Raw genomic sequence first — 72,089 nt, forward strand, 5'->3', positions numbered from 1 at the left:
GGTCATTTTGCCCAGCTTTATCTTTAAAAGATAAAAAGAGAAATAACTGATTACAGTGTTATTTTTATAGCTCCCTTCTATTAAAAATTATAAAATAACATTCTATTAAAATGATGAAGAAAACTATACCAAATAAATATGATTGTTATGTGAACACAAACTGGTAGGCAATCAACATGAGATGGGAATTATTAAGTCAATTAAAATATTTAATCTAAGTTGCATAAGTCAGTGGTTGTATGTTTAAAATGGAGTTGTCAGAAATAACTCTATTATTTTAATTTTTGATTGATGTATAAGTTGTAACAATCTAATTTTCTAACTTCATATTTCAAATATTAATTGACAATTAAATTGAAGTCAAACCCTCACATGTGGAACTGCTGAGAGTTCAAAAATATCATTTTTTCCACAAAAAGTGTTTCAAAATGTCATATACTCAATTTAAAAAATGTATCTACCATGCTAGTTTATAATATATGAATAAACATAGTAACAAAATGTAGTATATATTTTAATTTTTAATTTAGAAGAAATATTTTCATTATTAAACATAATTTCTGTGTTTTTTATATCTCTTAACCCCCATGTCTTCCCTGACAGCAACCCCCATCACACACAAATATATTGACAATCTTTCCCTCAAACCTCAGTGCATTTGGTACCTTTATAATACTGACTAATATAAAAGGAACAGAATTCCTCAAGTAGTTCATGGTAGAGAAAATATAATTAAAAATGGAAGCACAAAAAATTAAAGTTTCAACAGAAAGAGAATTTTTTTTGCTTCCTAAGGCTCATAAATATCTCTTGTTCATTTTCAGTAATAGTCATCAAATCAAGGGCATTCTCTAAGTGAAGTCACCATAGGAGTTAAAAAAACACACTCCAAGCTTGTGAGGACCTGTCTGAATGATTTTATTAATAAGTAGGATGTGTCACCACCAACGTTGGCTTGATGTGAAATTGAGTTCGAAATGACACATATTTCCCGTGTTCTCCAGTTAACCAGAGATTTCTTTTGGGCTTTCCCTTTTTTTTTCCTGTCATCTGTAGAAGAAAGAATAAAACAAGGGACTCCAGAAGACACCTGAAGAAGCAGAAACAATTGTCTTATCTCATTCAAAATGCATTCTCGCTGCTGTTCCAGCCACATCCAAGAAGGTCTGCTTAGGTCCTCCTAGTAAGAACTGGCTGAGGAACTCTGGAGCCATGAAAGAGCATTGGAGGCCTTTCTGCTTCAGGCAGAGGAGGACTTACAGAGACATAGACTATGATGGTATAGATGGTATAAAATATATAGTAAACCTATAGTATAATAAAATGTTTGACTGCTGGTAGATGAAGACAAAACAAAATATTCTTACCTCTGTATGGCTAATCAAGGAAAAAAGAAAGAACTAAAACGTTAATTACATTTGTTCGGGGGGGGGCAGATATGTATATGTAAATTGTATGTTTGTGTCTATTATTTATTTTTATAATTTTGTGAGTTATGATTATCAAAAAGGGGAGTGGTTTGAAACCAGACTTCTGAATGGTGGATCCATGACCTCCTGCCTTTTGAAGAAAGTCAAAATTGCCACCTTTTTATACCTAGTCACCCTGGCTCATTTGTATGAATAGATCCCCTCAGGATAATTTCTTTCTATAAAAAAATTAATTCTGGCATAATATACAGTCCCATTTTCCTTAGTCCCATCACACACACTCTCATACTCTCACACACACACTCACACACAAGTGATGAGGCTTGAGTGAGGCAATAGGATGTGAAGTTATACATATGCTGAAGCGATGAGGTAAGAGAGAAATTCTTTGTACAGAGAAAACAATAGGCAGAGAGGTCACCAATTTCAGGACCACTATCTGCTGCCATACTCTGCTCAGATAGTTCAAACCAAGGCTGCAACATGAACTCACTATAGCCCCTGGTGACATGGGACATCAAAATAAAATTTGATTACTCCATCAGAAATTGCATTTCTGGAGGATTCTGAAAAAGTGTGCCAGAAAGGAAAAGGGAAAAGTTGTTTATTATGACAATTTTCTTGTATGTCTAATTGATGTACTTGTAAGGATAAGCATCACCTGTGTGTCAAAAAGTGATGGTCCAAAGTTTATATTAAAGACTAGATCATAGCATTATACCTGCAGTTAGTGGAATCATGATAGTATTCATATAATTGAGACAGTCTTCTCTGGGGTTAGATTTTTAACATAAGAAATTAAACATATATTTGTTTATCAAAAACAATTCTGGAGTTTTAGAGTAGCCTGAAGTAAAAGGAAAACATCACCTTCATACTTTTATCTTTGTAGGTGGGACATATGAAATATAAATTATATTGTCCATTTCACATTGTTTCTTTCTTGATAAGAAAATAGTACTGATGAGAAAATTTGTCTTATAATTTTTTTCTGAAGAAAACGTGATTCTCTAGGTGTAGAAACAAATGATTAATTACCACCTACACACTACCACCTAGTTATTTTTATTTTATTTTTTTTAAAGTCCTTGCCCTGGTAGAGCTTACATTCTAAGGGGGGCAGATAAACAAACTTTTTTTTTTTTTTTTTTTTTTTTTTTTTGCGAGGGCTTTCTCTAGTTGTGGCAAGTGGGGGCCACTCTTCATCATGGTGCGCGGGCCTCTCACCATGGCGGCCTCTCTTGTTGCGGAGCACAGGCTCCAGACGCGCAGGCTCAGCACCCAGTTATTTTGAAAATCAAAATGCTCCCTCCCATGGCTCAGATTTTCCACACTGGAAGGAATTCCATCCATTGACTTGAAGAAGAATAATAGTCTAAAGAATTATCAAGAAAGATGCCAATCAATCCATTTGAAAATACTATTTGATTTCTGATTTTGCTTTCCAAGGGAATTTATCTGCCCTTCACCCCTCAAACACACACACCCTATTCTAGAAATCAAGTATATGATCAAACATGTTGAAAAATAAAATAATTTTTCAGGAGTCTATGATCAGATAGTAAAACAAAGCTTTCAAATAAGTCTATCAGGATGAATTTCACTGAGGATTTCCATAATAACCTAAAATAGGAAGTCATGGCATAAAAGTACCCTTTAAAAAAATACTTCCTTCCCCTTTAATTCCATTATTTGTTATATTATTTTTGTGCTGAATTTATCTACTTTCTAATAGATTTGATATGTGCTGTGGTTAGGGTTCTAACTGGGGTTAAGTCCTGAGGCTAGGAAGATGATGAAATTTCAAAGGAGTCGTGATCTTGTAAATCACTATCACAGCATCTTTAGGAGAGGCAGTGTGCTGTTGTGCATTTCATATATCATCCAAGACAGTGTTTGGACTCATTACAGGCTACGTATAAACTGTAGAATATCAATCACTGACTTCTTATTTCTTCTTAAATTAAAAAGAAATGTGTTTTACAAACATTAAGAGGCTAAAGTGAACATTTCCCCCATGTATATATTGCAAAGACAATTTGCTGAAAAGCAGAGTTGGTGTTTAGTAACATTGCTTTAGTGATTAACAGGCATTCATTAAAGGAAATTTTCGTAACTTGATACTTTCATATTTTCTGTAATATTTACTTAATGGACAGGTATATTTACCAAGGGTATCTTAGGGAATGGACGTGGTAGACAAGAGCAAAAAATAATGGGGGACCTTCAAGATGGCAGAGGAGTAAGACATGGAGAACACCTTCCTCGATACAAATACATCAAAAATACATCTACATGTGGAACAACCCCTACAGAACGCCTACTGAACGCTGGCAGAAGACCTCAGACCTCCCAAAAGGCAAGAAACTCCCCACGTACCTGGGTAGGGCAAAAGAAAAAAGAAAAAGCAGAGACAAAAGAATAGGGAAAGGACCTGCACCTTTGGGATGGAGCTGTGAAGGAGGAAAAGTTTCCACACACTAGGAAGCCCCTTCACTCATGGAGACGGGAGGTGGCGGGGGGAAATCTTTGGAGGCACAGAGGAGAGCGCAACAACAGGGGTGCAGAGGGTAAACCGGAGAGATCCCCGCACAGAGGATTGGTGCCAACCAGCACTCACCAGCCTGAGAGGCTTGTCTGTTCACACCCTGGGACCAGTGGGGGCTGGGAGCTCAGGCTTGGGCTTCAGAGGTCAGATCCCAGGGAGAGGACAGGGGTTGGCTGCGTGAAAACAGCCTGAAGGGGGCTAGAGCGCCACAGCTAGCTGGGAGGGAGTCTGGGTAAAAAGTCTGGAAATGCCTAAGAGGCAAGAGACCATTGTTTCAGGGTGTGCGAGGAGAGGGGATTCAGAGCACCACCTAAAAGAGCTCCACAGATAGCCGCGGCTATTAGTGCGGACACCAGAGACTGGCATGAAATGCTAAGGCAGCTGCTGCAGTCACCAAGGAGCCTGTGTGCAGCACAGGCCACTATCCACACCTCCCCTTCCAGGAGACTGTGCAGCCCACCACTGCCAGGGTCCCTTGATCCAGGGACAAGTTCCCAGGGAGAACACATGGCACGCCTAAGGCTGTTGCAACGTCATGCTTACCTCTGCCGTCACAGGCTAGCATCGCATTCTGTACCCCTCCCTCCCCCCAGCCTGAGTGAGCCAGAGTCCCCTAATCAGCCGCTCCTTTAACCCCCTCCTGTCTGGAAGGGGAACAGAAGGCCTCAAGCAACCTACACACAGAGGCAGGGCCAAATCCAAAGCTGAACCTCAGGAGCTGTGGGAACAAAGAAGAGAAAGGGAAATTTCTCCCAGCAGCCTCAGGAGCAGTAGATTAAATCTCCACAGTCAATTTGATGAATACCTTAATAGAAAACGAATCATCCCAAAATTGAGACAGAGGACTTTGGGAGCAACTGTAGACTTGGGAGCAACTGTAGACTTAGGGTTTGCTTTCTGCATCTAATTTGTTGCTGGTTTTATGTTTATCTTAATTTAGTATTTAGAGTTTATTATCATTGGTAGAATTGTTTATTGATTTGGCTGCTCTCTTCCTTTTTTTTAATATATATATTTTTTTCCTTTTTCTCTTTTTGTGTGTATATGCATGCTTCTTTGTGTGATTTTGTCTGCATAGCTTTGCTTTTAACATTTTTCTTAGGGTTCTGTCTGTCCATTTTTACTTGTTTTTTAGTATAGTTTTAGTGCTTCTTATCATTAATGGGTTGTTTTTTTTTTGGTTTGGTTGCTCTCTTCTTTCTTTCTTTCTTTTTTTTTTCTTCCCTTTTCTTCTGAGCTGTGTGGCTGACAGTGTCTTGGTGATTTGGCTGGGTGTCGGGCCTGAGCCTCTTAGGTGGGAGAGCCAAGTTCAGGACATTGGTTCACCAGAGACCTCCCAGCCCCACATAATATCAAATGGTGAAAGGTCTCCCAGAGATCTCCATCTCAATGCTAAGACCCAGCTCCACTCAACAACGAGCAAGATACAGTGCTGGACACCCTATGCCAAACAACTAGCAAGACAGGAACACAACCCCACCCATTAGCAGAGAGGCTGCCAAAAATCACAATGAGGTCACAGACACCCCAAAACACACCACCAGACACGGTGCTGCCCACCAGAAAGACAAGATCCAGCCTCATCCACCAGAACACAGGAACCAGTCCCCTCCACCAGGAAGGTTACAAAACCCACAGAACAAACCTTAGCCACTGGGGGAAGACAACAAAAACAATGGGAACTAGGAACCTGCAGCCTGTGAAAAGGAGACACCAAACACAGTAAGTTAAGCAAAATGAGAAGATGGAAATACACAGCAGATGAAGAAACAATGTAAAAACCCACCAGACAGAAAAAATGAAGAGGAAATAAGCAGTCTACCTGAGAAAGAATTCAGAGTAATGATAGTAAAGATGATCTAAGTCTTGGAAATAGAATGGAAAAATACAAGAAACATTTACAAGGACCTAGAAGAACTAAAGAGTAAACAAACAATGATGAACAACACAATAAATGAAATTAAGAATTCTCTAAAAAGGAAACAACAGCAGAATAACTGAGGCAGAAGAACGGATAAGTGACCTGGCTGATAAAAGAGTGGAAATAACTACTGCAGAGCAGAATAAAGAAAAAAGAATGAAAAGAATTGAGGACAGTCTCAGAGACCTTTGGGACGATATTAAACGCACCAACATTGGAATTATAGGGGTCCCAGAAAAAGAAGACAGAAACAAAGGGACTGAGAAAATATTTGAAGAGATTATAGTGGAAAATATCCCTAATATGGAAAAGGAAATCGTCAATCAAGTCCAGAGAGTCCAGGAAGCACAGAGAGTCACATCCAGGATATATCCAAGGAGAAACACGCCAAGACACATATTAATCAAACTATCAAAAATAAATACAAAGACAAAATATTAAAAGCAGCAAGGGAAAACCAACAAATACATACAACGGAATCCCCATAAGGTTAACAGCTGATCTTCCAGCAGAAACTCTGCAAGCCAGAAGGGAGTAGCAGGACACATTTAAAGTGATGAAAGGGAAAAACCTACAACCAAGATTATGCTACCCAGCAAGTGTCTCATTCAGATCTGACAGAGAAATTAAAACCTTTACAGACAAACAAAAGGTAAGAGAATTCAGCAACACCAAGCTAGCTTTACAACAAATGCTAAAGGAACTTCTCTAGGCAGGAAACACAAGAGAAGGAAAAGACCTACAATAACAATGCCAAAACAATTAAGAAAATAGTAATAGGAACATACATATCAATAACTCCCTTAAAAGTAAATGGATTAAATGCTCCAAACAAAAGACATAGACTGGCTGAATGGATACAAAAACAAGACCCATACATATGCTGTCTACAAGACACCTACTTCAGACTGAGGGCCACATACAGACTGAAAGTGAGGGGATGGAAAAAGATATTCCGTGAAAATGGAAAACAAAAGAAAACTGGAGTAGCAGGTCTCATATCAGACAAAATAGACTTTAAAATAAAGACAAGAGAAAAAGAAGGACACTACATAATGATCAAGGGATCAATCCAAGAAGAAGATATAACAGTTGTAAATATTTATGCACCCAACATAGGAGCACCTCAATACATAAGGCAAATGCTAACAGCCATAAAAGGGGAAATCAACAGTAGCACAATAATAGTAGGGGACTTTAACTCCCCACGTTCACCAATGGACAGATCATCCAAAATGAAAATAAATAAAGAAACACAAGCTTTAAATCACACATTAAACAAGATGGACTTAATTGATACTTATAGGACATTCCATCCAAAAACAACAGTATACACTTTCTTCTCAAGTGCTCATGGAACATTCTCCAGGATAGATCATATCTTGGGTCACAAATCAAGCCTTGGTAAATTTAAGAAAATTGAAATCATATCAAGTATCTTTTCCGACCACAATACTATGAGGATAGATATCAATTAGAGGGAAAAAAAAAACCTGTAAAAACTACAAACACATGGAGGCTAAACAATACACTACTTAATAACCAAGAGATCACTGAAGAAATCAAAGAGGAAATCAAAAAATACCTAGAAACAAATGACAGTGAAAACACGACAACCCAAAACCTACGGGATGCAGCAAAAGCAGTTCTAAAGCAAGCAATGTTACCTCAAGAAACAAGGAAAATCTCAAATAAACAACTTAACCTTACACCTAAAACAATTAGAGAAAGAAGAACAAAAAAACCCCAAAGTTAGCAGAAGGAAAAAAATCATAAAGATCTGATCAGAAATAAATGAAAAAGAAATGAAGGAAACAATACAAAGATCAATAAAAAAAAAAGCTGGTTCTTTGAGAAGATTAAAAAAATTGATAAACCACTAGCCAGACTCATGAAGAACAAAAGGGAGAAGACTCATATCACTAGAATTAGAAATGAAAAAGGAGAAGTAACAACTGACACTCCAGAAATGCAAAGGATCATGAGAGATTGTTACAAGCAACTATTGCCAATAAAATGGACAACCTGGAAGAAATGGACAAATTCTTAGAAAAGCACAACCTTCTGAGACTAAACCAGGAAGAAGTAGAAAATATAAACCGACCAATCACAAGCACTGAAATTGCAATTGTGATTAAAAATCTTCAAACAAACAAAAGCCCAGGACCTGATGGCTTCACAGGCAAATTCTACCAAACATTTAGAGAAGAGCTAACACCTATCCTTCTCAAACCCTTCCAAAACATAGCAGATGGAGGTACCCTCCCAAATTTATTCAACAAGGGCACCATCACCCTGACAACAAAACCAGACAAAGATGTCACAAAAAAAGAAAAGTGCAGGCCAATATCACTGGTGAACATAGATGCAAAAATTCTCAACACAATACTAGCAAACAGAATCCAAAAACAAATTAAAAGGATCATACACCATGATCAAGTAGAGTTTATCCCAGCAATGCAAGGATTCTTCAATATACAAAATCAATCAATGTGATAAACCATAGTAAAATATTGAAGTACAAAAACCATGTGATCATCTCAGTAGATGCAGAAAAGCTTTTGACTAAATTCAACTCCATTTTTGATAAAAACCCTCCAGAAAGTAGGCATAGAGGGAACTTACCTCAACATAATAAAGGCCATATATGACAAACCCACAGCCAACATCATTCTCAATGGTGAAAAACTGAAACCATTTCTATTAAGATCAGGAACAAGACAAGGTTGCCCACTCTCACCACTATTATTCAACATAGTTTTGGAAGTTTTAGCCACAGCAATTAGAGAAGAAAAAGAAATAAAAGGAATCCAAATTGGAAAGAAGTAAAATTGTCACTGTTTGTAGATGACATGATACTATACATAGAGTATCCTGAAGAAGCTACCAGAAAACTACGAGAACTAATCAATGAATTTGGTAAAGTAGCAGGATACAAAATTAACACACAGAAATCTCTTTCATTCCTATACACTAATGATGAGAAATCTCGAAGAGAAATTAAGGAAGCACTCCCATTTACAACTGCAACAAAAAGAATAAAATACCTAGGAATAAACTTACCTAAGGAGACAAAAGACCTGTATGCAGAAAACTATGAGACACTGATGAAAGAAATTAAAGATAATACAAAGAGATGGAGAGATATACCATGTTCTTGGATTGGAAGAATCAACATTGTGAAAATGACTATACTACCCAAAGCAATTACAGATTCAATGCAATCCCTATCAAACTACCACTGGCATTTTTCACAGAAGTAGAACAAAAATACTGTATGCTAACACATATATATGGAATCTAAAAAAAAAAAAAAGATGGTTCTGAAGAACCTAGGGGCAAGACAGGAATAAAGATGCAGACATAGCAAATAGACTTGAGGACATGGGGAGGGGGAAATGTAAGCTGGGATGAAGTGAGACAGTGGCATAGACATATATACAGTACCACATATAAAATAGATAGCTAGTGGGATGCAGCCACAGAGCACAGGGAGATCACCTCGGTGTTTTGTGTCCACCTAGAGGGTTGGGGTAGGGAGGGTGGGAGGGAGATGCCAGAATGAGGCAATATGGGGATATATATATATATATGTATAGGTGATTCACTTTGTTATACAGCAGAAACTAACACACCATTGTAAAGCAATTATACTCCAATAAAAATGTTAAAAAAAAAGCAAAGAAAAAAAAAATAATGAAAAGCTAAAGCAAGACATAGAAGAATAGCAAAATGTTACATTTACTCCTGTGAAAATAATGTTGCCTCCATTCCAAAATTCTTATACAGAATTATGGAAATAACATGATGTTTGATATGAAGTCATTTAAGGAGACAAGACATATATTTTACTCAATTTTAGTATTTCCATTGCCTCATTGCTAGCAACACAAAATGATCAGATAATAACTTTTTTTGCCAAAAGAGAGGATATCTAAAATCTTTGTGCCACATGCATATACCCAAATTCTATACAATTTTGACACATATAACATTGATATTACATTGTGTTTTGCTTATCCTGCTAATTATCGTCACAAACTGAAATTATATAAAGTTATTTTCTGTGGAAATATCTTTTTATGACTTTCTTCATCAAATTTCCAAATGGGGTTTAAACAATATGGAGTGTTTGATTCTCAGATTTTAAAATGTAAAATATCTGTTGGCATGCTTTCTGAAAATGACTGCTTCCTCGTAATTTCTTGGATCTTCTTTTGTGAATGAGGAAAAGTACAAACAGTAAGACATTGATATTACAAAAGAATAAAGTTTTGGTCTTTGAATATTTTACTTAACTAACGGAATTTTGTGAATTACTTAGTGACCATGAGACTCTTGTAGTCTTTTAAATCAGTAGGCAAATGTGTGTGGTGGCATTTTCCTCAAAGTTTCACTTCCTTGGTGTAACGTATGTTCTTTTCACTAAGAAAATACTATAAAATGCTTGGAAATATATTTAATGTCAATATGTAAAAATAGTATATAATCTACTTATTGTTGACTTTCCAAGAGGTGTTTAGTATGTTTGAATTTTATTTGTCATCAATACCTGAACTTTGACAACATCTATTATCTAGTAAGCCATAGAATTCAACTAATTGCATTTAACATTTATGTACTAACCATATTTTTTTAACTTAATATGATAGAGAAGACTGTTAGTGGTTAAAAATTATAATCCCGTCAGTGAAAAGTCATGGATTTCTTGGTCTCCATTATATTATTCCAAGGTAAAAGTTCATTACAATAACAACTGAATCATAATTTTTACAACACAAAGCTCAGAAACAAATTCTTTTTAACATAAAATTCTTCAGCAAAATTATGGTGCAAATACCCATCTTGAAATAATTAACAGAAAGAAAATTAATATGTTTATATACCTTAGAGCATGTGATTTTCATACTAATCTCATGTGATAAATAGGTCATTTTCTTCCCCTTTTAAGACTAATAGAATTGAAATTTTCTACCGAAGGGCACACAATAATTATGTGATGGAGAGAAACCTAGAATTTATGTCTCCTGAATTTACAACCAGGCTTCTTTTTACTACAGCTAACTGCAATTTTCTGGAGACTTACCATCCTTGACACCCAGAGTATGGGGTTACTTTATATGTGAAAACTACAGACTGGGATACTTCATAAATGAAACATACTTTGATTGAAATGTGCAGTGCATTTTCTTCATGCAAATATTCTTATATAAGGAATTATATGAATTGAAGTTCATTTGAAAGAGCACAGTATGGGGTAGAACTTCCAGAATGGTGAAGTAAGGGACTCCAAAAATACACTCCTCCATAAAAACAAGAACATTTGCCAAAATTGCCAAAATCAACTCTTTCAGAACTCTTAACTAAAGGCTTAGAACAGTCCAAGTTTTGTTTATATATTCAAGTAAAATAGTTGAAACTTGCTACTCAGGTCAACTATGTTCTTACCTATTTTTTGCCTGCTTGATCTATCAAGTAGTGATACAGAGGTGTTGAAATCTCCAACCAGAGAATAGTGGATTTGTTTGCTTTACCTTTCATTTCTATCACTTTGTCTCATAAATGTTGATGCTCTTTTTTTAAAAAAAAATATTGGTGTATAGTTGATTTACAGTGCTGTGCTAGTTTCAAGTATACAGCAAAGTGAATCAGTTATACATATACATATATCCACTCTTTCAGATTCTCCTCCCATATAGGCCATTGCAGAGTATTGAGTAGAGTTCCCTGTGCTATACAGTAGGTCCTTATTAGTTACTATTTTATATATATAGTGGTGTGTATATGTCATCCCAATCTCCCAATTTATCACTCTCCTCCATGACCCCCCTTCTGTTTTGTAGATAAGTTCATTTGTGTCCTTCTTTTAGATTCCACATATAAGTGATATTATATGATATTTGTCTTTCTCTGTCTGACTTACTTCACTCAGTAAGACAATCTTTAGGTCCATCCATGTTGTTGCAAATTGAATTATTTCATTCTTTTTAATGAGTGAGTAATGTTCCATTGTATATATGTACCACATCTTCATCCCTCTTTTATTAGGTGTATACATGTTTAGGATTTTATGTCTTTTTGGAGAATTGACCCCTTTCTAATTATGTAACATCCTTTTTATGCTTGATAATCTTCCTGTTCTGAAGTCTGCTATGTCTGACATTAATGTAGCTACTCAGCTTCCTTTCAATTATTGTAAAAAAATTGGAAATCAACCAATGTAATTTACCATATCAACAGGCTAAAGAAGAAAAATTATATGATTATATCAGTTGAGGTAGAAAAATCATCTGACAAAATCCAACACCCATTCACTGAAAGAAAATCTCAGCAAAGTAAAAATAGATGCATAATTGGTCCTCAACTTAATTAAAAAAAATAAATACCTACAAAAGACCAACATTAACATCATCCTTGATAAGATACAGCATTTATTCTACTACTGTCAAGAACACATCAAGGTTGCCCTCTCCCATCACTCCTGTTCAACATCATACTGGAAGTCATAGCTAGTGCAAAAGATAAGTAAAAGATATAACAATATGAGATTAAAAGAGAAGAAATGAAATTGTCTTTATTTGATGATGACATGATTATAGTTAGGACAAAAATAATCTACAAATAAAATGCTGGAAAGAATATAGCAAGTTGAAGGATAAAAGATCAATATAAAAATGTCATTGTTTTCCAATATACCAGCAACAAACAACTGAAATTTGGAATTAAAAATAAAACTACCATTTACATTAGCACGAAAAAATATAATACTTAGATGTAAATCTTACAAAATATGTTCATATTCTTTTGCAGTAAACTACAAAACAATGACAAAAGTAATCAAAGAAGATTTAAATAAATGGAGTGATAGTCTGTATTGTAGTGTTGAAGACTCAACCCATCCAGGGTTTCCTCCTCCCATCCATGGCTTTATTATTTATCTTTGGTGAAGGTCTTAAAAACCAAATCATATCTTCCCAACTTGATCTATACACCAATGGAATTCTAATCAGAATTCAAGCAAAATATCTTGAAGATACCAAAAATTTGATTTTAAAATTTTTATGGAAATGTAAAGGCACTAGAATAACCAACACAGTACTGAAGAAGATCATGAAGTTGAACAATGCAAACTACATGGTTCAAGACATAAAGCTAGAGTAACCATGAAAACATGAAATTGGTAAAAGAATAGACAAATATATTAATGGACCAGAATACAGAGCCAAAAATAAATCCACACAGATATAATCAACTGATTTTTGACAAAGGAACAAAGGCAGTTCAATGTAGAAAGGATAGTTTTTTCAACAAATGGTTCTTGATCAATTGGACATCCTTACATGGAAAAAAAAGAAAGAACCTAAACACAGAACTTACACCTTCAAAAAATTAACTCAAAATGCGTGATGGACCTAACTGTAAAATTTAAAACTATAAAACTCCTAAATAAAGCACAGGAGAAAATATATGTGATTGTGTTTGGTACTTAATTTTAGGTACAAACAAAAGATGAAATCCATCAGAGAAAAATAGATAAGTTGAACTTGATTAAAATTAAAAAGCTTTTGCTCTGAGAAAGACACTCTTAAGAGAATATGGTTTCTAAACCGTAGATTAGAAAAGACATTAAAAAAATATATGTGGTAAAAGACTTTTAACCAAAATATACAATGGACTATTAAAAGTGAACATTAAGAAAATGAACAACCTAATTAAAAAATGGCAAGATATCTGAACAGACACTTCACCAAAAAGATATACAGTTGGCAAATAAATATATACAACAATGTTCAACATAATTTTTCTTAATGTGATACCACTGCACACCTACTGGAATAGCCAATATTCAAAAAACTGACAATACCAATTGCTGGCAAGAATGTGGAGGAACAGAAACTCTTTTTGATGCCAGATGGGAGTGAAAAATGGCACAGCTACTTTGAAAAATAGTTTGACAGTTTCTTACATAGCTAAACATTGTCTACCATACAACCCAGCGTTTGTGCTTTTAGGTTGCTACTCGATTGATTCGAAAATGAATGACATATATGGTTGTTTATATCAGCTTTATTCATCATCACAAAACTGGTAGTGACCAAGATGTAGATTAATGAATAAACATCTGGTGGAAAAACTATACAATGAATTATTATTCAGAAATAAAATGAAGTAAGCCATCAAGCAATTTGGCCTATTAGGATAGGTATGTGACATAGATTAATAGGGTACTTGTATGGCATTAAATTAGCAAATGTTAGATAATTTTTTAAAGTTAATGTCTAATTTTAAGAAATTATTAAATGTCCTTTATAATAGTATCCATTTAAAATTAAGCCTTCTTAATTGAAGAATATTTAATAATGTTAGAAATTCATACTAAATGATCTGTTAAATGAAAAAGTTGAGGGACTTCCCTGGTGGCACAGTAGTTAAGAATCTGCCTGCCAATGCAGGGGACACAGGTTCAATCCGTGGTCTGGGAAGATCCCATGTGCCATAGAACAACTAAGCCCATGCAGGACAACAACTGAGCCTGCACTCTAGGGCCCGCGAGCCACAACTACTGAGCCCGCATGCCACAACTACTGAAGCTCATGTGCCTAAAGCCCGTGCTCTGCAACAAGAGAAGCCACCGCAATGAGAAGCCCACGCACCGCAACGAAGAGTAGCCCCCCACTCACCACAACTAGGGAAAGCCTGCATGCAGCAATGAAGACCCAACACAGCCAAAAATAAATAAATAAATAAATAATAACAATAAAAAAAAGAAAAAGTCAAGGTACAACATTGTAGATATAACATAAAATATATTTTGTAGAAAATATACCAATACATATAAGTGCACAGGAAGAATTCTGGCGGTGTTTTTGGGTTCTTAACTATCTTTAAACTGTGGGATTGCTCTTACATGTATTGTTCTAAGCTAAGAGGTCTTTAGCTTTTATTCTAGTTTCAGAGGGTTCCACAATCCAAAAAATTTAATGATTGCGAAAACTCTCTTCTATCCAGAAATTCTCAAGTCCTAAAGCCAGGTTTCTTGCCTCCATGTCTAGCGTCTTCAGTCAATTCCTGTTGCTGCTCAGCAGTTTAAAAACATGTCAAGTCATTTAAAATAATTTAGATAAAATTATAGAAAATTTATTTTTCTGTTGATTTCTTTCTAAAAATTAAGCCACAAGAATGTTACCCATTCTTACCTGTAGAATCACATTGTTTTATTTCAGTTTTCTCTTTAAATTTTATTTGCAAAATCACATCACAGGTGCTACTTCCTGGAGGCCTTGCACATTTGTTTACAAATACAAATTCTCACTTGATTAAGTGGGCTTTCTATTATATATGGGTAGATAAAGAGATAGAGATGATATAGTTAATATGCAAATAGAATCTCACCTCTGAAATTTTGTTTATTAATTGGTAAATCTTATTTTAATTGATTATACAAACTTTGTTCTACCTTCTAAATGAATTATACTAATTGCAAGTGAGTTACTTCTAAGATAATTTGTATTTCTCATACATCTAAAAGAATAAGCTGATTTCCATTACACACAGGCTCATGTTGAATTAGGAGTTACTGGAATCAGATCATGTGTTGCCAGGCATCGATTTGGTTGTGAGGATAACACTCACATAACCAAATTGCTTCTGCTGCTTTTTTTTTTTTTAATTTGAACAATGGCTACACATTTAAGAGGCTTTTAGATTCATAACTTCTTGCAGAAAGCTTGACTGCACATACAAATCATACTGATGTTTATTAATATTACTCTTCATGTACATACAGTGAAATAAAGCACAGGATTTGAGAGAATATCAACTTTCCATATTCTCTTTCTAAGTATTATGATGTAATGTGAAATTTCCTCGTGAGTGAAATGACAGATGTAGTCATCCCTGACAACTGATTTTCAGTAAAGGTGAGGTTGTTGGTAAAGTGAAAGGGAATTCATAAGCCAATGGTGAAAAGCAACATGTGCTGACTGGCAGCAGCGTGTATTAACTAACTGGAATTGCCCCATGTATTCATTGAGACATTCCCCATATGTGTCATCAAAGAAAGTGCCACAAGCCACAGGAAGAACGGGAAATGACTATGCACCAAATGTAGCATGTCATTAAAAAAATTAAAAAAACTATTCTGAAGTGATCATGCTGAAATTTAATCAACTTTGTAAAAGCAAAATTCTGTATGTTCCCTCGATATTTAGTGTGAACAATATGTCCTAAGATCAATGAACTTACCAAATATTTATTGTTCTTTATTTCTTATTTGGTATGTTTTAGTTTTCATGAGAATTTTAATTCTTAATCTTAGGTAATTGCAAAATAAAGAAAACTTCAATTCCATTACCTTTGGTCATTTCCCACGAAGACATGAAATCATGATATAAGTCCAAACCAAACTATCCCTAACCCTGTTCCTTCTTTCCCCTCTCCTCATCATTCTTCTACCATCTCCACATGCCCTCTGCCATGGAATATCTGGTCAACCTTACATCTCTGAGACATGTAAGAGTGCCTTTAACCAACTCTGACTCCCCGATGCATATCTAGCTCCAATCCCAGAAGTGGTAGACTAACTTCTCCTCTTCAGTGTGGCATAGATATCAGCCAATCAGAACAGAGGTCAGCCAAAATTAACTGTCCCTCAGTGTGTATGCTCTTTTTGGTTATATTCTATTTCATAGAGCATTTGATACAAGTGAGTCCTCCCACCTTCTTGAAATGCCCATTTCCCTTGGTTTCCAGTATATCAACTTCTTTTGATTATATTTCTATCTCATTATGTGCTCCTTTTCAGATTCCTCTTTTCATTCTACCTTTTCTCCTATGCTTCTGGGGTAACTCAAGGCATAATTTTCAGAATTTTTCTTTTCTCTGTTGATACTTCTTAAGAAATTTCATCTAACCTTATGCCTTTAGATACCATCCATACATTGAACACTTCTACAATGCTCACTAATTAAGTTTCTTAGGCTTAATTATGCATTCATACTCAAAACAGTATCATAAAACATATTTGATATCAGTCTGCTCAGAAGGTTATCAAACAGGAACCACAGCATGGCAGCAGCTCAACATCAAACATTCCTTGCAGGAGTAGTTCTTTCAGCAGTCCATGAAACAGACCACAGACTCACCCAGAAGAAGTCAACTCAGATGACAGTTCAGGTTCATGGAGGTGAGACCACTTTGGGTAGCTGGGGAAACTTCTCTGGCTTAGAAACCTCATGTCACACAGGAGTTAATATCCCTATAGGCATAGCTTCCAGGGTCCCTGCAAGAAACATGCCAGTTCCAAGAGTCACTGCCCAATGTATAACCCCAAGGAGTATTCATAGTTCCTTATTCAGATGCAAATTTACAAATCAGGTGTAATTTCTGTTTTAAGTAATGTCGCCTGGAGACAGCATTCAACTCTTATCAGATTACCATGGGAACAAAGCCTGCAAGTTAACGGAAGGTCAAATCCCCATGTAAAACTAGAAACTCTTGGTTTATCTTTGCCTATATCTCTCAAATTTCTGTCTTCTGCCTAGACTTTTTCTCTGAACTTCATACTGATATATCCTACTGCCTACTTGACATTTTCGCTTGAATATTTAACTAATGATGCCTGTTAATAATACGCATATTTGAATTCTTGACTTTCCCCACCAAACACATTCTTCCAGTCTTCCCATTCTCATTAAATGGCAATATCTTTCTAGATGCCAACATCAAAATTTTGGCGTCATTCATAACTTCTCTTTATCTCCTATACCCCACATCCAATCAGCAGATACTGAATATCCAAAATCCAAGCTTTTCTACCAATGTCACTGCTACTTCTCTACCTCACATAGCCACAACTTCTTGCCAGTCATTGCAATAGATAAATTACCCTAAGGTTATTCTGCTTCAGAACCTCCTTCTAAGCTATTCACAATAGGAGTCTGAGTGATCTTTTAAAACTAAAGTAAAGGGCTTCCCTGGTGGCGCAGTGGTTGAGAATCTGCCTGCCAATGCAGGCGACACGGGTTCGAGCACTGGTGGGAAGATCCCACATGTCGCGGAGCAACTAGGCGCGTGAGCCACAACTACTGAGCCTGCGCATCTGGAGCCTGTGCTCCGCAACAAGAGAGGCCGCGATAGTGAGAGGCCCGCGCACCGCGATGAAGAGTGGCCCCCGCTTGCCGCAGCTAGAAAAAGCCCTCGCACAGAAGCAAAGACCCAACACAGCCAAAAATAAATTAATTAATTAATTAAAAAAAAACAAAGACTAAAGTAAAATTTTATCACTCATTTATTTAAAACTGTCCATTGGCTTCCTACCCCCTCAAAATAAAATACTATTACTTTCTTACGCCTATAGATTCTTCATAATCTGTCTCCACCTGCCTCCCTGCCTTTAGCTCATGCTACTCTCAACTTGGTGACCTCCTGGTTGATCACTGAATACACTAAGCATGATTTTACTCAGAACTTTTGCAAAATCTGTTCATTCTGCCTGGAATTTTCTTCTCCAAAATATCCTCATGTTTGGTCCTCACAATTTTAAGTTCTTACTGAAATGTCACTTTATTAGAAGGCATTAGCCTGACATAAAACAGTACCCTGCCCTGAAATCCATATCTCCTTCATAAATTTTATTTATCTTCACAATAGTATTTACCTTCTAATATACCATGCACTTACATTTTTAGTTTGCTTGTAAACGGTATGTATTGATCACTAAAATATGTTCCCTGATGTAAGAAATTGTGTATGTGTGTGTGTGTGTGTGTTTATGGTGTAAATATTATATCTAAATCAGAACCTGGGACAAATAGTTTCTCAATAAATATGTGTTGAATAAATGATTAAGGAAATGAATGAATAAGTGATATGAAATGTTTGTGTGTCTTTATGTGTCTGTGTGTGTATCTGTTTTGAATTCATCACTAAGTATGAAAATATTTGACACAATCCTTTCCCTCAAGGATTATATCTCCATGGGTTGGGACTGCAACCTCTAGATAATAAACACTTAAATCATTTCTTATACATCTATCTCATCTGGCAGCTACTTAATCTGAGCCTTTTAATGCCCAAGTCTCCTTGCATGGTTCTACTGAGGTTAATTCTTAATAACATGGGTTGGTCATCTGTCCAAAGATCTCCTGAATTCTTGAGCCTATAGTTTGTTTCTCCTCCAGGGTCCTATTATCTCATATTTTCTTTGTTAAATCCACATTTCACATTTTTCTTTCAGAATTCCTTCAGAGGAACAACTTATAACACTGTGCCTTCTGAAAGTCTACTGGCAACATGGATATTGTTATAAATGTTCATAAATAATGGGTAACTTGTGATGGCATTTTTGGCTAGAAAAACCACAATTTGGAAGGGTGTACATTGGTTTCTGCCTTGGAATCAACATTTATCTTTGGAGTAGACTTACCTGTATTCTGAGAGAAGAGTTGCTTAATATCATGAACATATAAGGTAAAAACATAATTAGGGAAAGAACCCAAGTAGGTGCTTTATATGGAGATGGTAAATATTCTACTTCATAATAAAAGTTGGGAGTAATAACTTGATCACATGATAGAATTGTTGGAAAAACTCAATTTGAAAAAAAAAGTTACCAAATGCTTATTTAGAGTACACCGAGCACGTAAAAATACATTTTTAGGAGTATTATGTATCTTATTTTCTTGTTTGTTTTGGCCTCAAAGTAATGTGGGAGCTAAAAGCAGACGAAAGTGGGAAGGATTTTGAGGTTTAATCTTACCTTTATTGAATGCTAGAAGAAAAGCCATGCAAAGGAGTTGCCTGAGTCTGGTTAGAAGATAACCTGGGCCAAAGGAGGGTGATATACATACTGTATAATTAAGATGATATTAATAAACTTTGCATAATGTAATATCAACTACTATATTTGTTTTTCTGAACCTTGGATGCAGGCAATTTCCTGTTGGGAGAGTCTCCCAAAGGGAATTGATTTATTATTCTTCATGAATTATGTAACATCTGGGGGCACAAAACGAGGTGGGACTTGAAATTGGAAAGAGAATAATGTTTTTTTGTTGTTGTTGAAGATCAGGAAGTTGAAAGAAAAGATTCCTGTTGGTCAGGCTGAGCTGGGCACTTCTACACACAAACCTTCCAGAAGTCTAGGATTATGGGCTTTCAGTGTGGATAAAAGTAATTATAAACTACTTTTCTTTTTTACTTCCATTCTAAGTTTTATCAAATCTTATTAGAAGGTATAGTATTGTCTCTATTGTATTATGGGGGATTAGGGAAAATAATGATCCCTTCCCTCCATCAGAGGTCACTGAAGGGCATCAGATGGTCACTAATAGCTATAAGTCGCAAATGTGTGGCTATATCAAAAGGTTTGGCAGCATTGAAAAAGTAGCACTATACCATTAAGATAAGAAGACCAGAGGAAAAAAGATTGAGTTCATTACATTTTTTCCAGAAAAAAAGAGGCAGATAGATAGTATGAAATTAACAGCAATAGCTGGGAAGTCAGTTTTTAAAATCAAGGCCAATATGAACTCTGACAAAATAATTTGATATAAAACAGATGCATGAATTAATTCTATAAACATAGGTTAGTGAGGCTCAAGGACAAATAAACACCATTTCTATACAGATTCTATTTAATGACCTTCAGAGTTGTCTTACAGAATTTTTTTTTTTTTTTGCAACGCCACAGCATCAACTCGGCTAGATGTTATTTTACCTTCTTTGGTTCAAGAAATGAACTAGAACCCTTACCTAGGCTTAGGTATATATTCATTTCTATAAGGGCTGTTTCAGAGGGTCTCCTTGCACTACTTTTCTCCTTTAGGGAATTGCATTTTGGAATTTCCATGAGACTTGGCACCTTCTAAATATGCTCCCCTATAGGACCTTCATATTCGCATGCAAGATACCTCTTGAGTACAGTCCTAGAAACCAGACTGCCCAAAGGTAAATAAATCACTCTAAACAAAGACTCCGTTTGATAGTAAAATATGCAGAAATCACCTCTAAACCATTTCAGTGCTATCAGGATATATTTTTTAAAAGGTAATTAAAAAAATTTTAAACCCAGAATCATACCTGAACTATTAATTTATTTAATTGTATTAAATGCATGCAATTTTTATGACATTCTATAAAGAAGTATTCAAGACTGTCATGTCCCAATATTGTATAAATGTGCAAAAATAGGAATTTGCCAAAGTTGTTTTAGAAATCACATATTAAATTAAGAATAAAAATCAGATTAATAAAATTAACATAATTTGCCTTCCTTTCTAGTTTCTCTTTTATTAAAAATATCATGATGGTAGTTATATTAGTCAGATTTGGTTCTGGGAAAAAATACTTCAATGATTAGTGGAAAAAACAATGATCATATATTTGTCCCTGATTCTGTGGTTCAGCTGGGTGGTGTTTCTGGTCTGGGCTCACTAGGCTGATTTTTGCAGTCAATTGGTGGAATAGCTGAGAGATGGAATGGCTGGATAGCTGGATCCTCCCTCCTACTTTTCTCTTATCCTTCAGGATTCTTGCCTGGACTTGTTTGCATGGTGGAAGAAACGTTCTCAACAATGATAGGGTGAGCGCCACGCACAAGCACTTTTCTTTTGTTATTCTCCCATTGTCCAGGGAAGTCACATGGACAAGCAAAATTCAGCATGGGAAGGTATTCTCCAAGAACATGTATTTAGAAACAGAAGTTTTGGCTATCAATTTGCAAACAATCCCTCAGTAGACATGTCTAACATAGGTGAGTTTCTAGTAAATAAAGAGAAACAGAAAAGAGACAGCGAAAGTTTGAACATAAACACACCTTATGGTAGAAGATCTTCAAGCTCTGATGTATATTTCTCTCTTCATATTATTTCTTTCCATATTTACATCTAAGTATTTTTATGTAACAAAATCTATGGGTTCAATTTTGGCTAGCATGCTCATTACCATACCCAGGGAAGAGTAATTCCATAATCAGTGGAAAAAATAATACTGATAATTAATATGTATAATTTTATTTCACTTGCCTTCCCATGAATCCAAAAGTAATTAATATTGATACAAAATAACCATAATTAGTACATATATTTTAGACATCATTTGTATGTTCATTATTCTTTGGCATACTAATAATACCTAACTGGTTATCTCTGAAGCTATCTTAGAAGCCAAATAAATCTGATCAGAAGAAAAGGTGGTACCAAAATCTATAATTTGAATTGGATATAATCACTATCACTGAAAATTTCATTGTTCTAGAGAGAATTCTGGGTTTCTTTTCAGGTGTATTCACAGTTGATGCTGCTGCTAACCTTTGCTTAAGGAGACAGCATTATGAAACAGATAAATAACCATTAATGAAACCACAACTGCCAGAAAAAAATGAGTTAATAAAGGAGAGAAAGTTTGGGGCATGTGGCCGATTTTCACTTGTAACCACCTACATAGCTTGAAGACATAGCTGCCAGACTATGGATAATAAATAACATGGTCTACTTGGAAAAGGATGCCAAATTATACCATACCATAATGGTTGATTGTTGGGATCCAATCAGAGTTTCTTAAGTAACATGAGAAAAGTTTGTGCTGGGGTGTTGTGTACTGCATTGTTTTTCAAGTTGAGTTTAGTTGAGGCATGAGGGCTGGCATATACAGAGAATGTAAAATTCTATTTCAAAGTATTGAATTCTTGCAGGAAAATATTTAAACAATGAATGGGTTATAATCCTGGCTAAAAGTATGCAATATGAAAACAAGATTAAATTGTTAGCTAACTAAGGTTAAATCCATAACCTTGTCTATAACTTCTCTTGGGAAAGTTTACAACTTTTATGGTATGTAGTTTAAAAAAACAGAGAACATTTCATTTCAAGATAGCTGTAACGTAAATTTAATGAACTCACTAGAAGTTTCTTCTGGGATTTCTAAATAACACTAATATTGCTTTGTCTCATTTCCACATCATACATTACAGGAATATAAAAATCTTTCAATTCCAACATGAAATGTAGAGAGATCTAAATTTTATTTGTGGACTACTGAAATGATAGTATTTTGTTATACTTCTGTTTAATAGAAGGCTTTGTATATATGAGGGAAAAGATCCTAAACTGCGTTACTTTAACATTTATTTAGGTAAATATATATGCATATTAGAACATTTATATAAGTTTGAGTCATTAGAAATTTGGAGTCAGATTTTCAATTCTTTGTGATTTAAGATAGTAATAACCAAACATTTTCACAAAAGTGTTTCATGAGTTATAATTCTTAAAGTGAAATATAAATTTACATACCAGTAATTGTACAAAACAATTCAAATATACATCAAATTAAGTACAGTGTACTAGAAACAGTAGACACTTTCTTTTTTTTTTATAAATTTATTTATTTATTTGTTTTTTATTTTTGGCTGTGTTGGGTCTTCGTTGACGTGCGCAGGCTTTCTCTAGTTGCATCGAGCGGGGGCTACTCTTCCTTGCAGTGCACGGGCTTCTCATTTTGGTGGCTTCTGGTTGCAGAGCATGGGCTCTAGGTGCATGGGCTTCAGTAGTTGTGGCATGCAGGCTCAATAGTTGTGGCTCGTTGGCTCTAGATAGCAGGCTCAGTATTTGTGGCACACAGGCTTAGTTGCTCTGCTGCATGTGGGATCTTCTGGGATCAGGGCTCGAACCCGTTTCCCCTGTGTTAGCAGGCGGATTCTTAACCACTGCACCACCAGGGAAGCCCAGTAGATACTTTCTGAATGAATCAATTTAAGACCAAATATTATAATGAAGGGAAAACAAACAGAATAAGTAAACCTAGATTTTTCTGTTACCTTTATATGGATGCTTTAAAACTATTTTCTAATGTATAATTTTATTATATATTATATTATTAAGCTAATATATAATTTAATTTTATGTACATATATATGTTATTATATGATAGATATAAAAATCTGTACCTCTTTACTAGGTTTGATTTACTTTCTTACTACTGCTATAACAAGTAAACTAAGGTTCCAAGAGGGACTAGCTTTCATTATTGCACAACCTAAAGTTTATAATTTTAAATGGGCCTAAGTGACCTGCAAGAATTCTATATTCTAACATAAGTACCATAGAGGATGTTAAGGAAAATGCCTATTGGTAGATTGGTAATACCCTAAAATAAATGGGTCCCAAGTGTCCATTAGATAGGTGTTCCAATAGTTTCTTGCCACCCCTCTATGGTTTATCTTGCTCCATCAACATTTTGATCCACTTTGCAGACCTTCTACCATAAAGGAGTAAAAAGTGGTTCAGTTATTAGTCATAATAAAAGAGAAGAAATGTTTAATTTCTATGTCTTTCTCTCTTCCCAGACGTTATCATTTCAGATTCAGTCAGGAAAGCAGCAGTCACTCTACATATTTTGAGTCAGAAGAGATACAATACAGGAGAGTAGTGGGACAAGTGATTGTTAAAAGAGCTAGGGAGCTATTACCAAGAATCTCCTATATGTTCATCTTTTCAGGAAGATGCTCAGAAAGTACTGACAAAATCTACAGAGTCAAACATGAAGATTAGGGGGCTAGACTACCAGAGACTGTGGTCATTCTATATGAATCTTTAGTTTCCCACGTGATTCTGAAATAAACTATCTAAAGATAAATCTTTGAGAAACTCGGCTATAGATGATTATTATTTTACTACCTTCTGGATCCTTTCTAAGATACTGTAAAACAATGATAATATGAATACTAATACATAGCCTTCAACAGTGGCACTAATTAGGAGAGTTCTACTGAAAATGAGTGTTCTGGGCTAGCTGACAACCACTCAGTCTTACTTGGCTCCCTTTATGTAAGGCCTTCCCTTCCTCTTACCTTCTTCCTGTGCTTGAGAATCAGAGATTAGGCTAAATTATTTTGGTTACCTTGACCTAACAGATTTTCCACAGAACTTTCCTAGATTATATCACCCTAAGGGCCATATTCAACTCAGATTGGAATTTACAATTTTTCCAACACATGTCTCTAAATAAGCTACTGAGAATATCATATTTACATCGAGATGTGGCTCTGAAGTTCCACTATCCATTACCAGGTATCAACTGCACTAGCCACTCTGAGGTGATCACTTACCTTTCTGGAAAAAAAGAAAGATGCTAAATTGCAATTTTGGTGAAGTTCTATAAAAATTCAATCTGATGGCACACTGACCAATGTGTCCATGAATTAATAGAATATTCATGTTAAAAAGAAAGTGATTCTCAGGCTAACAATATCTTTCTTAAAGTCAGTGTAGTTTTAGCCAGTGTACACTTCTACTCATTAAATAGATTTAACTCAGCTACTTGATAAATTAACTTATTCTATTTATTAAGAAGTAACCTCTAAAGATTGCTCAGAACAGAGAGGGGGAGAGGATTCAGTAGAAAACTGACAATTTTTCTCAAAAACTATCAACATACTTAAATTTTTTAGTCTTTCTAAACTTTTTTTAATTTATTTTTTTATTGAAGTATAGATGATTTACAATGTTGTGTTAATTTCTGCTGTACAGCAAAGTGACTCAGTTATACACATATAGACATTTTTTTAATATTCTTTTCCATTATGGTTTATTTCACAATATTGAATATAGTTCCCTGTGCTATACAGCAGGACCTTGCTGTTTATCCATTCTATATGTAATAATTTGCATCTACTAACCCTAAACTCTCAGTCCATCCCTTCCCACCCCATCTCCTCCTTGGCAACCACAAGTCTGTTCTCTATGTCTGTGAGTCTGCTTCTGTTTTGTAGATAGGTTCATTTGTGCCATATTTTTAGATTCCACATATATTATATGTATTTGTCTTTCTCCTTCTGACTTATTTCACTTGGTATGATAATCTCTAGTGCATCGTAAATTTTTCTACCTTGAATTCTTATAAAAGGATGAGGAGAGGAATATGAATATTTAGCTAAACTTTTGCAAATCAAAACAATAACTATAATGACCTGGAAAAGCTCAGTGTTCTACTTATATTTCAAAAGATTTTTATGACTTTACCAACAGTGTTAGACAGGACCTTTTATTATCTCCATTTAATAAATGATAATTAGCTTGCTTAAGGTCTTATAGCTTTTCACAAGCAGAGCTTTAATTCGAATTATGTCCATCTAGATTCACAATAGGATATTTAGGATGCTATGTGAGAGATGAATCCTCTACTGTCTGCAGCATATTTATCCCTGCCTCGTCTGGGGAGTTGCACTTTGGGGCAGTTTCCCCATGTCCAGAAAAATTTCTCAAACCAAGATAGCCTTTGTTTAGAAATCATCTAGTGATACCCTGATAATGCAGCCTTGTAAACCCATAAACTTTTTCCAGACCCAGAAACCTCTGTTTTCCATAGTCCTGTCTAAACCCATGCCTACCTTCTTATTTTGGCAGCTTAAAAGTGGAATGGTGCATTTCATGATTCTTCACTTGGCTGGAATTCTTTCCCTTGCTCCTTGCCCTATTCTGCCTTCTGTGATCCATTTCCCAACCTGTAAGCCTTGACCATACTTCACCCCTACTCCCTTTGGCCCACTTAACAAACCCCAACCCCCCCTACACTCCTCCCCTCAACATTCCTTTGTCCATTTCTTGGCTACCCACCAGCCTGGCCTGACTTCCAGGGCTGAGTTTCTTGGCTTCGCTCCTCTGGTGGTTGTATTAAATTTGTTACTGATATTGAAAGGATTAGTATTCTGGGAAATTCTATTTGCTATTTGAATTTCAAACACCTAATACATGGCTATCCTTTTTTCAAGTATAGTATACATTTTGTTCTTTTCTAAAGAGGGAATTTGGCTAAAAGATTAAACATTGAGAAAGAAACTAGAGTCAAACTGTCAAGGTTCAAACTCCAGGTCTTTGGCTTTCTGGCTGTGTAACCTTAGGCAAACTTCTTTGTTTCTCTATATAGCTCAATTTCTTCCTTTATAAAATAAAATACTAGCCATCATGTCATTGTTGAGAAGATTAGATGGAGTTGATATACGGAAACCGTTTAGAAGTTCTTGGCACTGGAAAAGTGTTATATATATATTTTAATATTGTTTGGAGCACCAGGATGTTACAGTGATTTCATCACACATTTTTCATTTATAATTACATTTTCAAATTATATCAAGTTAGATTCTTCGTAGCTAAATTCATTTGTCTGTGGTGGGCACCCATATACCATCTCTGGCAAGTGTACATATGCAGTGACTTAGTGGGATTTTTAACATGCGCATGTCTTTAATGAGAAGACTTTAACGTGACCACTTTGGTTAATGAGGAAAAAAAAACTGCACAATTGCAAAAACTGAAATCTGTGTTTTTAACAAACAAACAATGAATAGTACAGCACTTTGCCTTTGGCAGCAGTGAGAAAATCAGGCTGCCTGCAATGAAGTGTCCACTATGAGAAATGGCTGGAGGTGAGAGAGGCTTCCTTGATAATCCAATTTTGACATTTATGTAAGGGAAATGGTGAATGGAGATGAGCAATGCATGATCATGTGCAGTCCAGTAATAGGGCCTCATTTGCATTTTAGGAATATTTCTCAGACAGTAGTGTGAGAATAGCCAGAGTCTTTTTGATCAGGTGGAAGTCAATTTCTGTAATATAGATGTGAAACAATGATGGCCAGGAATAAGGTAGGGGAGAAATTATTAAGAAATGGAATCTGTAGACCTAGTGACTGATCCAATGGAGAAAAGTGGATGATTTCTCAGAAGGACTACTAAATGATTAACAGTTTCTTTTATTAAGTGGGAACTATAGGAGAGGAAACCATTTTTAATGTAAAGTAGTTGATTATGGACTTAGACATGTTGAGAAGGAGGTGACATATTCCCTGTTGTAGACATTCAGTACATTGTTACAGAAACCATTCTTGTACCTGGATGACAATAATTAGACAAGGGCATAGTAGAGAGAGCAGAATGTACTTGCAGAAGCATTTCTCTGCAGTACTGAGATGAGAGTTCAAGGCTAAAGACCATGAATTGAGTGTTGTCAACCCCCACCATTTTGTGATATTCTAAACCAGCCCTAAGTAGCTGAGATGTTGAAACAAAGAGGAAGCATAGCTGGCTTTATCCAGCCATAAGATATTTAAAGAACAGGTTAGATACTGCTGGAGGAAGTCATCAGGAGGACATGACTACTGGTTGACCTGTGAGCTAGACCCTGGCAACTGGAGGCATCTCACCCCCTCCCCTGCCCTTGGAACGAATAGTGTGCCCACTGTTTTCACAGTAGAAGCCATTTTCAAGGACATAGACTTGAGAGAGCAAGGTGTTTTTTGAGACAATCTATCTGGACTGAATACATGACTGAACCTAGTTGAGACATCTACATAAACTTTTAAGATTCTGGTAGGCGAGTGCAAAAATCTACTTGCCTTGCAGTTGGCCAAAACAAGTATCCTATGTAAGCTTCCATATTTATTAAACCTGTCACCTACCAATCCAAAGTGGTCCGCCTCTTTCTTTGGTGTTGCCCTTCATGTACGAGGGCCAGTTTTTGAACCAATAGATACACAGAGGCAAGTGAGCCAGGGTTACAGTGAGAGAGTCATTGTAGTGAAAAGACACAAGGTGTGGCCAAGAAGCCACATGGTGCAAAGCAAAGCAGAAAAAGAACTGGCGATTTAGTGTGCGAATGTGGGGAACAGAGACAAGACGTTTAAGTAAGCAAGGAGGAGGTCAATGGAGGTAAGAATGAGCCCTGAAGGACAGGAAGATTGATTCCAATACCAGCATAACAGAGGATTAAGATTTTAGATGTGGAAGCAGTTTGAGATTTTATGATATGGAAAGGACATGAAGCTGTATTGCTGAAATGAACAGGAGGATAAGGTCCCTGTCACTAAAGAGTGAATAGTACTGCAAGGCCACTGCTCTGAGCTGTGCTCTAGGAGATTTGCTGGGAGTATAACACTAAACTACTGAAGGTGAAGACACACTGTAGTTGTTTGAAGGTCTAGGGGGACACTGGGGCCACAGAAGATAAGGAGACTTTCTGTACAAGCCTCAAGGACAGTAGATGATAAGTGAGCAAGGTCTGGGCTTAACAGGCACGTTTCAGTATACAATCTATAGCCATCAGCTATGCTGAGACACCAAACAGGCACCAAAGAGGGCTAAGCCAACCATTGACATGGTCTTTTAACTCAGATCAAAACTGAAATGAAAGGAGACAGGTCAGGCCACATCTGATCTGGTAAAAGGCAACACCTTCAACTATTATTCCTAGAGACCTCAGTGACATCAGATGGGTTTTTCGGCAGTTGTTCACCTTTGGTGGTATTGCATAGGTTTTCTACAGCAGTTCTCTTCTTTGAGGCTTTCACTGTAACAGGACCACATGAATTCAAGAGAGAAATTCCATTGTGCCTGAGGCCAGTGAACATACTCTTTCAGTTTAAAAGTTTTCTGGGATTGGAACCAGAACCCAGATGTAGAATTGATGGTCCAACTCTGATTAATTCTGCCTTCAGACTGGTTATGTAATCCCAGCAATGTGGCTACTGATCACTGGAATGTCTTGGAGCCACCACCAGTATCATCAGTAGACATCAAAGATGTAGGACAACTCTTCCAAGCAAGCTGCTGCCTGGGTCCATGGGGCTGATGAACATTCTAAGAGAAACCATTGCTAGGATCCCTGAAGGATCAAAGGAAATAACAGAGGAGGTGACAGCATATGGGCACCATCATGGTACCTATATCATTGAGCCCACGTGGGGATGACCTCAGTGTATCTGAAAATGATGGTTATTTTCTGAGAACGGACACATCCACATTCTCCACGCTATTTGAAGCCTTCCTGTAGAGGTAAGAGTCCCAGTCCTCATTATCTACTTAATCCACTTAATGTACCAAATGGAGAAGGGAGATTTTGTTATTTGATCATTTATTTTTCAATACAAAATAACAGTATCATCTTTCTTTTTAACTCTTTCTGCTGGGCAAAAACCAAAATAAAATCATACTAATATCTTTCAGTTTTTCTTAGTTGATTTTTTTTCATCAAACAACTCACATACCATACGATCATGTAGAGAGAAGAAATGATAATTTCATATACACAGTTTAGAGTCTTTTGTATCATTTTGAGGCCATGTAATATAATGATTAAAAGCAAGAGCTCTGGTCTCAGATTGTTTAGGGTTAAAAATCTCAGCTCTATCCCTGCTAGTTACATAAAAAGCAACTTACTTTGACTTAATTTGACTTCACTTTCCTCTGAAGTGGAGTTTGCAATAATAGATCTAATTTGTGAGAATATTGTGAAGATTCAATGTAAAACATTAACAATTGCGTCTGAACAATGTAAGTATTCAACAAATGTTAGTCCTTAGGATCAAAATGAATACTTCTATATATTAAGCATATGTGTTTTAGCAAATAAAATTTTCAAGTGGCCACTCACTTTCTATTCATGACTTGTTACTCTTTCAGATGGGATGAATTGGATAGCTAACATTATATCAATAGACTGATTACTATAGAAATTCCTTTAATTTGTGGAGATTATAAAATTTTCATAATTACTGTTTCTCTAAACTCTCCATTTATGTCTGCTGAAAGATTTAGGATTTAAAGCTAAATCCCTTTGAAAGAGAGTTAGGCAGGAAGTTGGGATTAACTCTAAACACAGTGAATAGACTTCTCAATCTCTATAAACCAAGATTTTCTTTGCCCTCTATTATAAACCACAGAAAAACATTTCTCCTGGAGACTTTTAGAGCACTGCATAGTGCTGGACAGCTATGTGCTGAATGACTGGTGTGCAAACAGAAGACATAAGAAAAGCTGCTGGAATTAGTAGCAGAGTTAAAGGTCTTATAATTATACACAACTAAATGCTTCTACTCCTCCATAAATCCTCTCACAGAGATGCCACGATTAGTTTTTCTGGGCTAGGAAGAAATTGGGGTATTTTTTGAAAGATTATAAGGGGACTCCCGGATCCCAATGCAATTTGAGGAGACAGCTATTAAGAGAGGGTCTGGTTGGAAGAATATCAAAGGAATTGAAGTTATGCAAAGTAACATAGGTAATCCCTAAGGGATAGGTTTACAAATTAGAAACTAAAGCAAACAAAATGAGCCCATCAGGCAGAAATATATTCTGAGTTAAACGATCATTAACTATTACATAATTTTCAAGTTGTTTTTATAGAAAGTTTTTCTTATAGATCAAACTCCCATTTACTAATGGGGATTTTTGGTCCATTGCCACTAGATGTAAAATTTTAAATTTTGCTTCTTACTATTGTCTAGGAAAGAAGGATGTAGCCATAGGGCAGGGCAGTGATATTTGTTCATTCATATAACAAATATTTATTGAACATCTGAAACACACCAGGTGCTCTTTTGGGCACTGATACTGGTTTGTATACATTTAGATTATTGATTTCAGCAGACATTTGGGGTTGACAAAAATGATAATATTACTCATACTCTTTCATAGTAAGTGTCTCCTTAAGTAATTTTGACCTGAAAAGTAAATATTAAAACATATTTTAATTAAAAGAAGGGGGAATTGATAAGCATATTGGAGATAAGTTTATACTCTGACAAGGGGCTTTGAGTATGGGTGAATTTATTGACCTTCATTTTTTATTTATATAAACTATTCTGACCAAAGAAAAGATCTAAAGATAATACAACATCAGCAATAAAAAGTACCCTAGGGCATTATTTCTTCTTTAAACCAACTTGATTGAAGCATTAATAGCAAACAATAAAATGCATAAATTTTAAGTGTGTAGTTTGATGAGATTTGAAAAATGTATATATCTGGGTTACCAGAAATATAATCAAGATGTAGAATATTTCCATCAGTTCCAAAACGTTTACTTGTCCCCATTTCAGTCCCTCTCTTCTTCCTACCTTCTGCTGCAGGCAAACAATCTGCTCTCTGTCCCTACAGATTAGACTTGCCTTTAAAGAATTGGCAATTATTTATTGCATATGTATAAAAATTAGCAAAAGAGAAGACACTCAATTATTAAAGTATGCCATTTTTAAGGTCCGATTAAGAATTCCAAATTTCATACAGAATGAATTCATGGTAACTGCAACATTACAATTACAAAGGGTGGTCAGTGACTTCATTCAAGGGATTAGATCTACTGGAAAGGCTCATGCTATGTTTTTCCCTATGTGATTAGCCATGCGAGACTAGCCATGCAAAATACATAAGTGGGAGAACCATAGAATATTAGAACAGGAGGGCATATAAGACAACAGATTCTAAGTGTAGACAAAGAAGCTAAAATTGAGTCCCTCAAAACCTTACCTAAAGTAACCTAGATAGTAAGAAGAAATAAGTGGAAGAGGAAATTAACTCCAGTAAGAGTCCTCAAACTGCCAATGTGTATTTTGGAGAAGTTAAAGCTAATTTAGTTGGCTCTAGGGCAGTGGATTTATATATATCTAATGCTTTGCATTTTTTTCCTTAATAATCTGCCATTCCTAATTTCCCATTGTAACCATTTGTGTAAACTTGAAATGTTTTACCTTGTTTATGGTTTGACCCTTTAATGTTAGGAATTCACACAGTTTATAAATGACTTACTATTACTAACTCTAGTCTGGATAGTGTTTATTGGTAGGCATACAGCCATTACGATACTATAACCCAATTTTGGTTTAATTCAACAAACATTTGTTAATAACACCAACCCCAAGCTTGCATTTATGGAGGACTTAAAATGTCACAAAGCACATACACATACATTGTCTCAAGATAATGTCTCTTTTTACTGAAATGAAAAAACTGAAGCTGGAGACTGGATGAAGGATTTTCCTGAGACCATGGAGGTGTGAGAGATAGAATGGGGAGGACTAGAATCTCATTCTTCTTACTTCTGGTCTAGGACTTGTCTCAAGGTTCCAGTAGAGATTTCCATCACTGTCAGTCATGCCTAACCCTCCCTGTCTCCCCCAAATTTCCCTCTCTACGCGTTAGCTTTATAGCTTTCTCTTCTCCTCACATTTCTATGCAGTGACAAGTTGACCCTATGTTATTGATAAATACTTTAAATATATTTGAATAAGTCTTCATGGGTATCAGTCTAAACTTCCGACCATGCAAATATTTTTTTCCTTTTCTCTCTGCAACCGACCTTTGAGATTAAGACTGTACTTCTTAGCCAAATATGGCATTTATTTATGTTTTTAAAACCCATAGTGATATTTATGGCTCAGCATGATCCAATTTTGATTTTACGAGTAGGAGAGGCTTGGACTAAGATCAAGGTAAGATTAACCCTGCCTGGCATCTTCATCTCCACTTCTGCAGGGGTTAGGGGCAGGCTTCTGCTCTTATTTTCGTGAGGCTTCTTGAGTTCTAAGCGTATTTCATTTAAGCAACAAAAGAAGTTTCCCTCTGGCCCTGTCCAGAGACTATCAGGAACTTCCAACTTTCTGTTTGACTTTGTATTAACTCCTTAACTCTCTCTCTCTATCTCTCTGTCAAATGGCAATAGACAAACCGCATATTGATATAGAGTTCCTATAATACTGAAACAGCCAAAAAAGACTAAATCAACCCATAGAAAAAAGTTGTTCTGCAGAGTAGCTTAGACAACCAGCAGACTCTATGGGAGCAAAAGGTAAAGATAAATGTTAGAGGTCTAAGACACCGAGATTTGGAAATCATTTTACTGTAGCTTAACCAATTCTGTCCTGATTAATATTCCTACTTTAGTGGACTGTTTTAAAAAATATGTTTTTAATTAAAAAGTGGTATATAAGATTATTTTCTTCTTTCTGATATATTATTTATATTAACATATTTTATAACATTGACTCACTTAGAAAAATTAATAAAGCTTTAAATATTTTGAATTGTCTACTTAAGAAAATATAATTTTGTCTTACCAGTTGAAGGTATTGTCATATTATGAGACCTGATTTTGGAGTAAAAACAAGATTTTTTAAAAAATAGAAGGAATGAAAGAACAAGGATGCTCAAACATTAAAAAAAATATATACTGAAAGACTTTTCATTGACTCTAAGGCATCAATAAATATCATTCAACAACGGACCTTGAATGATGCTGAACCCAAGAATATGGAACATACTTGTTAAAATGTGATTATCCTAGAGTCATATAATATGTAAAGTTGACCCTTGAACAACATGGGTTTGAACTGCTTGGGTCCACTTATGCTGAGTTTTTTTTTTTTCAATAGTAAATACTACATTACTATGTAATTCAAGGTTGGTTGAATCAAGGATGCAGAACTGCGGATATGGAGGAACCACCTAGCAGGAAGGCTAATTATAACATATATGGATTTTCAACTGCACGGAGGGTTGGTGCTCCTAACCCTCAAGTTTTTCAAAGGTCAACTGTATATCAAATCTTTTTATTTTGTTTTAAACAAGATTCATTTCATTAATTTTAGTGTTTAATTGTTTTGGTTGTTTTCAAGAACAAATAATCCTATTGAGATTTTCATAATATATGGTGCAAATCTGTTATTGTAGCCCATACATTCTCCCTCTGTCATTTGGTAGCAGCATACCTCTTTCTTGTGAAAATCATTGGTGGGGCTGACCCTGTCCAATCTTACTTCCTCTGCAAGGTTTTGTGCATGATTCAGGCCTGTGTAGAGTATGACCAGACCATGGCCATAATACATGTTAGAGGGCAAGACGTAACAGAAGCAACTGTAAGTAGAATTCTCCATAAAATTCTCAATTATAGAAAAAAGACTTGCTCTTTCTGCTGTGACTGTTCACTAGCTATTTCTTACATTTGGAAATGGCTTCTGACAACTTGCCTATACTAGAAAAGAACTTGAAGAGAAAAAGAAAGACAGATTTCTGTTGAAACCATTGGAATTTTGATGAGTAAAGAAAACAATGGTGAGAAGGTCAGGGCCTTTCTAACATCAGTTGAATAATTGGAAGGAACCATAACTTAAACATGCTCTGTCTGAACTTCCAAGTTAGTGGAACCAAGCAATTGCTTCTGTCTTCCACCAAATACAAACAAATACTTTTGGCAATGAGGTCCTAATCTAGTGGAGATAAATTTTAACTGTTTGCTATGGAAGATGCCTAATTTATTATTATCATTATTACCATCATGATTATTATATGTTATCTTTATTTTGCACAAATGGGAAAAATGGGGAAACATTCTTTATTAAATCCTAAGCCAGAGATCAAGTAAGGAAAGTAAGGAATCCTTGGAATATGGGTGATATAAAGTAAAAGTAAAACATAATGACCTAAAGGAAAATAAAATTTCAGTAGAAAATAATAGGGAATTAGCTTGGCAAAATATGTTTTCCTGCCTAGAGTGATGTTGTCTTTTTATCTCTACTGCATTCATTTTTATTGTTCAGATATGATTGTGTTGGGGTATATGTGCTTATACTCTGACATTTTGAGCTGTCATTCACATTATAATCCATTCCCTCCAAATACTGCATTTCTAGTTTATTGTGACTATTTCAGAATTATGTGTAATTGGATACTGCATACATGTTTGAGACAGTCTTCTCTGAACAATGGGTAGGAGCATTAGCTCATGAATTTTGAAATATCCCATGAGGCTGGACATATGTATTGTGGTTGAGGAAAGGTGAGATCACCCAAGAGGTAGAATGTTCTTCGTATTCATGGTTTTATATACACACAAGAATGTGTGTACATTTATGTGCATTATTCTAGAACATTATCAACATATCAGAAGACCAAAAGTGTTTTTATACAAAACCAAGTCACAATTTTATTCTTAAGTTATTTCAATAGTTAAAATTCCTCAACTAACAATAAATATATGTCAGCTTAATCTCATTTTGTCACTGTTTTTCAAGGAGCACCTAAAAATATTGCTAAACTTTCTCTTTGGCTTTAAAATACTTTTAATATGTCAGATTTTATTATATTAGTCATTTATATTGTAGGTTTATCATAATCATGCTTCTCTATCTTTTCTTAATGTTATGATAGTGGTAACATTATTTCAGTAGTTCCATGATGGCACTAAATACATCTGTAGAACACTCCCTAAAGTTTGTTTTTAATTAAGATTCTTTAGGAATTAGATAACTGAGCATAAGCTCATAGCCTGGACATCTACCAAGAATTAACAATAGTTACGTTAGTGAACTATGTTACTTAGTAACAAAACCAATAATAGGATTTTCACAACATTTTAATAATACATTCAAATTGTCCCAAAGTTCTCATAACCAAATATATGGCAAAAATACTCACATTTATTATGCAAACACCCTTGTGAAATATGCAGTTTGTCTCTATGTTCCTTTTGTATATTTTGCCAGTTTTTCACTTCATCCTGGAAACTTGTTCTGTGCTACAGTAGGAACCAAATGGAGAAATAGAAACAATAAAAAAAGTAATTCTAGAATTGGTAATTTTAGAACTGAAAAATATATTTTCTGAAATAAAGAGATTTTCAAGGATGGACTTAATAGCTAAATAGACATGACAGAGGAAAGACTAAAGAACTTCATAATAAATCAATGAAAATTATTTAAGGTAAAACATGGTGAGAAAAAATCAATAAACAGGGAATTGTTTGATGATCTCAAAGAGTACAACATATGTAATTGGAATAGTACAAGGAGAGAGAATTGAGGATGAAAATATTTAATAAATAGTGTTTAATATTTCCCAAATTTGATGAAAAACATATAATTGCAAACATAGAATGCTCTATGGATATCAGGTAGAAAAAAGGGAAAAAAGCCCAAAATAGGGTGCATCACGTTCAAATGGTTGAAAGCCAAATATAAAGAGTAGATATTGAAAGTAACAAGAGAGAATGAATGTATTATGCAAAAAGAGACAAAAGTCCAATCAATGGCTGAGTTCTCACCAGAATCCTTGTAGATAAGAAAAGATGGAAACATTTTTAAAGTGCTGGAAGAAAAAAAAAAAAAAATCTAGCAACACAGGATTCTATATCCATCAAAAACATTCTTCAATAACAAAGGTAAAATATAAGAATATTTTCAGGGAAAAGAAAACCAGAGGAATTCATTGCCAACAGATCTGCTCTAAAAGAAATATTAAAGGGAAATTCTTCAGGCTGAAAGAAAATGATGGCAGAGGAAGGACTATGTTCTCAGAAAAGAAGGAAAAATATCTGAAATATCTGGGTAGATAGAAAATAATACTTTTTATTTTTGCCATTTTCTTCTTAATTTTTTGATAAAAATATATATACGTTTATACATCTATATCTATATCTACATCTATATCCATAACTATATCTGTCTATCTATGACTATATCTATATAAAACATAGTTTTGTAAGTTTATAAGTATGTAAATTTAGTGCAACAACTGTCAGAAGATTTTAATGTTTTAGGCAAAGTAGTACATAATATACTATAAAGTATATTACTGTACATAAATAAAGATTTAAGCTTGTAATTTAATCCTTATTCAAGTCATAAAAAATGAAAAAGTTGTAGCTAAAAAGCCAACAGAAAAATATAAATGAAATTCTAAAACATGTTCAAACAATCCAAAAAAATGATGTAAAAGAGAATCAGAAGAATGAAAACAGATAAAAAGAAGAAAACATAAAAATGTTCATCACAAAAACAATTTGTTAATTACATTAGTTGTTAATAGATTAAGCAATCCAAGTAAAAGCAACATTTTCTGGATGGATTAAAACACAAAGCCAACTACAAGCTATCCACAAGGGACATAGGTTTAAAGACAATTTTAATTTGAAAGTAAATGAAGAGAAAAACATATAAAATTCAAGTTTTAAGCATAAGAAGACTGAAATAATTATATTAAATTTAAATAAAAATTTTCAAGACAAAATGTATTACCAGAAAAAAGAGGGAAATTTCATAAATGATAAAAGATAAATTCATCCAAAAGACATAGCAATCATAAATGTCTATGAACTCAGTAACAAAACTTTCAAAGGCATGAAGGAAAAGCAAAGAATTAAAGGGAGAAGTGGGCAGTTTAATAATCATAGCTGGAGATATTAGTTTCCCTTTCTCAACAACTGATAGATTAACTAGAAACAAAATCACCAAATTCATAAAGATCTAAATGATATTTTCAACCCCATCAACCACCTTTACTTAATTGATGTTTAGAGAATAAAGGCAGAATATATATTCTTTTCAAATTCAAATGATACATTTACCAGGATAGACACTATTCTTGGACATGAAACAATTCTCAATACATTTTAAAACATTGAAATCATAGAATATTTTACTGATATCAAAGAGTATTTAACTATGATGGAATTGAATTAGAAAAAAATAAAAATAATAGGAAAACCCCTAATACTTGAAGTTTACTTATAATTAACCCATGGGTCAAAGCAGAAATTGTAAGAAAAATTAGAATATATTTAAAGTTGAATTTTAATGGAAACATCACATATCAAATTTGTAGGATACAGCTAAAGAAATGTTTAAAGGACTCTTTATAGCTCTATAATTCATGTATATTTATGTGGGTCTATATATATGCATATATATAAGTGCTTTTATAATTCTATAAAACTGTTGCTAAAAATCAATGATTGAATCTTTCCCATTAAAAGTTTATAGAACAAGAGCAAATTAAACCTAAAGTAATTAGAAAGAACAATATAAAGATAAAAGACATCAATGACAAAGGAAATAAAAATATGATAAAGAAAATTAAAAACAAAAAGTACATTCTTTGAAAAGATTAATAATATTGATAATCCTTAGCAAGTTTGATCAAGAGGAGGTTATGTAAATAGAGATACTATATGTTTTTTAAAGGATTCTAACAGAATACCATTAACAACTTTGTAATACTAAATATGGCAACTTTGATGAAATAAACAATTCATTCAGCAAACACTGCTGTGAAAGCCAGCTTCGTATAGGTTACTGTGATCAACAGCTTGCCTCAGGTTGCTTTCTGCTCCAAAGCTTTTTGGATGCTTTGGCTCTCCCACACTCCTGCAAACCAGAAAGTGCAAGTGATTCATATCTATAAGACAACCCTTGACCAGTGAGAAATGAAGAACAAGAGCCAATGGGTATATATTCTCCTTTTTAATCTTTCAGGTGACAACTATGGGAGGCATTCTACACAAATTCTCAGATGCCTCAATGGATCTCAGTGGAATTAGGTCTCCATCACTCACAGCTTGATTAGAAATTCTTACATTGGCTTTGTCTTGTTCCCTCTCTTATTCTTCCCAGTTCTCCATTCCAGTTTCCTGGCATTACAAACATAAACAAATTATCCATAAGCAAGTCAAAGTCTCAGATTCAGGTTTGGGGGAAAATATGACATCAGTGGGACCAGAAAATTTAAGAAATATCTTCATAGTAGCAGCTGGGATTGGAAATGACAGGATTAAAAAAAAAAGGAGCAGAACAATCATTTGATGATGATCTCCAAATGAATGCTCACAACAAAAGGATATTTTTCCTTCTCACCTTTACGTACATCAGGACTCAGGCGTAGCTCTGACCCACATTATCTTCATTCAAGAATGTATTTGGAAGGAATATTTTCTCTCTGGAACAATGACAGGGGTCATATCACAGGGATAAGGGAGACATCACTTCCACTCACATTTTATTATACAAAACTTGCCACGTGGTTACACTTGAGTTCAATTGCATAAGATATATAATCCTCCGGCAGAATGGGATTCCAAATGCTTATAAAAATTGATAGACATTCAATTCAGTAAAACTCAGGAAAAAAGCTAATGGTGGAACAATGACAAAAGTTAACCAACTATTTGGTCACAGGATTACTTTTAGATTTAAAAAATTGTAGATGTTGAAAAATCTCTCAATATAGTATGCGAAACTTTAATAAATGTTAAATAAAGTTACCTCAATTTCAAAAGTAAAGCTTTGTTTCCTTTGTGGGGGTTATTTTACTGTAAAAGAACTGATTTACAATGAAATTATTTATACCAAAAAAAAAAAAAAAAGATTTAGCACTGTAAATTTTTCTGATTGTTTTAACAGTCCCAAGTTTTATTACAAGCTTGCTTGTAACATATTTTATTTTCCTAAACTCAAAATCTTCAGTTTGTAATATGTTATTATAAAAGACATATATTTTTGACAGAGATAAATTGGAAATAACTTTTGACAAAATATGTTACAGTATTTGTGGGCTCCATAAATATCAGCTGAATGCTGAAAATACTTGCAATTTTAAATTGTAATTTATTTCATTGATGACAGTGGTTGCCAATAACATCTGCATTAGGATTTATGCATTCTCATAAGTTAACTAGTTTTCTGAGTTAGTCTAAAATGTGCTTATTTTTATAAAAGAACATTCTTGAAATTTTAATGACAGTTTTCACCCTCAAATTTGCAAAATGAATGATTACATCATTTTTAAAAGGAACTATATTGCCTATAATTCAATTGGTAGCTCCACCTCTAATAATGCCAGAAAATCACCAGCGTAGGTTGACCTTAAAATGTCGACATGCCTTCATTGTATGAGATTAATTTTGTGTTATATATCCAGTACTGATTTTAGCCAAACTATTAAGGAATTATAGATGTCATCATACTGTTTGAAGACATGCAGCTTCATGTTCCCAACTAACTCCTCAAAGTAGCAACCATACAGATGTCAAATGGATGCAGCTTCAAGCACTTACCCAAAACAATCCATGGTATTCAATTAGTTGTTTCTCTTAATTTCTAACAACCTTGTACATCTACTGGGAAAAGTGAGTATTTATGTTAAAAAAAAAATAAGTATAAGGTTTGTGACTACCACCAGAGAATGTTGATTGAGGCAAGCGTAATGTTGCATGGGAATACATTTCCATTTAATTGTCTTAGGAGGCTTAAGGAACATGCACATTGAAGCTAGGTAGAGGTGAATACTTGGAGCGGAGACTACGAGCTTCTTTTGAGCCAGAAAAGAAGGATAATACGTGTGACTGCAAACCATTTATTTGAACACTGCACTTAATTATACTCCCCAGGGTAAGAGAAAGCAGCATCCTGTCATAACGCCTGCGATACCACGATCCGCCAAGCATATATTTTTATGTAATGGATTTAAGATGCCTTGCGGATATTGCATAACTACCCTAGTCCTTCTCACCAGGGTGGGCTGGTCTGAATTTGATAACAGCTACTGTTGGGATCGCTAAGCTAATAATTTACGTTTAGCTGGTAGAAACCCGTTCTTTTGTTTTATAACTAAAGTCTGTTTTTCATTTGCATGTGTAAGTTGGCCATCTGCTTTGGTGACAGAGAGGAGGTGCCTCAGAAAAGGTTCTCTGACCAGGCTGCAGTGTTGAAAGTTTTATAAATCGATTGGATTCATATAAACATCCCTAATCCAGATCTGACATTATTGATAATGATTTATTATTATTTTTTTTATTTTCAACGCAAAAGAATGGAGAGGTTTGAAATCGTAATTTATTTTCTTTGCTTGCTGTGCAGTCCCATTCGTCATTGTATTTTTCTAAGTTTCAGGCCTGATTGTTTAGAGTGAGTGTGCCTGGTTAAAATATGTACTTCATTTGAGGATGGTACTTCTAACTCTATCACTATAACTGACCTCTGCAAATATCAGCAGAGGAGACTGTCAGCTGTATATCCCATCATTCTTCTCTCACATTGCCTCTAATTTTTACTTCTTTGAAAATAAGGGATCTAGGGAAGTTTGCCTACAGTTTGGGTGGAATTGTGAAGGATGTTCCTTTCAACTTGGAGTGGGTTCTTTCTTGCTAGCTTCATTTCCACCTGTCTCCTAGAATTGGCTGGATGTAAATGAAAAATAAAATGTGTGATTTCTTGCAAGGCGAAGATGTAATGCTATTTGAAATAATTACAGGTGTTTTCAATGCTCCTCTAAATGGATCTAAATTTAATAAGTTGAGAATCTAAGTCTGGGCTTTGTAAACATAATTGTCTGTCAATGTGTTTATTCCAATACTTTGGTTAGATGAAAAATAGGTTGGCCAAAGTAGTACACTATTTTAAGACATATTCAGTGTTTGATTTCTTACTCATTCTACCAATCAAACTTCAATGAAAAGAAATTGGCAAAAAAAAATTTCAAAGCTTAACTTTTAAAATATATTTTAGTAAAATAGATTTCAATGAAATGACAGAGCTAAATGTCAGGTGAGAAAAAATAATAGCAATTAAATGAAATTTATAATTTATAAATCTATATAGTATATTGAACATTATTTTGTAAAAAAAAAAAAGAAATCATTATGCTTAAGTCAGCTTTAGTAGTGGGGAACAGAAAACATCAACTTATGGTTCACATTAATAGCAGTTTTCTTTTATTCACTTCAAATATATTTATTGTCTTCTGATACTAGTTTGTCAACCACGTTTGAAAACAAAATGGTACATGTTAGAGATGGATTGTCATTTTAAAAAATTTTTGCAAGAAATTACCTTGTCAAATAGAAGCACCTTAATTTTTACTTCAGTTTTGCTTTTAAGGAAGGAAGACACAAATTAAATTTAAATGTGATATTTGTGCAGTTTTCAAAATACTGAGCAGGTAATGATTAAACAACAATATTTCTGAGCTAGTACTACCAGAAGACCAATTCATGGTATGCAAAATGTTGTTCATCAGTGTAATAGAACAATGAGGAAAAAAATTACAGCTTGGGTCACACAAAGAAAGGAACACAATATAAATAAATTAAAATGTGAAAAGAATTTTAAAGTGATAAAATAGTATTTATGTACCTATTCTTTTATCTTTTGAATATTGGACATATTCAGTCTCATTAAGCTTCTAAGTAAATTTGAACTTCACTAACAAAACTGAATCAATTACAATATCCAGATAGGGTGTTTAGGGTATTTAAAAATGTTAATAAGAGCAAGAAAGTGTTAAGGTAAGAAAGAGATACTTGAATAAAGTCGAGTGATGTTCTGGGTTCTGTATGGATATTTGATTAGATACATTTAACGTGAGAGGAAATAGGATTTTTTATGAGAATAAATTTTGGTTTAAAGTAAAAAACAGCCCAATACAAAAAGGCTTAAAGAATAGAGATATTAATTGGCTTTCACAAATAGGAGTCTGGGCATGGCTTAATCCACTGCTCCAGCTCTTCTCTGAAATTCTCTTGCCACTGCCCTTCTGCATATGACAGCCTCTTTCTCATGCTGGTACTAGTTCCAGGCCAATATTTAGGCAACTGTAATGTACAGAAAAGAGAATTACTTGCCAGTGGCTCTCCTGAGAGGGAGGAAAAAAAAAAAACAAAAAACAAAAACAAAAACCTAAAAACAAAAAAAACAGTGAGAACATAAAAATTATATTTCCCCCGAATTCCCAAACACACTTCTCTCACATGCCTTTGGCTAGAAGAGTCACATGCCTTCCTGCCTGATCCAACTCCTGTGACCAGGCTACTGCCATGTGATGACTGGCTTCGGCCTGATTCCAGTGAGAACCAATCACTGGTAAGGACTATAGCATTATTTTAAGATAAATCAAACCATATAAAGAAAGCTGGAACATGCGAGGCTCCCCTAAAGTACATGATATGGTCAGGAGGCGTAATTACAGTTGATTTCTAATCTCTAAGACATTAATATTTAATCAAGTATGCCCTCACTACACATGCTTATTTTTGGGGGGTGGAATAGCTCATCACTATGTTTTGTAACCCTGCTTCTCTGGTAAAGATGAATGTATAATTTTTCCTAAGAAATATAGGGACCCCAAGAAAAGTATAAAAATATGTATGTGTGTGTGTGTGTGTGTGCGTTCATGAGTGCGCGCGTGCATCTATTTACACAGCTAAGAAGCTAATCAACTTTCGTTGTGGTTTTCCATTTATTTCTCACCTAAATCCGTTTGAGGTAGGTATTGTTATTAGCCTAGGTAGATACCAAACTTATATGTAGAGAGACGTGAACATGGACATGGATGTGACCATCTCTAACTATCCAGATTAAGTCTTTTAATCCAGCAAATTCCTTCTCCAAACAAGCTGAGTCATGAAAAGTTATTTGCTTCTAATTTGCTATAATTTTCTTGCTCTGGCAAAGCTTCCTAGATCACACTGATTTACTGCTCAAAGATAAATTGCTCTTTGAATCTGTAAGATATTAGTTTGTGCTGATTTTGTTTGAAGTTGAGTCCATCACTGTCTTAACCTGTGTACTATGAGTTTGGTTACTGTCGTTGCCATGATTCATTCACCCTGTCTAGCTGTTGGCCAAGGCTTTATGGAAACTCCTGAGTCTGTACCTTGTGATGACCCATGTGCTGTTGACCAGGTTTCCTGTGGTCTAGACAGTGGCCTGAGGGAAAGTTAATTTTTATTAATGTCTATTCCCTGAGCCATAGTATGTAAATATTGCTTATTTGGTATTTATTCAAAATTATCTCAAAAACTTCTTTTCAATATGTTTGTGAGTTATCATTTAATAAGTTACAACCCTGGATATTTAGTGTGTGTTTCTTATTTAGTAAAGCATATTTTGGAAAGCATTTAATTAAGTAAAATACTTGTCACTTTTTTATCTTTAGTTTTTATGTAACACAATCGGTCATTTTAGAAGTATAATTATCACTCAGATAATTCTGTTTGAAGCATATATAATACCCAAATATGGACTCTTTTTATAAGATGGTAAAATCTGCTAGTGTTCATTGTGTGGGATTTTTTAATTTGAAATATTGTATTATTTAATGACATCTGTCTATCTGTGCATCTACCTATCTGTCTATCATTCTCTCCCTCTTTGTTTCTCACAGATCATTATAAGAAAACCTAAGATAAAAACTATGTACTGATTTAACAGCCATATTAGAACTGAATCATTCACTTTACAAAATAACTTATTGTAAGTTTCCCTAGTGCCTTGAACAAATAATCAAAGTACTGTAGTTTCACCTAAGTAATTTCTTTCAGGAATATCTTAGTTATGTAAACCTTAGCACATTTAAAGATGCCATTAATATTTCCAAGGGGAAAGCAAAACAAATAAGTGTTTGTTCTCTGGGAGTGTAAGCTAGTTAGATCGATAGATAGTTAATATGCAAGTACATCTGTTCAAGTGAATTTTTTCAAGTAATTAAAAAAAAATTTGTGTTTGTCCTCATTACTGCTAGGTCATATGAAGACATGTCTTTTCTTTTTTTTTTTTTTTTTTTAGTCAAGGGGTTATTGTAGCTTCCTTAATCATAACTACTCTGAAACTCTGAAACTCCTAACAATCATATTAGAGTTGAATCATTCATTTTATAAAATAATTTATCGTTAAGTTTTCCTAGTGCCTTTAACGATAAATTTAGGAGTTAGAAATTTCTTATTCCTGTGTAAATTCCTGTAATACTGTTGGGGAATCCCCTCTACCTCCTCCTTTTGCCAGGGGAATACCAGGAAGAAACTCTACTTAACTGTTAGGCACACAACTTTTTCCCAGGAACTCCTATCCATTCCTTGGAAATTGTTAGAATCAGCATGGGAAAAAGTAGTTTAGCGAACTAAATACCAAGCTAAAACAGTGAGTTAGATTCAAGCCTCAGAGAGGTGTTGCAAGCCTAACACTGGAGTAAGTAAAAAGCTAGCATTGAAGCAGAGACAAAAGTCCTAGTATCATCAAATAGAGTCTTCTAATGACATTGTAGCTTTAACATTTAGAATCAAAATTTATTGACTTCCAGACAGTAGATCAACATAGAGATGAGACTGGTTTCATTCAAACACTTGACTCCAAAGAATAGAGTAGAACATCCCACAGGCTTCAGGGCTTGGAGTTTTATCTTTATTTTATTTCCTGTCTATTCAGAGTACTTACACAATTTGATTAGGAAGAAGATTTGACCTAACTCACATTATCTCACTATTTCTATTCATAGTAATTTTGGGAGATAAGGAACAGTAAAACATATTTCTTTATTTCCTGTTTAGAGTTATAATATTTTGCCTTTGTGTTATCACTTCCCCCAATAGAACATTTTCTGCCAAAAGTGTTACGTTTTCTGGCATATAATTACCAATCTTCTCAGCCTCCCATAATAAAGGCTTAATATTTTCTTTATGTTGGGAGGCTTTGTGACAGTTACAGTATTTAAAATCAGAGGAATTTGCTCTCAATTTTATACAAGAAAGTGTCTGAGATTAGTTTATTTTTTTCCCCTGGTATTTCTTGTGAAGCAAACTGGCACCTACAATTTCCAATATCCAGTGGCAATTAGTCATGACTGTTTTCATTACCTAGAGGGAACAATTCAAGCCCCAGCAAGTTTTGTCTCCCCCACCTCCATTGCAATATAATTTATTCTATTGACAGTGTCTCTAAATATTTGATCATCTAGCTTGTGTGCTTCATCTTCTTGTTTCTGGGAAAATAAATCTTAATTTAGAATTTCTTCCTTCACTAATTTGAAATAATAAAATCTCATTGATTATAAGCTGATGATGTGCAACTATAAATTATAGGTATAAAGCATTTAAAATTACTTTTTAAAATGTGTCACAAAATCTAATTATTAGAATTTGCATACATTGGGAATAACTACATAGCTTCACATTTAACACAATTATCCTGACAAGCCTGAGACTTCTGATTCAATGACAATATTTTTTTTATCTTCTCCCACTATTGTGTGTTAGGTGTGGTAGGGGAAGATATCTTGTTTGTGCATGAAATGCAGTCATCCTGAGAAGACTCATCTGTACCTGGGCTTGAATTAGATTGAGATTATAGACCGTGAGCCTCAGCTTGATGATATATAAGGAGATGAGACTTTTGTAGGATCCTGGGAAGGAGTGAAAGTACTTTGCATGTGGAAGAAATAAATAGAAGTATATAGTTTGTGGACAGACGCCAGACTTTTTGTTCATTAACTTTTTACACCATGAACATAATAAAATGTTCTTTTCTTTATACCCCAAGTTTAGTTTGATTTGTCATGAAATACTTGGTAACTGGAAGACATATTCAGCATAAATCAACAAAATGAAGTTCAGGATCTATTTATATATTTCAGCTTTAAAGTATGATTTGACATTTCAGTTATATCTATCACTTGGAAAATTTAAAAAAAAAAAACTTTTTTCCTTACCTACACTTACAACAATATATATTTCTAAGTAAATAGAGACTTTGAATTTTTATTTAATTGTTAAATAATAGTTGTGTATTTTGTTTTAATAATAAATATTTAATGCTAATCAATCATTTTATTTGAGTTTCTCAGGGTTCACTTACTTTTAACACCCAAAGAATAGAAGTATCTCACAAGGTATTTAATATTCAATTATTTTACAAGAAAAAGAAAGCTGAACTTGAATAAACCTTTTCTCCTCTGTTCTCCCTATTTTTTATCTGACTTCTATTCTAACCCAAATCTCTAACATAAATGACCATAATCTGACATACACAATGTGAAGAATTTTTAAGTATTAAGTCCCAGATTCTAAAGAAAATGAAATATAGTCACACGTATTTATTTACCTCATAAGATTTAAAGAATGCCAATAAGTTCTTTCTAAATCATTAAAGGCAATCTGAAATGAAATTAAATATCAATAAACTTTGAGAGACATTAACTAATTATACAAATGTGACCTTATCTGAATATTTAAATAAACATAATAATCTAAATTTACTAGATTTAGAAACTTTTTATTATTAGTGACATTGATGTTTTCCTTGAGAAAATCTTCTCAAAGCCACACTACCCTTAGGAGGAGGAGAAATAGATTTAATTTTTAGCTCTCTTTTGCTTTTGGTAAACAATCTGAGGCAACCTTTTTAAAATGACCTATAGATTTGACTGATTTTGTTGTCAACATCTATCTTCCAGTATAAGAACTGCAATGGTACTCAGTAAAAACATAGAACTGTCTTCAGTTAGCAGAGTATGAGTATTCAAAGACTGCTTTTGGAAATTACACTCAGATGGAAGAAATGTTATTTAGGCAGAATAGGAAAAAAATGGAATTGCACAATGTTGAATCTTCTTCAGAACCTAAGTATTGGCATAAATAAAAAGTTAAATTCTTTTGGAATAATCAATTGTAATAACTCAGTTGTAATTATTATAGATTGATTTCACTTCACTAAAGCCAAAACTGTCTTCACAAATAACTTTCTAAAACTCACAATTAATAAATCTCATTGCCCATGGTAAATTTCCTATCAGTTTCTTGAAACACTGTGTTTTAAAATCCATTATTTTACAGTGCTACATTTGTCACTGAAGAAAAAAACCCTAAAAGATGGTTGAGTTGTGCCATGTTATATTAGCCCGACTCCACTCCATATAAACTGAATAAATATGTGATATGACAGGCAAATCTTGCCTTTATAGAGACTATTGAAGGTGCCATTTTTTCTTTTTGGTCATGCCTCGTGGCATGTGAGATTTTAGTTCCCTGATCAGGGATTGAACCCGTGCCCCCTGCATTGGAAGCACAGAGTCTTTACCAGTGGACCACCAGGGAAGTCCCTGAAGGTGCCATTCTGAGTGGCATGATCTCTCTTAAGATTTAATATTTAAACTGAGACCTAAAGGTGAGAAGGAAGGAGCAATGAAAAGACTAGAGTCTTAGAGCATCCCTGGTAAAGGAAGCTACAACCATATAGCAACACCCCAAAGGTGGCAAAAACATGATCATCTGAGGAAAAGAGCAGAACTATGAGGTTCAAATTATGTTGTCAAAATTCTGCCTTTGTCTCTCTGCTCCAGGTCCTGTGAATGTGTGTGTGTGTGTGTGTGTGTGTGTGTGTGTGTGTGTAGTTGACTAATTGTCATTTCATGGCGGCCCCATAAATCCCCATGCTTACCTCCTTTCACCTTGACCACCCCAGTAGAATAGGGTTTTTGGTTTTTGTTTTCTAATAACTTCAGGAAAAGAACTAACCTGCTTCCCATTGATCAGAATTGATTCATGTAATTGGCTAAACATAAGCTATAGGCTGATGCTTGGAGCAGGTACAAGAATAAACCTAATCTAAATCATATGAGATGAGTGATGAAAAAGTGGTTCCCTAAAGGATAATGAAAGTTTTATTACTACAGAATGGGTGAATGGACATTAATCAATTAGTGTCACTACAAGAGTCTTAAAACACGAAAGTGTACATGTTAGTAGGCAATCTGGATCTCTAGTGTCTAGATACATACTGGATAATTTTTTTTTAAATGCCAACACACCATATACAAAAATAAACTTAAAATGGACTAAAGACTTAAATGTAAGACTTGAAACTATAGGAAATCTAGAAGAAAACATAGGTAGTACACACTTTGACATCGGTCTTGACAATATTATTTTGGATATGTCTCCTCAAGCAAGGGAAACAAAAGCAAAAATAAACAAATGGGACTACATCAAACTAAAAAGATTTTTCACCGTGAAGGAAACTATCAATAAAATAAAAATGTCACCTACTGAATGGGAGCAGATATTTGCAAACAATATATCTGATAATAGGTTAATATCCAAAATATACAAAGAACTCATACAACTCAACATCAAAAAACAAACAACCTGATTAAAAGATGGGCAGAGGACCTGAAAAAACATTTTTGCAAAGGAAACATACAGATGGTCAACAGGCACATGAAAAGATGTTCAACATCACTAATCATCAGGGAAATGCAAATCAAAACCACGATGAGAAGTTATCTCACAGCTCTCAGAGTGGCTTTTATCAAAAAGACAACCACTAACAAGTGTTGGGGAGGATATGAAGAAAAGGGAACACTCTTGCACTGTTGGTGGGAATATAAACTGGTGCAGCTACTGTGGAAAACAGTATGGAGGTTCCTCAAAAATTTAAAAATAAAACTGCAGTATGATCCAGAAATTCCACTCCTGGGTACTTATCCAAAGAAAACAAAAACATTAATATGAGAAGACACATGCACCCCAATGTTCACTGTAGCATTATTTACAATAGCCAAGATATAGAAACACCCTAAGTGCCCATCAACAACATGGGTGGATCTAGAGAGTATTGTGCTAAGTGAAATAAGTCAGAGAAAGACAAATACTGTATGACTTTACTTATATGTGGAATCTAAACAAAACAAAATAACATACATAACAAAACAGAAACAGAGTCATCACAGATACAGAGAAGAAAGAGATGGTTGCCAGTGGGGAAGGTGGATGGAGGGAAGAGATAAATAGGTGAAGGAGATGAAAAGGTACAAACTTCCAGTTACAAAATAAATGTCATGGGTATGAAATATACAATGTAGGGAATACAGTCAATAGAAATGGCAGTCATTAACAGATAGATGATACTCGAGAAGTGAGAAAAGTTTAAATAAAGTAGGAAATAGTATAGAGCAGAGAAAATAGCATATGACCTAGCACTATGGAACTCTAATTTAGAGGTTGCATAGATGGTATGAAGTTTGCAGTGCAGTCTAGAAAGGAGTGGTCTGCTCTTCTGTATAGCTGGGGTCTGGAGAGGTACAATAGGCTGGGCACTTCTGTAGACAGTTCCGCATTTGACTCTCCTTAGCATTGCTTCCTGTGCTTTGTGCATGTACACTGAGAGCTTTGAGATTTTCTAGGATACAGTTGGGAAGGATTCTCTCCTGTGTAGTCATCTTCTTGTGCCTATTTGAGATTACACTTACTTTACTCAGTTGCTCCTCCAATCTAACACCAATGCTACATTCCAGAATCTCCTCCAAGGTAGTGAAATGCATTAATAACATACTTCCTTGCTTTCCAGAACCACGCTTTGCATTTACACGTTTCAAAATAAATGTTCCTTCCTCTCCACAGGATATTGGGAGGGAAGAAGGTAAATGTCTTTCCTCAATCTGCCACCTTCCACTAGTAATCTAAACATCATTTCTAAAATAATTTCCTGAAAGTTTTATATATTAAAAAATGTCCTGCTGTGTAAACTAAGTAATAATTTTCCGCTTCAAACTGAGATTGGGAATAAGTAATTGAGTAAAATTAACACGTAACTAATGTGGTTTCTTTCTAATTTATTGTAATTAATGTATTGTAATTTTAAAGCTTTTGAGGCAAGAGCAGCTCATTTATAATTTTCCAGAACACTTTTATTATAATCAACCTACTTAAAGTAACACTCTGATATTCCTGGTTTTACCTCAAATAGCACTTTTGCCTTTATACCAAAATAGGAATAAATGATTTTTTAAAGTTTTATCTCTTTGAAAAAAAGCACATACATGCATCCATCCTCTTACTGACTGAGTAGTTTGCTTTTAAAATTCTGGGTAAGATACATCTCCTTAACTAAGTTTTCCTTTAAAACTATAGGAAAAAATTCTTCAGCTCAGCTACACCAGAAACTAGAATACTTGCTTCAAACAGCACTATTGTTAATGATTAGTTACAATTCTGTTATAAATGACTTCTCTGTCAAAAGGAGCTCCTTTATAAAATCTCTTCATAGGATTGTTGCTAGTTCTAGTGTTATAAAGAAGGAAATATATCACAGCAACAAGCACATAGTAGTTACTTAATCCCTGTTTGCTGACTCTTAAATAAAATCAATTTCACAAACAAATTCATGGATTTCTAGTTGGAATATTTTATTTATTATGTATTTTTCACACTCTGTGGAAAAACCACTTAAGAATCTGATATGAAACCAGCGTATATGGCTCACATTCATTTTAAAAACATATATTCTGTTCATTTCATTTTTTGTTTCTTTTCTGGCACTGCCTAAAACCAGATGATATTACACCATGAAAAATGAATTAGATACTGAGCTTTTCCAGCTGTGAAAAAAGGGGAAAAAAAAATCCCACGCTTTTTAGGCACTATGTATAAGAAAAACATTTTTATGGCAGGTAAATATATACCATGGCTCTTAACTACCTCCAGGTGAGGGGGTCTTATTTCAAATTATTCTTAAAATGATTATGACACAAATGAGAGTTCAGACAGTCAAGCAGGAATACCTTTTGACTTCATGACTGTTTCTATTTTGACCCTTATCCTTAATGTAAAACAGGAAATTTTTCTCTATGATAAGAAATGATGGTATCTGGCATGAACCTGGCATAATAGCCCATAGTCTGAGTAGAAATAGGCTAATTCTCATTTATTCAATACTGTTGTGTCATCGGCAAGTGCCTTCACCTTCCTAAACCTCAGTTTTATCATCTCTAAATGTGAATAGTTACAAGCCCACCTCTTTATCGTGCGTGCGTGTGTGTGTGTGTGTGTGTGTGTGTTAAAGAATTTGACCTAAGACAGAGAATAAGCTCATGGCATATGCTATTGCTGTTTTTATTTTTGTTCTCCTTCTTGTTCTATAAGAAAGAATCATGATTCAAAACCAAACTGTTTAACTCTACATGAAAACCGTTTTTCCTCTGAACTTTGTCAGAATTCTACACACCAGCTTTTCAGATATTCTATTTCCTAACTTATAGTTGCAAGCTTTTGGTGAAACAATATGTTTTTGTACGTCAAAAAAATAAGCTGTAAAGTTTTGATGAAGCTGAAGCATGCTGTTGTCTTGAAATAAGCCAAAGAAAATAGTAGTCTACAGAGGGAAGAAATTCATAAGCCTTCTGTGTTTTATTTTTGGTTTCTAGGATACAATATCTTTCTCTTTTGGAGTTTCCTCCTTCTGTTTGAAAGACATATCATTCAAGGTCCTCCTGGGAAAGAGTACGTGGAATGAACTTTTGGACTTATTTATGTCTGAAATATCTTTCTTTTGCTTTCATGCTGGATTAATAGTTTGGATGATGTGTTAGTTCTGTAACACCGTTGTAACAAATTATCACAAATTTAGTGGCTTAAAACAATACAAATGTATGTGTATAGTCTTGGGGACTATTGCTTTGGAAAATCAACCTCCTCAAGTGTTTTTTGGAAGGTGCCTGTGCCTAAACCTCTTACTGTGACTTCTAGGGAGACTGGTAAACCTGAGAGCTTTATTCAAGCTTAAGCTTACATAGATGTTATACATATGTGTGCGTGTGTGTGCGTGTATATGTGTGCGTGTATATATATATATATACATATATATATAAAAGAATTGGACACTGGGCCCTGGAATGGCACTCATCAATTTAATCTGCTGCCTGTGTGATCCAATGTGCACCTTGATGCACCTTTTTTATGAAGGATGAGGGACTCTTCTGGGAAACCAATCCACTCACTCCTCCCATATATCAAATCTCCCTATTGAATTGCTGAGATTATTTGCTTAAAGTTTACTGTGAAATCCATGTAATAAAGTTTGTCGTGTTGCATTAAATTGCTGATTTCTGTTCCTTCTGTCTTATTTCTCCATCCCAGGGCAAGTGGAAAGGTGAAGGAAAAAGTGGCTTCGGAGATAAGGGCTAGGTTAGGGAGAAGAAACCATAAACTTAGTGGCTTAAAACATTACAAATTTATTCTCATACTATTCTGTAGATCAGATGTCTAAAATAGGTCAGCTGAACTACATTCCTTCTAAAACTTCTAAAGGAAAATCTGTTTTCTTGCTTTTCCTAGCTTCTGGAGTCTTCTATATTTCTTGGCTTCTAACATCATCTTACATTTTCAAAGCCAGCAGCAAACATCTTGTAATTTTTCTCTCTCTCAGCTTTCATCATCCCATTGTCTTTTTCTGACTCTCACCCTTCTGTTTCCCTCTTATTAAGACCCTTAAGGTTATATTGGGCCTATCCAGATAATCCAGATAATCCAGAGTTTTTCCCATCTCAAGAATTTTTAACCTAACATCTCCAAAGTCCCTTTTGCCATGTAAGGTTCCAGGGATTCAGATGTGGGCATCTTGGAGGGTCATTATTCTGTCTGCTGCAGACCCCCAAAGATTCATGCCCATCCTACATGCCTGAAAAACATTCATCCCATTCCCAGATCTCCCAGAGTCTCAAGTCATTACAGTATCATCTCAAGTCCAGAATCTCATCTAATTCTTATTATCACAAAGGCACAAATCTCATTATCTAAATCATCTAAATTAGATATAGGTGAAACTCACTATATAATCCATCCAAGGGCAAAATTCCTCTCTACGTGTGGATCTGTAAAACTAGAAAATATCTTATCTGCTCCCAAAATACAATGGTGAGACAACAGTAGGATAATAGTTACCAATGTGCCAATTCAGAAAGGGAGAAAATGGAAAGAAAAAACGAGGTCACCAGTCCTAAGCAATTTCAAAATCCAACTGGGCAAGCAATCTTAGGTTCCAAGGCCTGGGGATAATCCTCGGCGGTGCTGGCTCTGCTCTCTGAGCCAAAGACCCTACCTTCTGGCTCAAGCCTCCACACTTGGAGTCTCTTTCCTTTTTCATGAAGGGTAGTATGTGTTTGCAGCTGAGTAGTTTTATCAGCTTGTTTCCTACCAGCAGAATTTTAGTAGTCCAACAGTCTTTCTTCATTTTGTTCTTTCTGTTTCTTTCAGTCCAAGGTGGCAGTGTGACTGTTGGCATAGTATTCTCAAGAACCTTGTAAATCTCTCTTGAATGTTTCAGGGATTCACTCCATTAGACAAAAAGTTCATCAGCACATCTTTCTTGGATAATCCCATCTCTATTCTTGGCTTTTGCTTAGATGGCTGAGGGGATCTATGAATCACTAGTCTAATGTCTCAAAGAGCCACATGTGTAATTGAATACTCTGCTCTTTTGATTCTTCCAAAGCATTAGGAAAAGGTTGTCTAGTCACACCCTTGGCTTCCTCTTCAAAGAAGTCTTTCTTGACAGTGACTCTCCTAATGTTAGGATAGGTAATCTGAATAGGCGGAGAGTTTCCCACATCATAAAGTTCCATTTCCTTTTTCTTTAACACTGTTTCCCTCAACCTCACTCTTTCCTCTCATATGTTACTATAACCTGCAGGAAGGAACTAGGCTCTACTTTGAGCATATTGCTTAGAAATCTCCTCACCTAGAGATTCAGGTTCATTGCTTACAAATTCTGCTTTCCACATAACTGTAGGATATAATTCCACAGTCTTCTGCCACTTTATTATAAGGATCCCCCTTCCTCCAGTTTCCAATAATATTTTCCTCATTTCCTTCTGAGCTCTCAACTGCAGTGCCGTTAATATTCATATTTCTATCAACATTCCATTTACGATGATTTAGGTACTAAGATGGATGAGCATAGATTGGGTGAGAAATATTTTTTTTCAGGAATGTGCAATTAGTGTTCCCTGTGAGAATCACCATACTATTCTGATTTTTTTTTTTTTCTTTTTTCATATGGCCTGCTTTCCATCTGGTGGTTGTTACAATGTTTTTTTTTTTTGTTTTTTTGTTTTGTTTTTTAATGTCGTTTAGATATTAGGCCTCTTTGAACTGGAAACACATGTTCTTAAGTTATAGAATTTTTTCTTATATAATATGTTTGAAATACCCTTTTCTTCTGAAGCTCTTTTATTTCTGAAACTTGCTATTCAGTTATTGAACTTCCTGGGTTAATCCTGCAATTTTAAAATCCTTCTGTGTTTATTTGCGTATTGTTTTCTCTATTGTTTCCTTCTACATATTTTTGTTCAGATTTTAAGAACTTTTACTTACTGCTGTTTTTTAACTTAAAAATTACATTCTGTTGTTTCCTTTGGATATATAATCTTCTATTTTCTCTCAGGGTATTACTTATATAGTTTTTAGAATTTTAATTTTTCCTACAATGTCTGTATTTATGTGATTTCTTTTAACCTACTTTTTTGGTTTGTTTTGATACATTTCACTTTAAGTTTTCCAAACATATCAGGTGATCCTTATCTGCCCATTCATAATTTAAAATGTAAAGCACTGAAAATACTCTTTGGACACTATGTGTATACAAACGGGGCTTGTTGATTAGTGATCTTTACTAAAACAATCAGGTAAGTTTAGTCATTTCATCATGGTACCTCCAAAACCTTAATATCAGTTTTCTTTTAATTGGAGACCAATTACTATCCCCAAAGAAGAATGTTCTAATCTGCTAGTGAGGCAAAGGAGATAATGGTGGACTTTTACTGGAATGCTTGTTTTTCTTTATGCCATCACATCACCTAAATTACAACCTTCAACATGTTCCATGTTCCTGAGATGGGAGCTTCAATAGTCCAGTCTCCGCAGAAAGTAACTTTCCATTTTTTTCATGGGGATGAGGTTAGTTATTTGACTGCAAGAGGTTGGAAAGAGATGTGGGACTCAGATTCCCAGCATATATTTTCACTATAGACTTGATTTCAGTCCTATATCATCCCCTTATGTTCAGAGACATCTGGTATCTCCAACAGCTGATGTTTCCCAGAATCAGTGTCAGTTACTAGTAAATGTGATATGTTAGATTTTATGAGGTGTACCTTCCAATAGGAAAAAAAAAAAAGAAATAGAATTCATTATTTTCTGCTTAGAAATAGATAATTGTTTTTTCCAATGGCACTAAGTACATTTTAGATGATGGCTCAATGACCACTAATTTTGAGAGTTCGTTTAAAAATTGTTATTGGAAATATTGAAATATAGATTGCTTCTACAAGTTAAAAAAATAAATAGTGTTCCTGGATCAAAAGATTCAATGTGGTTAAAATGGTAATACTCCCTAAATTCATCTGTAAATCCCACAATATTCTAATCAAAATCCCCACATTCTTTATTTATATTGACAAGTCAGTTCTAAAATTTATATGGAAAATAAAGAACTGAGAAGAGCCAAAACCATTTTAAATAAGAACAAAGTTGGGGGAACTTGTAGTAAATTCCAGCTTCCCCCAGCATTCAGAAGGTAAATTTCTAGTGAGCATTGTCAATGTGTTACCAAACTTCTTTAGTATCCTGTGAGCTATGACTACCCCGTCTCTAATGGGGTTTGGTTCTCAGCCCTAGAAAAGGGTAGCCTCTTCCTTGAGTGTTATATTTCAGTCTTGGTGTCATGGCTTCTCCCTATGTCTATTGCTATATTCTTTAGAGTTCTAGTTGCCTCTTATAAGTCAATCCCTCATTACTCCAATTCCCACATTAACAATTTTTATATTAAAATTATCCTGTTCAAGTTATTGTGTGGCTTCTGATTGGTACATTGCCAAAAAAAAAAAACAAACCTGGAAATAAACCAATACCATAGAATATTTATCAACAATAAAACAAAATACACTTCTGAAATATGCAATTATATTGGTAAATACCAAAACATTATTCTAAGAGAAAGACACCAGAAAAAAAGACTACCTATTGTAGGATTTAATTTACATGATTCTGAGAAATGGAACAGGGCAGAAATCATATCAATGGTTGTGAGGGGCAATTATTACAAATCCACATGAGGGTAGGTTTGAGGAGAAAGCAAATATTCCATATCTTGTTTGTGGTAGTGTTTCCAGTGCATACATTTGTCAACTTCACAGACCTATATATCTAAAAAAAGGTAAATTTAACATACGTAAATTATATCTCAATAAACCAGAGCAAAAAGGAAAAAAATAATATATTTTTAGACTGTTAGAGTTAGACAAATACTATTCATTACAGAATCAGAGAGTTTGCTATAAATTTATTTTGTTCTCTCTAGTTCCAAATTTACACGTCTTTTGCCCACTTCACAGGGAATATTCTTAGCATTCCTATACATTCTGCAGTGATTTTTCAAAGTTATGACTCATTTTAATTTACTTCATGTCCTCCTACAATTTCTCTCTAAGATTAGTGATTACCTTTCTTTTTTCTTAAACTTTGCTATTATCATATCCTCAATATATTTTAAGATTTTAGTTCTACCCTCCCATGGAATACCATTTATCAAAGGCTTTGTTTTCCAGCCTTTGTCCTGATCAAATCTGGACTTGTCCTTTTGGGTCCTCCCTTTCTCTGTGTCACTGGATTCATTATCTTCTGCATCTCCTGTTTTACTTTCTATTGTTTGCTTTAATATTTTTGCTATAAATTCACCATTGATTTCCTAAAAATGGATGAATGTGAGCTAACATTTCTGAGACATTAAAATATCTTTTTTTCACTAAAATTTTTATTCATAGTATAAAATTACAGGGTGAGAGTAATTTCCCACAGACACGTATGTCTCCATTTTCTTTAAATTTCAGGTATTGCAGATGGGATGACTAGTGCCAAATCACTCTCATTCTTTTGTCAATTTGTTTTTTGTTTTTTTCTTGGAAGTTTTAGGTTGGTATCTCAAAATTATGTCTTAGGTGTCAATCTATGTATCTATTTTTGTTCATTTATCCAGAAGGTTGATTGGGTCCTTTCACTTTGAGGGCTTGTTTTCTGCTCAGAAAAATCTCCTGTAATAAGTTCTTTAACAATTTTTTCTCTTCTATTTCATGAAGGCTCTTTGTAATCCCCTGTTTTCTGGTAGCGTTGCTCCTTTCTAGTAATTATTCTTCTCCCAACACTATCCTGTATTTTATTGAGTTACTGTCATATGACGTGACTCAATATGCCCTGAGTGCAGTTGGTAGTTCTGAGGGAGACATGTGAACCAAAAAGAGTCAATAAGTTCCTGGGGATTTTTAACACAGCACTAGAAAGGAGTCTAAAGCTGTTTTTATTTCCAGGAGCTGAATTTTAGTTTGCAAAACTCAGTGTTTACATTTATCACGATGCAGAGAAAGTCATGATGAGACATGGGTTATACCTATACCAACACTTTTATCTGTATCTCCATCTTTGTCTACATCTATCTACTTTTATCTATATCAAATCAATACCTATATGAAACATAGATCGATGTCTATATCTTTAGCAGTGATTTTCAACTAGGGGCAACTTTGTCTCCAGGGGACACTTGGCTACCACATTGAATGAGGTGCCCCTGGCATCGAGTGGGTAGAGGTTAGAGATTCTGCTCAGCATCCTACATGCACAGGACAGTCTCCCCTGACAAGAAATTATCTAGCTCACAATGTCAACAGTGCCAGGTTTGAGAAACCCTGATCTAGAGAGATCTTTAGAAAAATGAGATCCCCTAGTTATTTTCCCCAACTAAGTATTATTTACTTCTTATTCTTGTTTTCTGAAAATATCCCATTATTGTTAAAGTTCATTCCTCTTTTCTGCTTGAGCTAATTTAAATGATTTTCAGTTTATTTCAACAAAGAACAACTGAACTGGCAGTGACTTTTTCTATACATTTTAATGTGTATTAAATAGTGGCAGGTATCAATATATTTAAATGATACTGTTTCTTCTTTGGTTGCCTTATGTGCTTGTACCTGAAACAGTATCAGTTTTTACTGGAATTGAGAAAATAAAGCTGTAAAAGATTTACCTCTCAAGGCACTGTAGTGTTACATTAATATTTTGGGCATTCCAATACTTTACTTCAGTTATGATGTAAACATAGTGGTGAAAGAATATTTTTTAAAAACTAAATTAATAGTATACAAACATAAAAATAAAGTTCAGACTGAATCACTTTACTGTACACCTGAAACTAACACAACATTGTAAATCAACTGTATTTCAAAATAAAATTTAAAAAAAGAAAAAATAAAGCTAAGTGTAAAATTTATAAACGTATAAAACTCCTTTGCTTTCAGAACTCATGACTCTCAGTGTCTGCCAGGCTGGAGATATTGGTGGCTATTAGCAGCCAAAATGTGTTCTGAATCAGAAAATAATGTTTGATTATTTTTCCCTAAGATATTTTTCCATAAGAAGGTATTTCTGAACTTTCTACTTCTCTAGTAAGTAATAAACTTTCCCTGAAGTTAGTGAATACAGGATACCCTCACTGTCTGAACTGGAGAAGGCTACAAGCATGAGAAAATATGAGTGTGAGAAATGGAAAAAAGTTATATATTAGTAAGTAGTTCAAAATATTATTCCTCCCGGAATAAAAGAAAAACAAATGTTCTTGCACAGATTACCAGTGCATTAGTGTTATATTTTCTTTAAAATTTTCTACTAAAAATTTAGACCCTAATATCTGCAAATTATCTATTTTTTAAGTAAACACTTCAATGACATATCAACTAACATGAGCCTTTAGTTGGAAGGAACAGAACTCGATTTGCCTCTAATAACCAGGAGAACGTATTGGCTCACAAAATTAAATGCCCTGAGGTGATGTTACTGAGCTCCTTTTCCTTTCTCACCATTCTAGATTCCAGTGTAAGCGTTATCCTAAGGCAAGGTCCCCAGTGTACTCCCAAGATAACTGCCAATAACCTTGTGGGATATGGACTATGCTTCTTTGCACTAATACAGAGAGAAGAGAGAGTTCTAGAAGGTATCACAAAGAGCAAGATTTCTTCCTTCTCATTAGCTACCAGAAAGAACAATTTAGTTCATATGCTTACACACCGACTAGCATAGGACAGCCTTCTCAAACTTTTGTGTAAATATGAATGTACATACCAGTCACCTCTGGACCCTTCAAAGTACGGATTCGTATTCAGTAGGTCTGGGTTGAGGTAGGATAATTTACGTTTTTAACAGGTTCCTATGCAACATCCATCTATGCTGCTGGTCCTTAAGTATTTCAAATGGCCCCTCATATTTTCTCTCTGTCAGAAATAATAGCTTATGATAAAATCTTCCAGAATAAAAATGACCATTACCTGTTTCAAAGAAAGAAGTCAGCATTTAATTCTGCTCTGTCTCCTGATGACATTTTTTACTTCTCCACTCTGAGGAAGAACCTTACAAAGTTACCATTAGACCAAGTGCTGCTAACCTAGAACATCTTTTGTAAGAATTTTGAGAAAAGAGATCTTAAAAGACAACCCGTGCATTATTTCTTACTGTCATTTGTTTGAAAATCATTCTAGAGAAAAAGAAATATTCTGAGAAAATATAGTCCAAGATTTCAGAATAAAGTAATGAAAATGTTACTGTAAAATTTAATGTTTTGAATAAATTACCTCGTTCTGGTATAACTTTGTAATTTTGACATTAGGAAACTATTTTGGAACCAAATGAAAATTATGTCATAGCCTTTTTAGAGTGCTTTATTTCAATTGTGACCCAAAGAAGGAATTGAAGTCATTTTAGCACAAGATCCTTTAAGTTCCTCTTCAAAGAATGTAGAGGATATTCATTGTATTGATACTAGAATTGTAGATACTCTCTCTTTTCCAGAGCATCATTCCATACAGTATCTTCTTGTATTTCTTCAAATGTTCCTTAATTACTGGCTCCTTTCCAACCACCTTTCTGAACCTCTTCTTCCTCTAACAGCCAAGAGTAATAGAGCTACAATCTGTGCTCAGAGTTTCTACCTCCTTCTTTCCCATCGAATCTTCCATGTGTTGTAACTTGGCTTGCACTCTAACAATTCCTCTAAACCTGCCTTAAATATCTCCCCAAGGACCCTCTTTTTGTCAATTCAAGTTCTTATCTAACTTGGTCTCTTGGACAATTTTCAATCCCTTTCTTATTTCCTCTGATTTTAATCACACTTATATTCATTCTGTGTCTCTAATCATTTATTTCTCTTTTTTCAAGCACTATTATCTCTCCCCAAGGCTTGAAAGTTGTCATTCCATAAAATTTTGTCCTTAGATTTTTCCTCTCCTCAATTGTCACACTTTCCCTAAATAAGTCCTACCATTTTATTTATTTGAGCTACTATCTGCATCACAATGACTTTAATATTAAATTGCCTATAAAATTTTCACTTTACAGGATGCTCTAATCACATGGGAAAGAAATCCAAAAAAGAGCGGATATATGTATACGTATAGCTGGTTCACTTTGCTGTACAGTAGAAACTCACACAACATTGTAAGGCAACTATACTCCAATAAAAAAAAAAAATCCAAAGCCAAATTCATCTCCCTCCTCTTATTTTCATTCTTTTATCCATTCATTCAGTAGTTATTTATTGAAGATCTTCTATACATCAAATATTATTTTTGTTATAAAAGAGCCATGAGCAAAAAAGTCAGAGTCCACGTTCTAATTGGAATGGAGTAGAAGAATGACTTGAGTAACTGAGAGAATAGAGTATGATGAGGGGAAGATTATAGGGTGTACAAGTTTGAGAGGGAACATCCATTCAGAGTTTGATTTTGTAGAGGATAAACTTGAGGTATCTATTAGACAACCAAGTACAAGTGTCCCATAGAGAGTTAAACATGGGTTTGACATTCACAGGAGAGATCCTAGTTGTATCTAATAAATAAGAGAGAAAGAACTTAGATGTTAAGATTCATGGTATGAAATAAAGACTGAGGAGGTGATTATAAATAGGGAATGTCAGATGCCTGTCTGAATCCTGAGACACACCAACACCTGGATGTTAGAAAGATGAGAATGTGGCAGTAAAACGACAGTGAAAGGTAGGAGAATAAAGAAAGAATTGTTTCCTGGAAGCCAAGTTAAGGAGGTTTTTCAAGAAGGAGGAAATAGGGGTTAATGTTGGAAATGCAATTCACATTTTGAGTAAGGTAAACTCTGAGCATTTCTACTTGTTGGAAACAAGAAATTCACCAGTGTCCACATTATATCTGTATTAAAATGGTTACGGTAAAATGTGGAGAGCTAGTCAGTTTGGAATATGTTAAAGAAAAAATAGAAGGAAAAAGATCCATCAGTTAATGACTACCTTTTTTTAGAAGTTTTGTAATTAAAAGGAGTAGTGAAATAAAACATAGTCAGTAATATACATGGGGTAAAGAGAGTGATTTTGTTGTGCTTTGTTTTGAAGATGAGTGAAGTACTACAATGATTTAATAGTTAAGAGAATGATTAGATTAACGGTATAAAAAGTAGAGATGCAGGAAAGAGAAGGGGCATTGCAGGAGTGGTGTTCTTGAATAGGTAAGAGTGGATATCTCTATCACATAAGTGGGATGGTCAGCCACAGAAAGGAATATGAAATATTCTTTCACAGGAATAAGAGAAAACACCAAAAATGCAGTGAGTTAGTGGATGTGATGGTGTGCGCTTATAGAATTTTACTTCTGAGTTCACATATTTCACCAAGAAACCAGTTACAATGTCATCATGTGAGCATGTTAGTGGGAAACAGGGAGGATGGAAGGAATGCTAGAACAGAGAGGTTGCCCAATAGTCGTTTAGGACAGTAAGGGTTTCTGGGTGAACCCAGTGGGGGAATGTCACAGGACTGCCCTGAAACACTAAGGGTGCTCTTGAAATTAATGGTCATGAATTAACATGAATCTAGTTGGCGTTGTATTTTGCAGCAACAGGCATCTTTCTGGATGTGACCATTGACTAGATATAATGTTAGATTTGACCAGGTTTTTTTTTTTTTTTTTTTCCTTCTTCTTCAAGAAAACATAATAAAGGAGAAGTTTGGTAAGTAAGCTGAGGGTGTATACAAGCAAGTGATGGAAATGTTCACTGCAGCGCTATTTAAAATAGCCAGGACATGGAAGCAATCTAAGTGTCCATCAACAGGTAAATGGATAAAGAAGATGTGGCACATATATACAATGGAATATTACTCAGCCATAAAAAAAAAGAAATTGAGTTATTTGTAGTGAGGTGGATGGACCTAGAGACTGTCATACAAAGTGAAGTAAGTCAGAAAGAGAAAAACAAATACTGTATGCTAACACATATATATGAAATCTAAAAAAAATATATATATATGGTTTTGAAGAACCTAGGGGCAAGACAGGAATAAAGACGCAGACGTAGAGAACGGACTTGAGGACACGGGGAGGGGGAAGGGTAAGCTGAGATGAAGTGAGAGAGTGGCATGGACATATATACACTACCAAATGTAAAATAGATAGTTAGTGGGAAGCAGCCCCATAGCACAGGGAGATCAGCTCGGTGCTTTGTGTCCACCTAGAGAGGTGGGATAAGGAGGGTGGGAGGGAGATGCAAGAGGGAAGAGATATGGGGATATATGCATACGTATAGCTGATTCACTTTGTCATACAGCAGAAAATAACACAACACTGTAAAGCATTTATACTCCAATAAAGATGTTTAAATAAATAAATAAATAAACAAATAAATAAATAAATAAATAAAAGGAAGTGATGGGACTTCCCTGGCTGTCCAGCAGTTGACTCTGCACTTCCACTGTAGGGGGTGCAGGTTTGATCCCTGGTCTGGGAACTAAGATCTTGCATACCTCACAGAATGGGCAAAAAGAAAAGTAAATAAATAAATAAACTTTAAAAAAATAAAAGGAAGTGATTATAATGAAATCCGAGCTCTGTAAGAAGGGAAAAAAAATGAAGAGGATATGAAGGGTTGGGAAAAGAATCGATGACCATCACTAAAAAACATGGGAGATGAGGTAATCTGGGATATAACAAGGAATAAAGAAGGTGGCAGTTGGAGAGTAGACTCTTTAGTCTGAGATTTTGGTATCGTTTTTGGTGATGATATGTTCCAGACAAGAGAGTGGAATTGGAGTGGAGAACAAAGTAATTATAGAAGAAGTAAAAGAACTGAGAGGCTCACAGAATAGAAGAATTTTCTAAGTGGATACTGATAGCAAAAGGAATTATAAAATGAACCATGTTGATGAGCTTGAAAATAAAGCAGGTGGAGACATCTTCATGGAATGAGAGACAATGTGAACCAAAATCTGTAAATAATTAGAGTAAGAGCTGTGGTATGTGACACAGAATGATATTAGATCTAGGCAGTATATGGTTTTTTAAAATGAACTATGTTGGTTTACAATGCTATATAAGTTTCAGGTGTACTACATAGTGATGTGACATTTTTATAGATTATACTTCATTTAATGTTACTATAAAATATTGGTTATATTCCCTGTGTTGTACATTACATCCTTGTATCTTAATTATTTTATACCTAGTAGTTTGTACCTCTTAATCCCCTTCCCTTCCCTTGTCCCCATCCCCACCCCACCCCTTTTTCCACTGGTAACCACTAGTTTGTTCTCTGTATCTGTGAGTCTGTTTCTGTATATGAGTTTTTAAAGTGGAAATTTGGGAGAAAGAAGGGAGTGACGATAGGGTGGAAGATATTATCAAGAGCAAATAGGACACTTACTTAGCATCTATGTCCAGTCTTATAAAAACTGTGAGAGAAAAAAAGGAAACTGCTCTAAGAAATATATTTCCACAGGAAGGAGAAAGATTTCAATTAGTGCAAGAAGGTGAAGATAATATTCAATAAAATCTTGAGGAGATAGAGGCTTGCTAAGTCTGAACATCAGGAGGAACTAGTGTTTCACATATGAAGCAGTCCATATCTATGGGTGAGATATAAGATTCCAGGTAAAGAGGACCCTGGAAATCTTGAGCGTCTTGTGGCAGTAATATAAAAAGATAATTAAGGTATGATGGAATTAGTCTTTTATATTTTTAGAGATATAGTGGTAATGAAGCTGTGTGTTTGGAGGATAGGAATTGATGGGATTTCACTAGAAATAACCAGAGCTCTGGGAACTTACCTGATTGTATCAATGCTTAGGAAAAAACAAAAAAAGAATAAAGCCGTGAATAAAACTCTGCCCTTCTTACCATTTCTGCAAGTAGCTTTCTAAGAGCTCAAAACATAACCTGATGTCTTTGTAAATTTCTTCCCCTTCCTTCACATTAAAACAACTTTCTTCTAAAAGTGTTTTTCACTCATCCAATAATTCTTGCCTTAGGTTATGCGCTTATTCTATTAGCCTAGATTTTTCTAATTGACTCTTTGGCTTGATCTTCCTTTAAGTCCTGAGCAGCATGCTCTCTGCTCACCCTAAGCCAATCTCTCCTTCATAATGCTAAAGACGGACTTTTCTAACATGAAAATTTATCAATTCTATTCTCAAGTTCAACATTCTTACTGGTTAAAAAAGTCTAAACACCTTTCACAGTATTCAAAGCATTTTGTCATCTGGTCTATACTCTCTTTAACTCAAGTTAACAATTTTCCAGTTCTAACTTTCTGTGGTTAGATATGGAACCACACATGTGCACGTCCCATCTTCTTACAATCTCTTCTTTCTGTTTCCCTATAAAGTTAAATCTAATTCATACATTTATTCTCAAGTAAAGGATAAATCCTCTATGTACTCATCCCTAAGTATCCAAGCTGACTTAGTTGCCCTCCCTCCCTCTCCTACAGCGCTCCAGGACAGGAATTATCTCTTCCCCTTCTAATTTTCCATTGGCCTAGCTCCATTAATCAGTGTGCTCCTTCAGGAATGATTTCATTTGTTTTTGCCTTTTTTTTCCCCCTTGGTAAAAAATGCAATGTTTGTCAAGTAGAAAGCTTACAGTATATATATTTTTTAATTAATTTTTACTGGAGTATAGTTGCTTTATAATGTGTTATACATATTTTTAGATAAATGATGTACACAAAGAACAAGGTAACTTTAAACATTACCATGGGCTTCATTCAAATATAGGTTTTTATTTTTCAGAAGGAAATATGTGAATAAGGGAAAAAATTTAAAAACCTGGTTAGGGACTTCTGGTTACTTTGTTTTAAGGATAAACAAAAAAACTACTATTTTTTAAATAGAGATAAATATCACTCCATCATGGTAAATTCTTTTAATTAATTCCAGGTCTACCATCATCAGTATGGAAGGGAGATTTGTCCCTATTGTTGGAAAATTGATTTTTGAGATCATTGTGCTTTCTGTTATTTCAATATTTGGTATAGAGGTAATGTAGCTCATGGTAGGTATAGGGAATTACACTACTGTTCTCTTCTTTAGTAGATTTGTAGGTTAACCTGCATACAAGTGGATGATTCCTAATTCATCTGTTTTGTATAATTGAATTGGACCATTTCTTCCTGGTTTGTCTTCTACATTCTGAAGAAAGACATACAGATAAATATGTGGACTAAAATGAGTTTTCTATGAATAGTTGCAAGATGTCCTTAGTAACTGAAGGTGAATAATTTTTTAATTTCCAGAAGATGATGCCTTTGACAAGAGTTATTTTTTAAAATAGACACTGACAAGATTAAGAATTATAGTTAGAATTTATAGATGGTTAGGAGTGTCATTTGATAATTTAGTGTGTCAGGGACATTTTCATTACTTCCTTAACATTCATAACACTGTCTCTGGGTAACTACACTTTTTTTTAGTGTCCATGAATCCTTCACACAATCTGTAGTTTATGAGGGAACACGGGCACCGAAGCTGAGCTAACTGGCCTAATATTAATCAGTATCCATGGGACTCATCAAAGCTCAGCAAATGAGACTAGAGAAGATATTTTTAGAATAGCATGCTCTGTCTGTACCTTTCGAGGTGGTGCACGCTACAAATGTGTATACTGCTGTGGTTATCTTCTTTCCCAGAAGAAAGTCAGCCTTAAGATAAACAAAGCTCATTATGGAAGGCAAAGTAGACTAATTAAAGAATCCTGCTTCCTGATGAGGTAGCAAAGCAACAAAATCAAATAAAACATGAGCATTTGAACTCTCCTGATAGATGAGCCAGTAAATCCACTTTATTGTTTGAACTAATTTGAGTTACATTCTCCATTACATCAAAATTAAAGACTCCTAAGTATTATACAGAGGATTATTATAAATTGCCACAGCAAGGTTGTTGCTTTCTGTAGGCTGTTGCTTTTACGGTGTGTTTGAGGTGGTGACAAAGAACACTTTTTACCAAAAAATAAACTTCTATTTGATCAAAGTGCAGAAATTCCATAAAGGCATTAAATATTTTGATGGTGAGCACAGAAAACAGTCCTCACAGAATGAGGGCAAAGAACTGGTATGTTTTGGTGTGTGGGATATGCAATCTAAAAAGTTGTTGGTTTCACCAAATTCTGTAGGGGTTTGGACAATGGGGAGTTGGGGGGTGTCTGAGAGAGATTATTGCTGGGGCCTCCAGGGAGCTTTGGATGAAAAGGATGTGTGGGTCCCAATTCACACAGATTGTGTTTGCCTCAAACTCAAAAAGCAGCCCCTATGCCAATATGCAGTGCTTTAAGTTGATGTAGATAGGTGGAGAACAGAAACAGAATTTAACAACATGAAATATTTGTACCAAAGTTAGTTTTTTGAGTGTCCATACTCTTTTAGATAGTGGAATTTTTGAAAGTAAGTTGCTATTTTTGTGTTGAGTAAAACAACACATATTAAGTTTTATCAACTTTAAAAAAAGGGATTGAAGTGGGTTATAATTGAACCCCCCCTAATATTCTTGCCTATCTTTTTTGAAAACTCTTATTATGAGTTAAAATTATGAATTTCAGGAAGACAATTATGCATTTCCAGGGGAGACTGAGTCGGGGTTGGAATTTTGCTCTTTTTAAAGTTCCTTGGGTTGTTTGAGTATTTTTTAGAGTAAGGCCAGACTAGTGAACATTTGTCTCCATAAAAGAGTGTTGTTTATGACTTGATCATATCCTGCCTATTAACTGCTTCCCTCTTTCAATCAATAAATTTTCACAGCATCCACCAACCTAAATAAAAACTCAAACTGCATGACAAGTGCAGATTGCTAATGTCACATGCAAGCTTGTTACAAATGAGGATAAACACTAAATGACCCATGAGCTCAGGATTTGAGCCACATTTAATTTTTTAACTTTATGTGGAAAGCAGTATTCCGAAGTCCCCTTTCAATTTGTTTATTTATCATTCTGGTGCTTGGAAAGAAATCATACCAATAAATAAAATAAACATACCAATAACATTCTTTTCCATCTATTAAATATAGTGAAAAAATCGATAATTAATAAAGTAACACCAAAGTTCTTAAATCAAACTCTCTTGGCACACCATATTTGAAAAAAATTATTCAGTCTGCTTAATACATATTTAATGCTAAGGAATGTACTCAAATGTTTTATTTCATGGATTTTAATATAAAACACCATGTGTCTTTAAATAACTGATATTAGCACTTTTTTCTTTGTTTTTGTTACATCTATTTTGATTAATTATTTATGTGCAATGATAAAAAGAATTTAACATACCATAAAACCAGATTCAATGTGCCAGTATTTCCTAGATTGATGAACACGTAAATTACTTAAAGACTACAGTATAATTATACACTTTTTAGCAAAATAAATATGCTCTCAGAAATTTCAAGTCTTTTTCCATTAGATTTCAATTATTAATTAATTAGAATATATTCTGTGGCAAAGTGTTAAATTCTGATATCCTATTGTGTTAAATCAGGATACATCTAGATAAATTTTTCTGCAGAGAAAGATAATAAATATTCTAGCATTGTGGTCCATAAGGTCTCTGTTGCAACTAAACTCTGTTATTTTACACTTGAAAGCAGCCATAGACAATATGTAAATAAATGAGGTGGCTGTGTTCCAATAAAGCTTTATTTACAAAAAAAAAAAAGGCTGTGGGTTGGATTTGGTCCATAAGCCACGGTTTTGCTGACCTCTGATCTAGATATATAAAACATTGTTTTCTAATTTCTTAATTAGATAAATGTATTCAGTCTACCTTTAGTGCAACAAAATTAGTTATTACATTTTCTGATAATCCACACACACACACACATATATATGTATACATATGTATACACAGGCATATGTGGGGAATATTGCGGGCGTGGTTCCAGACCACCACAATAAAATGAATAAATAAATAGAGTCAAGTGAATGTTTTAGTCCCAGTGTATATAAAAGTTACGTTTACACTATACTATATTCTACTAAGTGTGCAATAGGATTATGTCTTAAAAGTGTATATAATTTAATCAAAAAATATTTTACTGTTAAAAAACGTTAACCATCATCTGAGCCTTCTGGGAGTAGTAATATTTTTTGTTGTTGGAGGATGTCATCTCGATGTTGATGGCTGCTGACTGATCAGGGTGGTGATTGCTGAAAGTTGGAATGGCTGTGGAAATTTCTTAAAATAAGACAATGAAGTCTGCTTCATCAGTTAACTTTTCCTTTCATAACAGAGAAGAACAAACCTGACTCCATGTTGGAGCTATTATTCCTTTAGCTCTAAACTTTGTGCTCTGTTCTCTGTGCTTTGTCATGCTGGTTCCGCACCTTTGTCTAATAGAATGGTGCTTATAGCCGGAAATATACATATAGCCCTCTGTCAAGTCTCTGCCTCTAGGCTGGACATTTAAAGCCATAACACTTTTCATCCACATAGAGATAAAAAGTTGCAAAACAGAAAATGACATTGGTCGAGTTGAAAGTTTACAGGAACATTGTCACTAGACCTAAGTGGACAGCTGCAAGAACAAAGGATTATCACATACCCTCTCATCCAGCTGGCACCAAGAAGTCTGCAGCAAACAGTCAGCCTCCCACCCACCCCCTTTTAGTATAAAAGAAGCCTGAATTCTAACTCAGGTAAAATGGTGCTTTGAGACACTAGTCTGCCATCTACTCAGTCTGCTGGCTTTCCAAATAAAGTCGTGATACCTTGCCCCATCAGCTCGTCTCTTGATTTATTCACCCATCCTGTGGCAAGCAGTACGAGTTTGGACTCAGTAACACTTTCACGAATGATTTCTCTGTAGCATGCAGAGCTGTTTGATATCATTTTTCCCACAGTAGAACTTCTTTCAAAATTGGAGTCAGTTCTCTTAAACCCTGCTGCTGCTTTATCAACTAAGTTGACATAATATTTTAAATCCTTTGTTGTCATTTCAATAATTGACTAAGTTCTCCATTTTATATGGTTGCGATTTGCAGTGCCCCAAAACAATTACAATAGTGACATCAAATATCACTGACCACAGATCACCGTAACAAATATAACAATAATAATGAAAAGGTTTGAAATATTATAAGAATTACCAAAATGTGACACAGAGACATGAGGTGTAAAAATACAGTAACTGTGAAGCACAACAAAACAAAGCACAATAAAATGAGGTATGCCTAAAAATATAATTTTCTAATATCTCTCAAAAGGAAAGTAATAGTACAAAGATTAGCCAAAATGTCCCCATTATCATCAAATAAAAGTTAAGCAAGTCACTTATTTAGGACTAAACATATGAAAAAAAGGAAAAGCATATTTTAGTAGATTCATGAATTCCATCTTTATACTATTCTTGTAGGAAATCTATAATAAATGTTATATGGCATTTGATTTGATATTTTAAAAAAATTTGAGGACAGCACATCTTAGCATAATACATGTTAATGCAACAAATGTGAATATACTCTAAGTTTCCTTTTAAAAAGTCTTGTGTCCACTTGACTATTATGAAGCTTTAACTTTAGTCTTAAGTTTAACCAATATTATTATTATTATTAACATCAACTTGTATAAAAACTGCTATAATGGAAATATCTTAAAGCATGTAATATCTTGTTGTCTTCTCTAAAACATTTGCCATCAAAATGGATACTGTTAAAAAGTTAGGGTGTTCTCTTGCTAGGTCTAAAATGTAAGGAGCTTGGAAGTCTTCATTGCATAATTATAATAAGAAAAAGCTGAGTAAACTAAAAAATAATGACTTTTTTTGGACTTCTTAGAGAACTAAGATTAAAGGGCAAAACACCACCTTGTAATCTAAAGAGATAGCAAATTTGACAGTCATAGTGAGGTCTCCTAACCTGGGGTAGACACTGCTCAAGCCAAAAACTGGTAGGAACACTTGAATCGGAATTTTGACAAATTGCTGGATGCTGACTGTAGACTAGCATAAAGGTGAGAAAACCTCATGGACCACACTCTTTGGACTTTTATGGGTTCTACTTCTAAAAATCTTACCAGATTCTTATGGTGAAGAGTCAAGAAAAATTGTATGTGGATCTGGTAGGGAGAAGGGATAGGAGCCATTAGAAATACACCCAAGACATTCTTCATAACAAAGCCAACTCTCCACTGAAGAGGATTTTACTAGCCTTGTCTGAGCTATGGAGGGACACATGCCTGACTCCAGCCCCTCTGCCCTTCCTGTTTCACCTAAGGGTGGGGTCGAGGGAGGGGGATCTAAGAAACGCTAGTTAAAGTCACAGTTCAAGGTTGCAAGTCAATTTAAATACTGAGATTTAAACATAAGATTATAGAACACACCCTACTCCAACACCAGCAGGGCTCCAGGTTAATAACAGCAGATTACAGATGAAAAAGCTGCAGGATGCAGACTCTTTCTAAGAAAGTTCTCTTAGCAAATCCCAAAGACAACATGAGAGACAAAAATCTAAGACACTAGAGGAATTTGAAGCCTTTGCCACCTACACCGACATCAAACAATAAACAAAGCAGAACTCCCAGACAGATTAACATAAACCAACGCACCAAAAACCTATTTACTCAATACATCAAGTCCAGATTTCAACAAAATTACAAAGCATGCTAAAAGCCAAGAAAAAAAAAAAAAAAAAACAGTCTGAAGAGACAAGGCAAACATCAGAAACAGACAGAT

Source organism: Eubalaena glacialis, chromosome 6 (assembly GCF_028564815.1).
Source record: "Eubalaena glacialis isolate mEubGla1 chromosome 6, mEubGla1.1.hap2.+ XY, whole genome shotgun sequence".
NCBI lineage: Eukaryota > Metazoa > Chordata > Mammalia > Artiodactyla > Balaenidae > Eubalaena > Eubalaena glacialis.